Below are 72,089 nucleotides of genomic sequence, written 5' to 3' on the forward strand. Positions count from 1 at the left end.
AAACATGCAAGTGAATCAGGTTTTGCCTGGGGAAAGTGAAAAGGGATTTAAGCTCCTTAAGAGAATTATAAAGATTTTTTAATGTATTTTACAAACACTGTAGTAGCTAAACAATAGCTATAAAAACGGGGAGAGAATCATATCCACCTACTATTCATTGCTTGTAAGTCTCAAAAGACAGAGAAAAGACCTTTTCTTTATGTCTGAAGGCTTAAACTTCCAGGGATCGTTCTTCTTCTTATAGAGTTCCCATTACCTTTCTTTTGCCTTTTAAGAACGGCAACTACTTCAGAAGAAAACTGATAAATGGGAAGTGTAAAATAAATTCAATATTTTTTCTATGCTTACAAAAATGCAAATGCAGTAAAGTGATGTCTTAATTACTCCACAGCCCAGTGGCTTGTGTATGTTTATTTTCCGTGGCAGACAAACTTTACTTGATCTCATAATTATTTCTAGAAAGTATAAATTGATTCCGGGGGGAAAAAAAAAAGAAAAGTAGCAGAAACTGCTTAGAAAAACGTTACACTGTTTAAGGAACTGATGGCTTCACCTGTCATCATCTAGTTAAGCTCTTAATGAGTTATTTTCTATTCTTGGTCACATCTGATTTTTTTTTAATATAAGTCCCTTTGAACAGCTGGGAGTTACAGCATCCTTTGATCACAGTATTCTGAATTTTCAGTCAAAATGAGGACATTTTTGTCCTTACTTGGGCTATTTTTACAAGTGTATTTCTTCGAGTATGTTTTTGGGCATTACTTCGCAGGCATACAAGGAAGCTGAACAATTAATGTATACATTTTTACATAAATGTTTATAAATTTAGTAAAGGGAGAAAGCTTTGCCACAAGAAACCTCAGCTCTTTTGAAGGCAGTTTTCTAATGATGACCCTTGGCATGCTAGCCCACATGGGATTCCTCTGAGAAGAGTCTGATGAAAATTAGTCTATTCTCATTTCAAACAGAATTTTGCTGAAGTCCTGATCAGAGCATCAGCATGGAGTCCAGGGAGACAACACACGCTACTTGATTCACTCCGCAGCCTCCCTCTCCTGGTAATTGTTGCAGGAACACATAGTGACAAGACTATAGGATGTGAGGGGTCTGGATGTACTCAGGCTGTTACTCTCTGTTTAAAGATTTAAACCATCAGGGTATGATAAGGCTTTTTGATGTTCATTGAACATGGAGCTTGGGTACAGAAGAAGGGGAAAGGGCTTCACCGGAAGGCAATCATCTTTCAGAGCCACAGTAAGACGGAGAGAGGTGGGAAAATCTCAGTCTCAGCATAGACATGGAACAAAGGGAGATGAAAGGGCTAGGGTGAAGAAGGGGCCAGATCTGGCTGTGAGGCAGAACTTGCACTAAAAGATAGTTCGATGCCTTAAAACGCAGAAAAAACATTTAGTGTGCCTGCTCCATTAACACACACTTTTGGCTAAAATTTAACTATTCTGCACATTTTTTACAGTTTATGTTGACACTAGGTTTAAACAATGCCTCTGGCTTATTTTGAAATTATTTAATGAATGTACTTTGTCAGATGAACATCATTTCCTAATTATACAGAAAAGTATTAAATGATGAGCTATTTTAAAGAGTGGATACAATCTTTTCTTTCCTAAGGGACAAAACGAAAACTGGCTGGTGCCATACGTTGCTGTATAATGTGTACGATGTTGCGGGGGCGGGGGGGGGGGGGTGTGGGGACAGAAATTTTCCTTGTCTTGACAAAGCGAGATCTATAGCTAGGCCTCTTAGACAAACATGAAGAGATATTACCATCACCAGGTAAGGCTGATAACGCCACCGTTTCACCACCCAGAAGGGAATGACTATTTCGAAGGATAATTAAGGGCCTAATCCTGCACCATGCATGGCGATGAGCACTTTGGACTCTCATTAGCTTTAAAGGGAGATGAGAGGGATCAGTGGGTCACAGGATCAGGCTCTAAAATGAAAGAGAGATTTGAAGGAGTCGTCCACACAATTTCATACACGAGGAGGAGGAGAAAGACAGTTTGATCTGAGCATCACTTCCACGCTCTGGGAGTTTCACAGCACCTGCACTGCACAGCACTGTAATTTTGTAGGTCCAATAGGCATTTGCCAGCATTAGCTGCTCTGAAATAAGAGAAGGTAAAGGATTCGCACAGAAAGCTGAGCGTTAAGCTGATCAAAGTTAGAGTTACAGGGATTTATATGCACCTTTCTAGCTAAGAAACACTGTCTGCTTTTTTATACTAATCTCAGTGGGCCAAATTTATCCTGATGTAACTCAAAGCATATCAGAAGAATTACTGCAGAGATAAAGTGGACCCGGTCTCCCTCTGATGTTATTTATAATCTGTATGTTTTGCTCTATAACAGCATATATAGTTAGAGGGTTGCCTGACTGCAGTCACTTACAAGGGTGCAAAAGCGTATTGACTTCAGCAAAGTTAATTCTGAGTTTGATGAAGGAGATTCACATCAAAGCAGTAACAAGGGCTATTCCTAAAAATCATTCCCATATATTCACTCACGTTCTTAACTTGGCATTAAGAGCTGCATTAATACTCACATTAGCCTGTGCATTCTCCTTCAAATCCGAAGTCTGACACCCCTTTTTCTAACAGCTAAATACCTTATATGCATCTGTTGTGAAACAACTCGGTTGCGCAGCACGTACTGTGAACAGTTTGCTTCTGTGAAAGTGCTCAGCGTGTATATTCGGAATTCGAGGTTGGCATTTTCAGAAGCATTTAAGAGACTTACATGTTTAAGTTCTACCGAAAGTCAATGAGACTTGCCTTCCTAAATCAGTTAGGTTTTCTGAATGTTGGGTCCCATCGCGTTTCAGCAAGAGCTGGCTGCCTCCCAGCTAAGGCTTTGAAAGATCCAGCCAACCAAACAACCCTGCCACCAAATTAGCGCAAACAATAGACACAAGTTGTGTAAATGGAGACTTCCTGTGATCAGCCTACTTAGAAAATGACAAGATCTCTAAAAAGATTGCTCTCTATCCAGGACCCTCTCCAGGTTTCCTATGAGGAAAGGGACCCTCTAGTTAAGGCACAGACGCCCCATGTGGCAGCCCAGATAAAGCCCACTTTATTGGCCACTGTATCGTCCAACTTCCACTCAGAAAGGAATGGGACTTTCTTTGCTGCCATTATCCAGAGAGTCATATGTCCAAACTCATCCGTCATCTTCTGTGATGATTTGGTATGAGAATTTTGCTTCATTCTGAAAATAAAAGGAAGTATGTTCATCACCTGTCATTCTTTTGAACAGCGTGAATTGAACAGTAAACCTAAGTGCCTTGCAGGAAGCTACAGAAGAGACCAGAAGACGCTGCTGTGCCATCCAAGTCTCTGTAGGCATTTTTGATGTGGTGTTTACGTAATAGCAGTTCCAGGAAACAGAAGTTGAAGAACGGTATTATTTTTTTTTTTTATTGGAAAATGTATTCCATATCCCTCATTTCCTTCAGTTGCTGCCACACAACATATTCATCTGCAGCCATCAAAGAAATTATGCATGGAGCGGTAGCTCACCCAACCTCCTGTGGCTTCAGCCGACACTTTAGAAGCTGGGATCCGAAACGCAGTCCCAGACCATGGATGTCCTAGTTTTTGTATACAGCGCTCCTTCCTCTGACAAGTTAAAAATGCGACTTTGTACGAACTGACAACCAACAGCACTGAAAAGGGCCAAAGTTTGCATGATTCATTGCAGTCACCACAGGTACAAAATTTATAGGAACCAGAAAAGCCACAGTGGGATTGACAACTTCAGCCCATGGCTGGAGGAAGCAAGTTCTGGAAACACAGATTTAACCTGATTTCTTGTGACACAGTCAATTGTGGAGTAAGTGCTATAATAGACACATGCTGCAACAAGAACAAAAATTGCACCAGTTGCTTTTATGTTATTATACTTCCGGGTGCTCTCACAAAAACCTTCCCCAGAAAAATCAATAAAGCAGATTGTGCCCAGCAGTCACCCATTACAGAATTAAATCCGTATGCCAACACAAAACAATGAAGAAAACAAAACTAACAAGGGATCCATTTGGCTTTGTTTGACTTTGCCTGCCAGAGAATGAGAATGCAAGGCTGGGTGTAATTTAATGCAAACCTTGGCCTATCCTGGTCATGCATATGACTGACCCTCAGGGCAAGACCATCAATTTTCTATTAAAGATCAGAGAGTTGACATATCAAAGTCAACATCTAGCTGAATAACTGCAGTAACTTGATAATAATTCTTTTGTGGATTTCAGAGTGGCTTTTCGGTAAAGTATCAGAAAGGTAGCAGTTTTCAATCCTGACCCAACAAGATCTGAATATGAAATAAAGGATTTGAGCTTGATCTCCCCATGATGTGAGGATGAATGTTCTAGTAAATGTTAACTTAGTGCTCTGAATAGCTCAGTAATAGATGGGTTTAGGCGGTAATAGGTTTAAAATGTCAACTTATTGAATAATAATTTCATGTTGTACAAATACTACGTGTAAGAAGGGATTTGTTTTGCAAATTTTGAAATAAATGAATGGATTTGTGATGTCCTTCACTGTTCTGGTCAGAATGTTACACAAGAACAAAAATTAGTTTTGCTTCAGTAATATCCCTCATTGTTTCCCTGCATTATTCTGAGTATGTGTCGTAACTTATGAGTCTTGTTTACTCCTTACCCTGAAGTAGCTTGAGGTATGTTTTGGCCCCTGTGACAAGAATGGCAATTATTCATTACGCAAATACATAGTGAGATAGAAAAAAGAAACCTTAACCGATGCTTCCCAAAATTCTGCCACCCCCACTAAGACGGACAGTGTTAAAACATCATCCCATCACTTACATCCAAACAATTCCTACTGAAAGGCAAGAGCCAAGACAACCACCTGACTCTGAAGCAATGACAATCCATCGCTGCCTGACTGCTGACACGTGGATGGAAGCATTCAAGCTGCTCCCTATTTCACATCACGCTACTTCAGCCATTGCCTCCTGCCTGGGCACTGATGTGAAGCAACCTGTAGAGTATTGCTAACATGCTCGGGAAGATGATGCCAAGCAATTGACCATATGGCATTTTGGAACATAAAGGCATTCTGGGGGCCTTTTTATTTTTTAATTATGTTTTTCTTTACTTATTCTGTTTGCTTCCATCCAAGTCTTGCACTGAACTGCCATCTATGTCCATTTGCACGCTTACATAAGCAATTCTCATTTTAGCTTACGTAAATTTTAATCCACCACGCTTAAACCGATACCAAATTACCTGTGCTGGAATCTGAGCACTTTCATTTTTCTGACTGATCCTGAAACCATTCGTTGGATCTTTACCTCAGTAATCGAGAACCGAAGATATAAACTGAGGAAAAAAAAACCAAAACGTTCAGAAACTCATTCTTTATGAATCGGGAACAGATAGGATAATGAGGAGGGTTAGCTAAGCTTAGTTATTCCTCCTGCTTCCTCTTGATGAGTGCCAATAGCTGCGTGGCTCATTCCCCAGCTAGAACCCATGCAGCTTCAAGCCCCGTCTTCCAGACCTGCTGGAGGACTTGCGGTTGCACCTGCTGTACTCAATTATTCCATGGCCTATTTTACACAAATAGCTTCATGTAATTCAGATTTATTTAAATCTCGTAAAGAAGCACAGGACTTCACAGCACTGGGCAAATAACCCTGTCCCAATTTCAAATAGTGAACCAGACTTCAGACAGTCAAGTGATCAGGACACACTTCAGTTAAAAGCACAATGCTGTTCTTTGCTTCTTCACAACAATTTGTTGACTAGCGCGGCCACAATGTTAAAATGTTTCATCGTTTAGCCCAGAATAAGCTGTAGTCACAGGCAAAGTGATTTTATCTAAATCGTCCTACGCTGACAGAAAGAACCAAGAGCCTAAATTCCTGAGGAGATGTGAGCCAACCACTCCTCTATGGAAGTGGTGGCTTGAAAGGTAGACTCTGCTCGGAGACATAAAGGTTGGGAGCATCCAGCCATTTCTATGGGAACTGACTGTGATACCATAAAACAAAAGGCAATGGTTTCTGCACAAGATTAGGCACAAAGAGGAGGGGAGAGGCTGGGCTGTGGAAAGCAGCTCTTCACTCTCATACAAATATCTTAGAGAACAATATAGGGATTACAGGAAATCATAAGCCAAATAAACTGCTTTTTGGATAAGTATTTTCCGCTTACAAGGCTGCCCCAAGGCAAAAGTTGCTCTTTAAACAGAATCTGATTTTAAGGGCAAATTTACAATTATAATTAGCTGCAATGAGCAGCCAAACCCAGAGGGAGGGCTGTGTTTGGGTCCTAAGTACAGTTCTTCATGGTCTGGCAGCACGTTCCTGAGCCCTCGCCTTGTCCCCTGCCCCCAGACAGCTTGCGGGTCGTGCTGACAGAGGGACTCCTGCGCTCCTGAAGGAAAAGAGAGCAGAGCTGGGGACACCGGTTGGAAACAAGTACGTAAATAAATAAAGCATTTTAAAGCTGATCAAAGAAGTGACCAAGCTCTCAAAGAAACCAGCAGCACAGAGTAACTTGAAAAGCCCCCAGGCAGAACCCCCAACTCTTGCTTCAGCTTTGCCTGAAGTCTCCTTAAGTCGATTCATACACATAGCAATTCAAACAGGAGAAAGGGGATAAGGGGGGGTGAGGGGTGGGGGAGAGAACCAAGAATCAACCCACAACCAAAAAACCAAACAACAAAATACAAACCAGCCTCGAGACTCTCACGGAGGGGTCAATTCTGACAAGACAACAACATTTTAGCCCAAGATGTGCCACAACTGAAATTATGACCTTGCAGAGAATGAGACGATATGGCAGCCCAATAAGCATCTTCAGCAAAGAGTGGGAAGAAGCTTCAATAATGAGTGCCACCGGCACTAGGAGCTTCAGCACCAGAAGAACTCAAGGAAGATATATTCATTCCCGTGAGCAGAATTTTTGCATGGTTATTACTCTGGTATCGTCCTTTCCCAAAATATTGTAGCTTGTTTCTGTTTCTTGTTTACATTAAATGCTAAAATCTGAAACAGTAAAAACAGAGCCTCCTTCCTGTAAGCTAGACATTGGACCCTTATTCAGGACTGTGGCAAGGTAACGCGGTAAACTGAACAGTTGGACCCCATCCTATAAGTGGGCCGAGAGCTTGGAGAGTTCAAATGACAAACACATGGCGAAATTCCACCCCCCACAACAGTTTGCATCACACAAACAGTATGTTATATTTAGATTAGAAGACACTAAATCTGAATCCAGTCACCATAACAACCAAAAATCTATAATGGTGTACGGTAAACAGGAATGCCAGACAAGCAAGTAAAAATTCTCTGTGCTAGTGGTGCCGCAGACCCTGCTCATCCCCTGACTTCATTATCTGTTACGAGCACAAATGGCCTTAAGGTTTATCCGAAATGATTGTATACACATAGAAGTTCAAAAGTAGACCATAAAAAAAGGAAAATTCAACTTTCTTGAAGAATACAGGAACAAAGACCTTTCTCAGAATCTATGCCTCCCTAATTTGATCAAAAACTATGATGGTTACAACTGTCATTAGAGTTTCCAGTTGGAAATATGGAAGCATTAATAAAATCTCTCCTAACAGCACCATCAGTGAAACCTTTTTGTCCAGACTCCATGCCTGCTCTAACAGAACAGTTAGGCCAAGGACCTCAAATTGGCTTCCCAAGCCATCACCATCCTCCATGTAAAAACGTAACTCGTAAGAGCACAGAGCTAGCCTCAGGTAAGTGGCCTGCAGGCAATGCAGTTACTGCCTGCATATTCGGATGAACACTTCCTCCCTCACTCCACAAAATAAAATACAACAGTTCCGCTCTTCCACGGAAAGAGAGCTAAGCGGGTATTATGGTGGAAATAAAGTAAAAGTTTCTCCTTCTTTCCTGAAACATATGAAAGTCAAGCTTCCAGACAGACTCTATCACTGAAGAGCCAGGCTAGTGGAAATACAAGAAGCTGAAGAGCTTAACTTGGAGCAGCTGGTGGGTGAACCCTGGGGCACGGGTGGTAAACAAACATGACTGATACTTTCTGGAGTGGTCACATTAGCCTCTGAAAAACCCTAATGGGCTTCGAATTTGGAAAGAACTCATGCCCTACCCAGTGCTTTCTGAGAGCCCAAGCAAAGGGCAAAAACATTGTTAAGTACAAAGACTAAATGACCTGAAGCTTGAAGGGTGAGAGTAGGCATGAAGCAGGTATCCGGGTGCTAACGGTACGCTCCGAGTGCTTTACAGGAATACCTTCTCTGAAGTCAAAGACTGCTCTTGGAACCAACGCTAGAGCTTGCACTGTCTGCAGAGAAGGTGATCTTTAGGCATTATGTAGCGTCATTACCCAAAGATCAATACTGCTCAAACAATTATCAGCCAAACTTAGGAAAGCCTATCCCTCCACTGTCAAGAGCATCTGGATAGTGGGATCTGCCTTGGAATAGAATCCTTTAGATGACAATTCAGCTAGTGCACAAAAAAATATAGACCCTAGAAGGAGGAGGGAAATCAAATTCATACCATCATCAAGTCACAACACTAGGTCCTCTATAAAATAGTTTTTCTTTTTCCCCAGGTTTTCTATTTTTTCATGTTAGAGTGTGGCTTTTCTTGTTAGCAAACACTTAAGTTTTCCAAAGACTAAAAAAGAAACCTGCCACATTAGAAAAGATTCGAAACAAAACCTTTTAAAAAAGCAGAGAAAAAGCTACGTACGTAAAACAGCCAGCCCCAGCAGCTCTGTGATGCAGACAACATTCTCTGAGAACGCAGAATTCAGGCCACGAAATCTTCCCAGGCCATGTCCTCCAACCTCCACAAACACGTCTGTTTTGAACAGAGCAGCCTGCCACTTGGAAGTCAGTTATTAGTATCCGAAGGCCCCCCCTGCACGGTTCACGTTACATATGCAAGTCTCATCCTTTGGCAGAATCTAACCTTTATTTTTTCCACTCTTGAAAATAAAGCTCATGTCAAGAGGGCAAGGCCTGCGGTGTCGTCTTCCTCCTCTCTGCCTATCGCCCACAGAGCCCAGGGCAGCGCTGGGAAGAGTCAAGGATTTGCCCTTACAACGAGAAGCACCGTAACTGCTATGAGGCCAGCCCCAAGGATGCGCGCGTGTTGTCACGAGTGCAAGTTTGGGCACACGTGCCTGGGCTCCAGGTCAGTGAAGCTACACAGCTAGCGCTTAGCCTGTTTCTTTAAACAAACCATAGACATTAAACAGCATCCTTGATGGTATATGAAAAGCAGGTGTTTTTCATACCAGGTAAAGCAGAATTGATAGAGGAACGCTGCACAGCTACAAAAGAGCATTTGAGATCCAGAGGAACATAAATTGCACCGCTGAAATCATCAAGCCGTATTTTTAGCTGCAAACTTGTTAAACCCACATTCGTTTGCCGCCACCAAAATATTTCATTCTCTTTGATTAACAAATCTTTCTTAAATGAGGTTCAGTCCTACACAAATGTAAAATGGATGTGTGTTTTTTAAAGCACTGAAACTGATTTGCATTTCAGCACATCGATATATCTATAGGACAACTTTAATAAGAAGGCTCGGCTCTTCCAGATTATTTGGTCTCTGTGTTGGTTTTGCTGGTGCATATAAAGTTGTCTTAAAACACAAAGGCAAACCAGGGATCCATAGGTAATCTAAGATGCACAGCATTCATGCTTGTTTATATCAGTATTTTCAGCTAGTACATATCCATGATTTATTTGCAAACAAATTAATTAATGTTTCAGCAGCTGTTTGCAGCCAGTCTGTGATCTAGTTTAAACAGAGATGACACTTTTTTTATTCCACAGGGGCAATTTCAAGTACTCATAGATTATATTCTTACTATCAGTCCAAATGATAAAAGAGTAGCGAATCCTGAAACAGCACAGCTGACTTTATAAGATCAGTGTGCTTCCACAGACCCAGTTATTCCCCAATGCCATCTTTCCTGTGTTATCTTTTAATTAAGGCTGCATAATGCCAGTTTATAAACAAATCTCTAAGTAAGATCAAAAACTGACATATTTTAAATGTTTTTCATTCTCTCGTTTCTGGTCTCCTGGGGGTGTTATTCTAAAATGTACATCTCTGTATGAAATGACTTTTTTATCGCATTGTGTATAATGAAAAGAAATGTTTGAATATTGTTCTGTAACCTGACAACGAACAAACAAATGAGAGAACAAATGCTGGGTTGCGTAAAAGATAAGCATAGTATACAGTAGATAGATCACTGCAGAAAACATTACTATACTTTGTGATTTTTATTTCTCTTGTTAAAAAAAAAAAAAGACTACAAGACAAAATCCCCAAAGCCTCGCTAGGCTAAATTTCCTCCTTCTTCTTTGAACAGACTACACAGATTTTGTTGACTAATTGAGATCAATCCCAGTTGTAAATCGCCTTGCTATCCTACAGCTTTAATTAAGCTACCAGAGGGAGTTGTTTATCAATTAACACTTGTTACAAATTATTAGTAATTATATGGACTTTGCGTATATACTTCAGCCAGTAAAGACTAAGCCATACTTCCCTGTGACAGAAATTAATTCAGATACAGCGTATAATATTTTTCTTACAAAAAAACCCCCAATCAGCACCAAAAAAATATGGAAATAAGATTGGCGTAGGAAGACCTGAAGTAATCCATGGTATTACTTTTAACTAAATGCAACAAATTCTAGCATATCTTGTGCATAAATGTAGGCAATTACACTAAGTGAATGAAGTTAGTCAAACTTTTTAAACAATGGTAGCATTCTTTAATGGGTTGCATGTGTTTCCTTTTTGAGTAACAAATATCTTAAATAAGGAACATTAGGTAAAAGTTGATAATGTATTCAAACATTAAAGCTACCTATTGCTCTGTGCACTACATTCTGTGATAATTTTAATTGGCTTAATTGAGATGCACAAGTCTGATTAATGTTTAATTCCTTTATATTAAAAAAAGAGAGAGTCAAGTAGTTCGACATTTCTTCAATTATGTTAGATCTTTCTAGACTTCAAAGGAATGTTACAGTAGACAGCCAGATACTGGATGAACTGATTAAAGAATAAAGACTGCTCATTATAATCTAAGAGTACAAAATTGGTTTGTGTAGCCTTTGAAAGTTGAAATTAAGAGCTGTTGAGCTAAAACTCAAGCTACAGTAATTAACCCAATTTATAGCCATCTTCGCTTACCTGGTTGACTAAGATTAGTCATTTGAAATGATCCACTAGATTCACTGTCTCATTTATAATTCATTCTGTGACCAATGAAATGCAATTTCACCGTACTGAAACCTTCATGTACGAGACAAAGATTTATTGCCTCTACTTAATTTGTTTTTAATTACTCAGGAAAGAACCTTCCTTCTTCACATTGAGTAAAGAGCCTGTTCAAAATCTACTTTTTTTTTTTTTTTTTTACACCATTTTTTGACTACGTTAAGTAGCACGAAGCAAAAGATTACAAAATCTTTTGGAATAACACAAGTGTTGCATTATAAAAATAAGTACCTTACCATAAATTTTACATCAGTTACCACAGTTGCTCTTTGCCCATACAGTTTGCTGTCAAGCAGAAAGGGACAGTCTGTTCCTGTAGGCTGCGTGGATAAAGCAAAACTATTGGGCATGAGAGGGACAACCGTGCTCCTGCTGTAACATTAGAGAAGGGGACAGTGAAGTTTCTGTCTTTAAAACTATCCTGTTTGGCAGGAGTTTTAAAGTTTGTCTCTATTGGCAATAAACACCGAGTCAACCGATTTTAAAAGGTCTTTGTTGTTGGGTTTTTGGTTTTGTTTTTTTTTTTTCACTAGAAAAACAACTTGAAAAGCAAAGGCACTGCACTTGATGGAAGACAGATTCACCTAGGTGTCAATTATTTATTATCTGCAATGCTTCATAAAGAGCAGAAAATAATCTAACAAATTCTATAATAATGAATGGGCTTATGAATAGAACTACACTGCTAAATTCTTCACAGAACATAGAATATGAGCACTAAAAAAAAGGAGTCAAAAACAGATAGGTAGCCTGTTTTGCCAAATGAAATTAGCTGTGTTACGGACTGTATTTGATAATCATGGTAATGATTTGATCAGGACTGTTCTACAGCTGGACTTACATGGGAGCCTTACACCCAGCAACGGGTCATTGAGCCAAATGAAAGCACTCCCCTAACTAACTAAAAACTACAGTAGAGGAAATGAAGGTTTTTCCAATGGAAGCGGTACAGTGGCTAAGGGCATGCTGGAATGCAGTCAAACCTTTGAATGCAATACTTCTTGACAATACCTGTTAACCATAACTGAACATGAAAAGATATCAACACCTACCTGATAGTTTCTCATCTGACGAAAACTCTCAGAGTTCTATTGACATTAGCTGGAGCGCAGGTAATTTTCACATTCCTAGAAGGTATGCCCAGCTGTTTGTAGCATCTTACTAGCACTTTGTAATATTGTTTAATTATAGAGAAACACTGCCTTGTAATTACCTATTCACCACAGGCAAGAGGGATTTTGCTTCTTCCCCTTTCCCAGATAAGAAGAGAAGCTATCGCTCACATACTGAAGTGGCCTCTCTCTGTAGCACTGTAAGGGCCCTTTCTCTGGACTATTAGACTTATAGCTGATTAAGAAAAATTAAATGCAAACAATTACAGCATCAGACCTGCAACCATCTATCCTGCCGTTACAAATACTCGACTGAATTTGTATAGGAATCCGAGTGCCAGCCAATATAACCCTTAAAAAGAAGGCGACCTTCATTTCTGGAGGAAAATGAATCGGTAGTGAGGCAGACTGACAGCCCCAAATCTCAACCGTTGCAACAAAAGCGCTACAGGACATGATTACTTAGACAAGACCATCTCTACACCAGAGCTAGAAGGAAACATTTTTGACAGACAAATTATTTCAGATAAGTTTTCTGTAACCTCTGGAAAAAAAAAATCAGATGGAAAATTACTAGAACCTCATCTTGTCTGCATCAATCCATGGCAGCACTGTACCAGGGAAGTAGCACGTTCAGGAACTGGCTGTCCCTGCTGGAACACTGTCCGCGGACCACGGCACACTGCTTGAATCTTTGCCTGGGAAGTCTGACAGCCACCCATTCCAGTTTCCGCCACCTGTACAGCAATAGTGGATACCACCTCACATACAATTCCGCAGTCCGATGTTATGACAGCATCCACTTTTTCTGGTATCAGAGAAAACGTGCTCATTTTCTCCATATTTAGAGCTCTTCTCACAAACTAGGCTTAATGTGAGATTTCCTGCCCTTTTTGGTAACACGGCTATTTCACCCCTTCACTAGGAAGGCTATTCCCAAGCTCCCCATATCGACTGATGCTTTACAGGTACAAAAGCAGCGGTCAGGTGGTTACCTGGAACACAGAGACTTCTCTTAGACGATTATGCTTTAACCCTGCACTGTATAGCTCTGCAAACGTAAGCCAGGGACACTCTGAAAACCTTTTCCATAATACCCTTTCTACATACGTAAGGAAAAGATTCCTGTGTACATCTTAATGAAGTATTCCTATGGCGTTAACAGTATCTTACTAAAATTACACAATGGCAGGGTTTATATTTTTGCACGGTACTCTGGATGGACTGCGAGAGTTACTGAAGTACAGAAATCCATATTCTTGCCCTGTCAGCGTCCTCCACTGGCCCAATCGCTCCTTTCCTTTATGCAAGGACCACAATCAGGCCTTCACCCTGACACCTTGCTTCAGATCTTATAAATTAAGCAGACCAAGGGGAGCAATGATGACACGAGAGGCCTCTGTGTCCCAGGGGACAGTGAAAGAAGTATCGGTTAATCCAGAGAAGGCCGTCATCTTTCTGCAACTTGCCTTTTAAGAAATTCCTCATGACGTCTTTTGGACATAAAGTAGAACGTAAAAGATATAACAGATATTTGCCAAACATGATTAAGTAATATTTTTTTCATATGTTCTATTCCTAAATCCTGACTGTCAGTGTATCCTCTTAGAGAGACACCAGCCTTCATCCTAGAGGCAGCCATATCTTATTGATGGGTGATACCCGATACAGTATTTTTTTAAAGCACTGGGTATCCCTTGGAAGGTAAGATACTATTTAATATGCCCATCAGCATCTACCCTTATTTTGTCACTGCCTGATCTGCCAAACTACATGTTGCAAGAGCAAAAGGAGCAGAGAAACTTAAAGTACCTTCCCACCTATCCTGTGTGTTCGGTAGATAATGGGAAGTGCTTGCAGCCATAGGAACGCTCACGTGGACAGATGGTAGAGAACAAGCAGCCCAGGTTACAAGTTCTGCGCTCACCCACCTGCGGCAGAGAGCTCTAGCAGATTTCACATCTAATTGTGAAGTTTCCTTACCTGCTCAAAAGTGTTCCTGAACTACACAGCACCTTTGAATTTTCATCGTTGGCCGAATCTGACAAAACTCTTGGTATCATACCTCTCTCTCACTCATCTTGAGCAGATCTTGTTAGTGCAGATTAGAACTTGTTAAAGATTAATTCTTAAAGTATCCTCAAGCTTTCTTTTCCAACAAAGGAAACATCAATTATAGGCTCACACATAAACTTTGCCCCTATCTTGAATACTCGCTGCCCTTTATAAATCTTAGATTTCTTCCCCTTGTGTGTGTTCAAAGGAGAGATTTTATTGCCTCCAGGGGTTGTTAAACTGATTGCAATACCACGTATTTAGAGCAGTTCAGTGGGAATTAAGCTGGTTCAATGCTGTCAGACCTAGAATATAGCTGTCAAATAGCATTACAAGTAAAACACCCTTGATAAGAAATAATGACCAAGTGTCAATCTGTTTTTTACCAGCAGCACTACAGACTTAGCTTGCCAATGAAAAATGCAATATTTTGCACATTATAGTAGCTATGCTCTCGTGATGCTACATAGTAAAGGGTGTTTCAGTCTTTCATTCAGTGTATTTTTAGATGATACAATTTGATCACAAAAACGTGTGTCTCAGACCTACCTTGGATGCAAAGCAGCAATGCTTTACGTCTGGCTTTAACCTTCTCGCTTTCTTCTGGAAAAAAAAGAAATCCACCCAAAACATAAACAACATATGCATTAAAAATTCGTTAATCATATTTCCTAAATGTTAACAATGCAGAAATTAAAATGGCCAATTTGGCTTAGAGCTGCTTTATGCTGTTCCAGTTTCGGATATCCGTAACTTCATACTACAATGAAACCCATTAGGTACTGTTATTTATCTGATTTATGAATTTTATTTGTTTTTTTTTTTTTTAAAAACTGCATTATGTACAAAATTACTACATTTCTTATGATTTCTTTTGCAGATCCAAATATTTGTCACTTATACGAGGAGTTAACATGCAATAAATATTTTAATACTTAAATACTCACTATTCCTATTCCAATACTTGAATACTTACTACTCTAACACGTAAATCATCAGGTGACAATACAGCATTTACACGTGTATTTATTTTTGATAAAAAATTATCAAAAAATTTTTATTATAAAAAAATTTTTATTTATATGAAATTGTTCCCATAAATAAACAATGAGTCTTTAAAACCTAAAATAAAAATGTTAACTAGACACAACTTAAGACTCATTTATCCAGATGTGACGGGGTCCAAGGTAACACGCCTGAAAACTTGATTTAGATAGAGCAGGAGATATTTCAAAGTGCCTGCAATAATTTGGGGTCACAGTTTCAGACAGATTAAGCATTTCAAGATTTCGTCTGGGAGAGATGCAAGAGGAATGATATACAAAGGAAGGACAATGGAGATCTAAGGTAATGAATGAACAAGTAACAAGAGGGAAAACAAAACACAATCCAAATGCTAAAGCACAATAAGACTAAAAACGTGGAAGCCAAAATGTGCTTTCCATGGCATTCAAAAAGGGCACCTGTTGACAGCAGTGAACACCCCAGTACATACATGAGATAAAATGAATGCAATATGTTTAAAACAGTGTTAGTACTTTGACAGAAACCTGCAAAAATAAGAAAAAAATATTAAAAATTAAGAGGAATCTTAATATTGTCTCCCAAGTTAAACTTGGAAAATATTTTCCATCTCTGAACTAAGCAGTCAAAGGACAGACAGCATCTCTGTGTTTACTACCTTCAAACTTACAGGATTTTTTCATTTTGTGTAAACTTTCTCCCCACATTTTATTAATCCACTATGAACAAAGAAGCCAAATTAACAGCTACCTGAGGTGTAACTGAAAGAAACCTGCACCTGGTTGAAAGTTGGGGTTTCAAGGATGCATAGAGGGGGCTAACAGGCCAAGTCAGAGGAACTACCCCTAACCTGACAGCTTCAATCGGGCTGTGCAAAATCTCAACATTTCAGAGCTGGTGAGCCACCACAAGTGCTTACGTACTTAGGCAATTCCCCATCTTCGGCAAATCTACGTGATATCAAAGTTAACTCTGAAAATGGGCCAGAACATTTAAATAGAGGGATTTGGGTTTGTTTGGCAGATATGTTTCAGTACAGAACACCAGAGTAAAGCATGACTGTTGCCAGCTTCAGACCCTGATCTTCATTATCAGCTTTGAGCTCAAACCATCCCCTAAACTCATTGCATACTCATTGTAGAGTAACAGGCAACACTAGTACCAGGCAGCATTACTAGCTAAACAGTACAACATTATAATCACTAAAAGATAAAATATATGTTCCAATGTATTTAAGGAAGTAAATTCTACTTTCTGCACTAATGATCAACATTCATTATTAATGGCTAAAGTACTGCATGGGGTATTTCCTTTTGGATGAATTCATAATAATTAACTTCCACTTATATTTGCATTTTTGCTTTAATACTTTTCGTGTTCCTCTTGTGAACTGTTTACAGCTGATGCTGGAGGAGTAACTGATTTCAAACTCAATGCCAACATTTCATAACTACACTTAAGGAATCACAGGGGAATAGAGTGTCACCACTGAGTAATATGAATAATTTCACATTGCAAGATAAATGAGGCAAAGATGGGGCATTTATCCAAAAATCAATCCAGAGCCGCAGGCAAGACTCCCTTTCATTTTTTCTTCCTTAAGTGAAGTGGGAGAGATCTGTGTGCAATTTCATTTTGTTTCAATTTATACAATTCAGCATGCGGTCTGTAATTATAGATTTTGGCACAAACCAGCACAAGTTTCTCACTATTGATGTTGAAAAGCTGTCCTTCAATTTTTCTGCAGTGATTTTTTTTCCCTGTACTGCAGCTACTTCACAACCAGTTTAACCAGACTGCAGGCAAGCTTCTTTTAAATTTATTTGTATTTCAGTACATATTTTTTTCTTAGTTGAAAATTCTATATTAATTTTGAATCATTAAGAAAGAGCATCAACCAATGCATCAAACAGACATACATTCTTTAGCTTGATAAAAAAAAAGACTTGAATAAAAAATGGTTTGAACTTTACTTAAAAAAATAGAACTTTGCTGCCCTCTACTTGTCAATTTCCAGACTGTGGGAGAAGACAGAAAAATCAGAACTATGGTCATAGTCCCAGACTTTTCACAGAACACTAAAGTGCTCAGAATTCAGCTACAATTACATAATCTGTCTTGATCAAGCAGAAAATCAAAGTCACAATTGTTGTCCCCGTTTATTGGGTTTAAATGAGGGAATGCTATAAAACTATTTGGAAAATAAAAAAACAAACAAACAAAAACCAACCACCCAGCCAACCAGCTCTTTTGCTTATGATTAAGCATGGAGTGCACAACCACTATGGGAAGAACGGTTTCTAAAGGCTTTTAATTATAGTCATTTGAAAGTCACTGCCCCAAAATCACTCACTTATTTAATCATGCATTTCTGGGGCTACCAGCACGGCGTCCCTCAGGCTAAAGCCACTTCGTTTCTTTTCTGTTCAGTAGCGTCCAGTGCATGACAACAGCCATGTTTCTACCTCTGCTTTCTCTCACAGGGGTACAACAGCCCCTTTCCTTTTACAGGCCATATTCTTCAAACACTCTGTGTTTGTTTTCCTCTGTTATGAAGGGCAAGACCTACGAAAGAAATTAGAAGGAATCAGTCTGAGCCTCTGCTCAGCCTTCTTTCTTTCTGTTGCACTGAAGTGTGATGAACATCCATGACTGCAATCACTGAAACAAAAGAAGAAAACCCTCTCTTCCTTACTTTCCTTCCATCAGAAACCGAAGCTGCCTTTGTGCTAACCACTTGTGGCGACTACAGGATCAGCACAATCATTACAGCACTCAAGTCACACACTGTATTTAGGTGGCAGAGTTTTACCCCTCCCTTTTAAACCTGTAGTTTGTTCATTGGTTTCTCCTAATGCCCACTTGATTAAAACACCAGAGGAAAAAAAACCCTCTTTGAAACCCCAATAGCCTACCTGTCTTACCCTCTCACTGAACAGTGGTGGAGCTTCCAATGAATACTTCCCATGTCCTCAGTTAGTTCTACAAAATAGGGAGACGGAGACAATGTCCTTAATATCACGACGGTTAAAAGCAAATAGGATAAACCAACTTCTGCTTATATGAAATTAAAAGCTAAGGAGACACTTTCTAACCCCTTCGACCTCACCTTTTGGTAACTGAAGCCATCAGCCAAAAGTAGGAATTCACGGGGCACAATGAAGGTCCACTGCGTTTTAATGAAGTCCGAAAGTAAGACCGATTACTCGGGCCACTTGTAGCGCACACTACAGCACACCAGGTCAAACATCTAGAGCGTGTCATTAGCGTTAGAACATTATGAAGTGTTTGCTCCTAGGGAATATAAACACACAAGCAAGATCCAATTTGTTAATTCTACTCTGATTTTGAAAGCCAGTATGAAAGAAACAAGGCAAGTATACCTTTTTACAAATACCGCTGATTTACCCCTCTCGTCAGAGAAAAGCCCTCCTTCACACAGAATGAGCTCCCATTGATGGTTGTTCCAACATGTTTTATTCCAGTAACATTAACAACCCTTCAGATCCAACTGTTACTAAAAATCAAGGAAACTGCACAGAGAGAAAAAGTTATCTTTCAATAGGGTTAATAGCAAAACTTCCGAGAAGAAAGACTTCTGAGGAGAGACAGCTGCTACTCTGGACAGCTTATGAAGATGTAAGCAGAGCACACGCTACCCGGAGAGCGAGGAGGCCTTTTCTGGGTGACGGCCTCGGTTCTACTGTCAGGCAAAGCTAACAAATCAACACTGATCATCTCAGGATTACACCGGGCTCTGCTGCCTACCACCACAGAGGATAAAAAGCCTCCAAGAAGTTCACTTGGGATCTCATTTTATTAACCACACTGCTGCACAGAAACTACACCAGTGGGCTCCGTTATAAAGCCTTCAGCCAGCCAGCCTCAGCAATTTGGACTTTGTTCATTTGTGGTGGATTTTTTGGGGTTTTTTTCATTTGTTTGTTCGTTGTTTTGGGTTTTTTCAAATCTTGAGTTTGTTTTAGACAACAAAACAACTCCTTTTTTCTGAACTTCGCAGGGAGAACAAACAAACAAACAAAAAAAAGCAAGGAACTGAAAACCAGATGAGTTTCACATGCAACAAAATAACCTTTTTTGAACGAAACCATGGAGAGCTGCTTTGGAAATACAAGGACTGAAACACTGAAGGAGCCGAGCCCCTCTTTTGCTCATGGAAAAGGAGTTAAATGAAAGCATCTTCTTCAACAAAAGAACCCAGGTACAAAGTAGGCATTTTACTTAAGCGGAAGTCCTGAGGTTATTAAGTCATGGCAGCAACAAAAGATGTGATTCTGTGGTAGGCTCTCTCTGTCTTGAAATCTCAAAATACTGTTTTATGAACTTTTATAATTCCCTTATCCAAGTGAGATGCTTAACCATTACTAAATGAATTTCTGCAAGACATCAGAAGTCTTCGGAAGAGCTAAATACCAGCAGAGAACTTTTGACCCCTATTCAGTTACTTCTGAAGCAATACTTCCCTCTCATACCACCATATATTCAAGGATTTTTTTGAGTTTTGCTTTGGTTTGTGTTTATTTTGTTTGGTTTTGTTAACCATCAGTGCTCCCAAATAGCAGTCAAACAAATAAGAAACAAACACAAACTCTTTGAAGCAATCCTTTCCCAACCCGTAGAAGCTCTCCAAACTGGGAGGTCAATGTAAAGGACGTAACCCCCATGATTTTAGGAAAGTATTTTATCTTCATGGATAGGATCGGAGCAAACTGAACTCTGCTCTTCTCTGAAGGGCTTATGATGTTTTCTGACCCACTCAGAGGAAAGGAACAAATCTAAGAAGTTTTATGAGCACAGTTAAGTAGTAGCATCACAACTGTATGCCACCATGCCAAGCTCAACAAAACTAAAAGTAGAAATATAATATTGCTGGGGAGTATCACTAGAGAAACATCTTACAAACGTTCTGCATTTGTATAGTTTAAACTGTAAGGTCAGGAAAGGCTGATCAGCTCAGTTTTATGACAGTCTGCCAATAAAGTCTAAAAGAACTTTACAAAGGATGGACATTGACTTAATCTCAGGAAAAAATAAAAACCAAGCCCCTTATAATTAGGATTATTTTTCTTAAATTAGGAAAAATAACTCTACAGTAATCTGGGGGGGGAGTGGGACAAAAAAACCAAACCAAAACAAAGAAACATGGCCAAGCTCCATTTGAAAAGAAAATATGGGTCCCAGGAACTAAACAGTTAAAAATCTCTTACAGGTAAGTGAGCAGAGGTCTGAAATAAAATGAAAGTGCTCCTGCAACCTTGCATTCATGTTTTGCATTTTTAGTGTCTTTAGTCGCTTAACATCTCAGGCAATTTATTTTCTATAATAAAGGTATACTGAAGGTACACTGAAGTTGGATCTGTCTAGACTTAAGTGTTCCGTGCTAAAATTGCATCTGGATTTAAATACAGTTTCTACATTAAAAATACTAGGAAAAAAGTTTAGGGAGCTGAAGAATGGGTAACTCCTTTTGCATGTTCTTTCAGAGGTTAATACTTGCCTTCCAGCAACGTTTATCATTGATTCAAAAGTTGGAAAAAATAGTGAATGAACAACTTGGGGAGAGGGGGAGAAGGAATCAAGTCCTGTATAAAATATCCTTACCACTTCGGTAACAAATCGGAGATCACGAGTGGTAAAACAAATGTTACAGAGGAAGAAGGAACCAGAAAGACAGAAGGGAAAATAAGTCAATCTTGATCTACAATACTGACATCAACCTAAGAATTAACATTTGGTTAACACAGTTAATAGGTAGAAATAACGATTACCACAATAGGGGAACCATTATAGCACCCTCCTCAGGCTTGACCCACAGAAGATTCTGAATAGAACAAAAGACAACCAGAATAGAGCAAAAGAGGAAGTGAAAAGACAGTATTCTATCAAAGATGTAGAATTTGGCTGCCTCTGATTTTGCCATGTTCCCTCAGTGTACTTCCATGGAAATTAAGTAAATATTTATGGACGAGAGAAAGAAGTAAAGGCCACAGTGAAAAATGTATCAGGCAGAATCCACAATCTGACAGGCACAACTTCTGCAACGCAGGAAGTTGTTGGTTTCTGCTTGAAGTAACACCTCTTTGCAACTATAAAGCTTTCACAAGAATTCCTGCTGCATTTAAAACTTCCTGTGTTAAGTGGTATCTTCTACGTTTTAAACATCTTCTCATTTTAAAATGCTTGTTGAGTTTTTTGAAAACCATTCTGAACCATAAAGAAAAATGTTTAGGACATCATTACACTAGTTTGATAAAGTCTTTGTGAGCATTTTTTGTAAGAAACACAAAATGAAAATCTGATTGTCTGAAAAGTCTGTGAAACGGAAGCAACCCAGTTCTGTTTGCAGAAGGTCTTTCCTTATTTTGGCCACGTTCAACATCCCAAAAGTCATATTGTCATGAGTCTCCAGCTAAAAGAAACCTCAAGAGCCGTGAGGATAAAACAAATACAAATTAATGTTGATGCGAAGTTCATTTTAGCTAACCAAGACTGCATTAACGACGTCATACGCTTACTTAGGTCCCCCCTCTCAACAAGCACACTGCTTGGCTCTCATGTAAGAGTAATTAGCAAACCCCAGCACTCTGGCACAAAACATTGCATGCTCTGAATATTATTTTATGTACACGTTCCCACAGTCACTAGGACTTTGTGCTTATCGACTTCTGCTGCACTTAAGCAAAACTAAAGAGACAATTATTACTTTGTGTTTACTTTCAGAGCTTGAAATATCCCTTATTTAGATCATCTGTAACAAAACCCACCTAAATTCAAACAGCCTGCTACAGTTTAACAATCTTTAACTCTTTCATTACAAATCCAAGTTTATTATGGATGAATTTACACTCTTCCATATTCAATTTTGGCAACTGAATCCTTTGTTTAAAATTAAAGAAAAGAGTCTCTATGGACACAGACATGTAAGCTTTAAACAGGATTTTCTCTCTGCCTTCCTGAATTCCCATCCGAGGAAGGACAGGGTAAAGGCCCTAAGTGTAGATAACTTCACAAAGGAGAATGAAATACAAGTCAAATATGACTTCAAATTTCCATTGCTTTGTACTCTGTTAGTAAGCTATTCCTGTTTCTTCTGACAGACTTGTGTCCCCTTACCTTTCTGGAGAAGTTGGACAGATGACTATCAGTTCTTAAACATATGCTCCATAAACTAATGTGAAAATACAGATTAAAAGTAAAATAGTTTTATTCCATTAAGGTTTCCCCTTTTTTTTTTTTATGGATCAGCTTTCACCGAGCATGTATGGAATTGTATTTCTATAATATCAGAAGAAGCGTCAGTTTTGTAAGAGTAGTGTTGATAAAGTGTCCACCACCTGATCTTACTCAAAGAGGCTGGTGCTGCCCTGGCTGTGCTGCTGTCAGTGGAAGCTTTGCCACTGGCCTCGATGCACTGGGGACTTTGCACAGAACATCCTACTTCTATCAAGCATGCAACTTGTTTTCCACATACTGAATACATTTTTCTGGCAAGTGGCAAATCACTAAACTGAAGCAGTTTAATCTCATTTAAAGCTGCTGCAGAAAATAAAGTTAGTCTGACAATTGTGTCAGCATTAAAACTGCTTGGATAAGCCGAGTGTAATCAAAGGCTGATAGCATGAGTGTAACACCTTGCATTTAAAAATAGCCCTTTACACTTCATTAATCTCAAGGTTTAAAACAGATGACGGAGGTTTATGAGAAAACGAGTACTAGCTTTCAAGCAGATCCTTTCTAAATAATTTATAGTTAAAATACATGTCAATGCTGCTATACATACATGGAAGTTGCAAAAATAATACAGCTGAAGCGAACATAGCTAGAGATTACAAGGAGACCGCAAAGTCTGTAGGGCAGGGATCATCTTCTGTCTGTGCTCTGAAATGCCTCCCAGGCTTTTGGGTGGTGTGAAAACACCCAGTATAAAGTACCATTTTCGTGAGGCATGTGTAGCATAAAGGTCAATCAATCACATTTTTCAAACTATGTCTCTTTCTGTTACAATGTGAATGTTGCTATTTCACCAGACTATTTCAAAAACAGCTGTTATTTTAAAAAGTCAGTGTTGTATTCTCACCAAATTCAATAAAAAGCCAGGAAATCCCTGGAATTAGAAAACCTATACAGCTGTCCTCCTTACCTCTTATCCATGTGACATAGAAATGCAGATTGTGACTGCATTGTGCAGATCTGAGCAGTGAATGCAGCCTTACAAGGTGCTTAGATTGAGTCTATTTCTTCTCACTTAAAGTTACATTATGCTAGACTTAAGGCATGCTTTATTTACATGCATTCAATCTCTAGTGGGAGTTTATATACTGTGCACTGAATAATTCTCTAAGTGAACAACGGTCCAGCTTCAAGAAGAGTTTCATGCAGAATACAAATAGAAAGCATTAGAGGACTACCTCCCAGGGACGGCGAGTTCCCCGGGCTTACGTTGGGGATGAGGATTGGTCGATCTGTTCACCCTCAGGGGCTGTCTGGAATTATAGATCAGGGACCTTATTGTCATACCCCAGCTGCCGCACAAAGCCACTAGAAGAAAGGAGATTTACGAGTATTTCAGCAGCACTGAACCAGGGATACAGAAGCTATACAACTGGGAGTACAGTGGCTCTAAATCTGTAGGCATTATGCAAAAAGAAAATGCAGAGTTCAGCGTCAAGGGAGCTCTCCCAGAGCAATAGGACATCTTTGTAAAATCTCTAAAGAATAAATTTAACAGTTATTAAAGAACAACACCCTGTTATTGCAGTCACTGAACTTTACATCACAAGGAAAGATGCAAGGGATTTTCAGAAAGACATCTGTCATTTAACAGTGACAGTGACCTCAGCACTGACGAGCAATTCAAATCCCCAGTGATGGAAACAAATTAACCCCTTGGTACGCGGTGGGTTGAGAACTCCAGCATTAGGACTGCTGCACACTGTAACGGTACCGTCTGCAGAAGGTTTTACCTTCAGACAAGCAGTAGATGGAATGAAGTATATTTTTAAAATTATAACTGCTGTACACAAACACTTATGACATTATTTAGCATCATGCTACTGACAATCTTCAAAAGGCACAAAGGAATTTCAGTGGCAGAAATAAACCCTTCACTGAAAAGCATTTGTAACATAGTATTTAAGGACTGGGCACACAAGTAGGAAGGCTAACATCCTTTATATATACCCACTTCACACGACAATCTTGTTTTACCAAAAGGGTGTTCAGTCAGTCAGATTCAGAACTGGGACACTCTGGAGACCCTGCATAGTCCGTTTACTAGGAACTGCTACAATATTGGCCTGCAACCTGACCAGACCCTAACTCCTATACGTAGTCCTAAAGAAACCCAGGGAGAAATACAAAATCTGCCCATATGCTCTAGACACTCAGCAGATGTCTGCAGGGCAAGAGGAGGGACAGACCATAGGGATTACTCCATCCCAATGACTCTAGTAGTCCCCGTGATACCTATGAAGAGCAGGAACGAACAAGAACCTCTAAGGAGTAACACGTTAAAACCTACATCCCTGCTTGACCCCACATCACGTTCTGTGCATTTCCACATAGAGAACTGGCACAACACAATACCAAGTATCCCTCCCTCTGGGAAGGGCACGATACTCCTTGCTAGCCAAACCTTCACAGCTCAGGAAGGCAACTCCACCTGTCCAATGCTGAACTCTACTGTAATCAACACTACCAATAATTAAATGGGAAAGCTCTTTCCCTCCACTGAGTCAACTGCACTTCTTGAACATTGACTTAGCCTTACACCTGAGCTGACTACTCACGTTTTCCAAAAGAAAACACATAAGAGAGGCACAGGGTGGGAAACCCTATGGTTGAGCCTGGCAGAGAACTCGGCTCACACAACTTTATAATTTTGCCAACCTTTTGAGGGAGGAGATGCCCAGGTAGCATCAGAGATTGCTCAGTAGTCAATAGGATTCTTCCTTCCCTGCTCCCCCAGTTTTATTTTTTTTTTTTTAAGTTGTTCACTGTGGCATTTAACAAGTGATTTATTTATCGCTAACAGAAACAAAAAGTTACAACGATAGCCACAAAGGCTGAAAAAGAGGGCAATGCCATATGGAGCCCCACACTGACGAAATAACTTCTATTTAGGCTTTTAAAATAAGATGTAGTGAGATTGTGTAAGATTCGCCCTCATCTAATAATCACAGTTAAAATGAGTTAGCTTTCTAAAACATATATTCTAGCTCAATTAAAAGACTTTTGATCAGCAAGCAAAAGACAGTTAACATTACCCAGAATAGCTACACAAGAGCAGTCCTCCCAGCCTTATAAATCTATGGCCTTCACAGAGTATGCCACTGTACTCCAGGTAAACAGGGACTGCATGCTAAACAAATTGCTGACCTGCCACCACAATCCCCTCCCTCAGAGTAATCAGCTTCCAGATGGATGCCTGCAACATCACAATATATGCATCCTTCCTGCCACCATATTATCCATTCTTAGCTTTCCTGGTGCCCTGCAGAAGTTCCCAACGTTCTTGACTTACCTTCATAGCTTTGGGTATACAGAGAACCCTACAAACACAGAAATAGTTTGGAATGTGTGTGTTCTAGAGAGCGTTGGGAAGACGTATGGGGTAAAGAGGAATGAAGATGGCAAGTCTCCACAAAAGAACAGGCACATTTGGTATGAAGACGCAAATATTTGACCTGCAGGGGACCACAAAGGCAAACAGGTTATTTATTCCTTGTTCTCCCATAACACTTGGTATTCTTCAATCCTGAAAAAAAAAAAAAAAACAAAAACCCACACACCAAAAAAACCCAGCCACACTTCTGAATACAGGCAGAACTTTGTTTTAAATCAGAATCACAGGATAGTGGGGGGTCTTGGGGGTCTTGTTAAGCAGACTTCTCTTTTATGTATTTGCCTCAGCAGATTTTGATGCTCCAGTTCACCCTCTAGGTATTTATTCCTTTTCCTGTGGGCATCAGCTTTGAAGTTCCAAAGGATGGGATGAGGAAGGCTTAGATTTCTAGAAGAGATCAGAAGCTCTTTTGTTTTAGATGTTGGACTTTGGTTTATACACATTTTTATTTCTACAGAAAGGCTTATTCATTGGCTAGCTGTATTTAAAAATAGCCAAATCTGTTTAGACAGCTGAATGGAGCTGCAGGACTTGCTATAGTTATAGTTATTTTAAAAGCAAGTACAGTATTGTAATCCTAAAAACTTAGGACAATTTTAGAAACTTACAAACAAATTGAACAGATGATGTTATTCATTTTTATACTTAACTCAGAACAAATCTTCACCGCTAACAAACATGATGTAAAATTTCCATCCCCTTACATGATTTGAGGGACTTCAATGCAGGCTTTAGACCCAAGAGTATGTGGGACTCACCCAGTCTTTCCTTGCCTTAAGTCGGGAGGAAGCATCTAGGTGAGACTCAACTCTCTGATGCTTACGGGAACTCCTTACAATAAAGTTTCTCCCTACCATCCTAAAAGCCAAGTGGGCGAGGACTTCATTTACTGAAGGATAACTAACTGAAGAAAAGCTCTGGATCCTTTATTTAAGTGCTGCTTAGAAAGAACAGGAGGCATTCCAGCATCTGAAAAATATTGGAAGATTAGACTGGCATTGAAAGAAAAGCTTGATTACTTTTGTAGAAGTCTGTTGGCGGAAGATAGCAAGAAAATCTATAGTTAATATTTCCACAAGCTGAAAACTGAGTTAATTTATTCTGATTTAAATTGTGCTTAACTACAGGAAAAGCTAAAGCAAAAGAATCTACAGGCTCATTTCAAGATTTCAATCCTTTGCACAGCATGAAAACAAGCCAAACGTTACATGTGTGTGATGCTGATTGTTCTCCAGTTATACTGTGTAGCAAAAAAATGACTGTGTACACATGCATACAAAAAGTCTACTGCGTGTGGGCTGTAATACACATGAGAACACGCAGGGTAGTTATTCACTATGCATAAGTGGCAAGCATCGTATTTCTTTCTACTGTACTTTCTACCTTGCAAGTTCAACCCTAAACAAACGAAAACACCCACACAAACAAAACCACAGAGTATTTTCTCAACATGTCCCAGAGCAAGAAGATTTAAGTTCTAGCTCCAGAAAGAGGTAGTTAAACCATGAGACGAGTTGCATGTAGTTCTTCAGCACAACTATGAACCAAGACACCATTAAGCAACGTCCCGTAAAAGATTAAGGATGCAGCGAGGTGTCTCCAAGAGAAATAAAATAGCATTAGTATCACTGTGCAAGTCAAATCCTTGCAGTTCTTGTGCAAAAGTAAATCCTCACCTGAAACATTCTATGCAGTTTTAGCTACTCAGGTCGGAGGTACGACACCTTCTCACACTCAAGACACTAAAACGTTCTACAGCTCACGCACTGGAACAGGATTAGAGAAAGATCTTGCCTGTAATCAAGGACAACCACTTTTATTCCCTAGCAGATGTTTTTGAACATCCTGAAACACTTAACATCACCTGATGCCACTTTTTACCAACCTCAAAATTCCTTATCAAACCTCTCAATATTGGTTCCAGGACAGGACCAGCTGCCTAAACTGCATCCAATTGCTTTTCCCTAAACAACTGACTCTCCAAGAAACACCACTAATAACCAGTCATCACCTGGAGTATGAGACAACAACAACTACATTTCAAGTCCAGTTTTCCACTGATCTTTCATTTAGTTAACCTGGTCTTTAGGGATGGGGGATACAATTATGCTGCCAAATTGTTCGTGGTTTTATAAAGTTTATCACTTGGGGTAGTCAACATTCCAAGGTTCTTTAGAAAAAGATCTAAGGAAAGGCCTATGTCACTGCAACCAACACTCACAAACAGTCAGGAAGCTGACAGCACATAGTTGTCCTTTGGTGAATGCAAAGCAAACTGGAAAGGTGTCTTAGCAGGGATGTGTAAATAAATATACCTGTATATTCCAGCAGGCACCGTCATCCAGAACTGCCTACAACTGTAGACTGTATTTCTGAGATTCTGAAACAACCAAATGCAATCTACACTCAGTTTGTAATAACTTGGGGGGAAGGGGGGACGACACACAGAGCTTACCAGGAATCCGTGTCATCTGGAATGGGCAGCCATCACTCCCTCTGAAATTATTTCCATATTTTGTCACTGATGTAGGAAATTAATTTAATTAAACATTAGTTATAAAAGGAACCCAGGGACTCCATTAAGTTCCTTCTAAGCCTACAGAAAAAAGTGATTTTGCCCATTATAACCACATTGCCTCCCCTCTCCCTCCCAAAAATATATCATCTAAGTTTAAGCTATCGCTTAACACACTTTATAGGTAAGAACTGTGAGAACAGTATACATAAGAAATCAATTACCAGTGAAGGCAAGAATGCTTAGAGTTCAAAGATCCTGAGGTCATAGTTAGTAAAATTACTACAGCAATGGAAATAAAGTATTGAGATCTTAGGTACAAGGGCTTATTTTGTGGCTGCTTAGAAGCAATTTAATTCTCTCCAACTAGTAAAGGAGCTATAGACAAAGACAAAAAACCCACCACTTGCAGAAATTTAGGCAGCATCTCAGGCTTTTTTAACTACTGCATACAAGTTCTCATGCTAAAGCTCTCGCCAGTTTCTAGAACACTGATACATTCCCTACTGCCTGGGAAGAGATCAGCATCTTCCTCTTGCAGGGTAAGAGATCTACAAATAGAACACATAATAGTTGAGTGACCAACTTGTAAGACAGAATGGCAGATTACGTCTTAAAAGTAATGCAAATATTAATTTTAATCCTAACCGTAAGATGGAGAACAGGAGAATGAGTATTTGGAGATCTAGGAAGTACTTTGTTATTTTATGCTTACATATACAAAAGAGATACTGTTCAACAGCTGCAGGCTTCACACATCTTTCAACCAACCCATGCTAACTTTTAATTCCAAGCTAACCCACTTACAGCTACAACAGTCAAGGCTACTTCATGGTGATTTTTTTTAAATGGAAAAATATAAGCCATATAGAGAACAAGAGGTCAAGGCACCAAACTCAGTTTCCTCTCTCTTTCCTCACAATGTTACATTTTCTACACTAAAAGGCAACAGTTAAGTGACTACAATACACAGCATTCCTTGGAGTTGACTGCTACAAAACTTTCTGGTGGCCTAATATCTAAATCAAGTATTCCCCCATAATACTTGCACATTTTCCCCAATTCTAGAAAAGATCGCTGAAAAAGCAAATTGGTCCGCATCTGAGGTTAGAAGTATTTTAATTCTATCTAACCTCTGTCCACTCTCTGCTTACACCACCTGTATACAGCAATGGCTACAAATTAACACAAAGGTTCTCCAAAAGAAAGGTGCACAAATTACAGATGTGATGAGATTTTGAAAAAAATTTCCCATGATGATCACAAGAGATTGTACGGTTACTTATGTTAAGTTACCACATTTAGGGAAAAATGATGCAAATTACTTAACTGTACTTATACATGTTAAATCAGACCTTTCCAGTACTCATTACACAAAACTAGATTAGAAGGAGCTGTGGGGGAAAAAAAAAAAAAACATACTTACATATAATTTCTAAGATAGACAACAGCGCACAGCATGTAAGTATACCGAAAGCATGCTTCCCCATGGCACACTATGAAGGCTAAAATGTTTATCTCTTCTGGTAGGTGGAGTCTTAATACATCAAAAATCAGCAATAAATAACATGAGTCACTAAGATGCAACTACAAATTTTAGATAATTTCAATCATAGTATCAATCACAATTTGACCTGAAACCAACGTGGTAGTCAGCTGGGGGAAATACTTGAAATACTTAACTCTGGACACTTTAAACAGCAACATTTCTTAAGTGTTTTATTGCTACAAACTGGTACATCTTATCACAAAAAGCTACAAGGCATATTATAACACATACTCTATTATACAGAGTGCAATGCAGTCCCCAAAACAGCCACACTCAACAGCACAATTTTTGAAGTTACTCATTCTGTACTAAGAGGTAAATATGATAAGCTTATGCCATACAGCATTTAATATATTTACCCCACAGACCCGCCTTTCTTTTCAACTGATTAGACCAGAATTATTATTATATCCAACTTTCAATACACACATCAAAAAAATAGGATGCTTAAAAAAATATACAACACAATGTTTTAATCAGCTTTAACAGTCAGTTTGCTATAAAAAGCTCAACTAAAATAGTCTTAATTTCATTTTAAACAAAATCAGGAACACAGAGGAATTATATAAACAAGTTCTCCACGGAATGGAATGCATGCACACGGTGGGGAATCTTCAACAACTTCATTGGAGACTATTAAAGAGTCTTAGCCACTTTAGAGCAGAAATAAAAAGCTGTTTTTCCCCCCCAATATATTTTCATTTTCTTGCACTTAGTTATCTTCAGTGTGGTCTAAAGTGAAGTCAGTTTGTTCTTCAGTTTCTTCCTCCTCCTCTTCCTCCTCTTCTTCCTCCCCCTCAGCTGGCTCATCGGCTTTGTCCTCTTCTTCCGTCTGCTGCTCCTGAGCCTGATCGTTAATTTCAAATGGATTTTCACCCTGAAACAGAAGATTGAAAACAAACACTTAGATATTTATTTCAAACATAAAATTAAAGAATACTTAAAATTTCAGTGAATTAGAAGGGCAGTGACTAAGAAATGCTATGGTATTTTGTAGAGCTTTTTAATAAGATTTTTTTCAAGAAAATCAAAACAGATTTGATTTAAAATTAGCAACACCTCATTTTTATGCACACTGGAAACTGGGATCCCAATAAACTGTTTTAATGAAAGTAGAAATGGCATTGAGAAAAAGGCAAAGTACGCAGCACACAAACTTCAGTTTAACTTCAACATTCAGTAAATGAAAGTTACATGGTAAAGTTTCAACACGTTTTTAAGAACTACAGCTGCTTCCTCTTTCTCCCCAATCAAAACTGAATCTGAACAGAAGAGTTTCCTTCTGCTTTTCTTATTTACAGTCTTTATTTACTCTGAATAATTCTATCAAAAAGGCAAACTCTTCAGTAAATGAAAAAGAAATCTAAATTATCTGTAAGTAAATTAATTATCTAATATCTAGAATTAATTACATTGACTATCCTGAAATTCATCCTATTGCTGATCTAGAAAAATTATCAAGCAGATTTCTCAGACAGTATTTTAAATATGTTGGCATTCTAGTATCACATTTCTCTGTTTCATACAATAATTCAGTACAAGGCATACCTCAGCTTTCACTTGTTTCAGATATTTAAGAACTATGAATAATCAATAAACAATAAAGAATAACAACATGAAGTTTTAGGAGTTTATTCACTAAAGCTCCTTTCACATTCAAGCACCTGACAGAGCAAGTCTGATCTGAACATATGACACCAATCACTAACTACACTAGGATTGGGATTTCAAGAATATTATTTAAAAGATGATCCAAAAGAAAAATTGAGTACTAGACCCCTTGTCGTTTTTTGCTTAACATCAGTATTTTTAATTCAGTTACATTTTTCAGGTAGGGTCTTCCAGGTGGCCTACAAATCACTGAAAAATTAGAAAGCTGCAAAAACATTTAGCAAATACCACTAAACAAAAACTTGGCTTTGTTGTTATTCTAAAATCAAGAAAAATCATAAATTCAGATTTAAAGAGTAACCCAAAGAGAGCAGAATCCTTCAAGACCATGTTATTCCAAGTCCCAGGATAATTTTATGCACATACTTTGTAATGGCCAGACTACAGCACTAAAATGGTACTTCGAGCCCAATCAACTCAGCCTGATCAAAGACATACCTGCCACATACAAACCCCATGAATAAGGCAGTATTTAAACTTCTTTAAGATACTAAGTTTGGCTTTTTTAGAAGTAGATTCTCATAAGGGTCAAGTACACAGAAAGCTGGTATCATAACTTATCTGAGCCCTATGAAAAAAAGAAAACCCCCCATCTCAATTAAAACCCATGCCACTTTTACATGGTCCACTATCACTGTCAAGCACCGCATGGCTACAGAACATCAAGGGGTATTTCACTGAGCAGGTAAGTGTCCAACATTGAAATACTAAAAATATTTATTAACTCAGTAAACTTTTTCACAAAAAAACCCCAACATACGTAAAAGTGAGTGCCCAAACCAATTCAATTCCAACATCAATGAAAAGCATTCTGAAATAAGAGACTAATCATCCAAACCTTAATTCAATAAAGATTAGTGCAACTCCACAAAACTGTACTCATCTACACTCCATTTTGGACAGAAGTGCGAAAGACCTCCTGACTGCAAAGCTTCTAGTGCCATTTTCCTTGTGTTTAGCCAAGTATCTTCAATCACACCTGGGCACAGGAACAAGGATTTCTAGAGACAGAAATAAGCTAATTACTGAGTTAAGAATACTTCACCTGGCTTGCTTCAAATACATGCTCATCAGTAGATATTACAGAGGGAAGACAGGTATACGAAGTGTTTCATATGGCCTAATAGAGAGCATTGTTTCCTAGCAAAAGAAAACAAAACGTGGCCTTTCTCTGTAAATGTTTCACAAGGATATCAGAAGCCCTTTTATAGATCTGATACAAAAGGAAAGATTAAAATCCTCTCACTTCTAGGCTAGGCATAATGATGAATTGTAGCTAAAAAATGCACTTCTAAAAGGGACTACTTCCCACACTCCTGCAGGCAACTTCTGACTGTCCCTGACTCTTGGGGAGAAGCTACAGAAAATTGTTACACTTGGTTCCTGTGGAGACAGTATGTTCCTTCTGGTTAACCTAGCAGAACTGGATTCAGCACACTACTTCTGGCTGAACACATCTTTATACAACAACAAAAAAAAGATGCTTTCCCCAACTGTTTTTTTTTCAGAGAAAAATGCACTTTTCAAGTTCTCAGACTAAGGAAAAAGTTACTGCCCTCAAGGGGAAGATCCTAACGACTGCACTCTTTTGCAGTGATGTTGCATCAGAGGCATCCAGGACAGCATGCAGTGCCAATTTTGAAGCTAGTTGATTTTGACAGCCACACTGGTCCCATCTTCCCAGATGGTTTTAAAAAAACAAAACAAAAAACCACACAGAAAACAAGAACACAGACACACCACTGAACTGCTGCAGAAAAACTTTATGATTCCTACAGAGCATAAAAACACAAGTAGATAAGCAGTTTATTCCCAAGAGATGCATTCTTTGGGTTCCTTGTCTCTGGAATTTTTAAATTGCAGAGAAAGCTTAAGACTGTGAACTGGTATTTACAACCAAAGCTTTGGGATTTAAATGTCCCCAGAAACCACTCTCTAGATCTATTTATAACAGGTCTCACAAACCTGACCCAAAAAGATACCAAAGTCTGCCTACCTAACTGGTAAACTTTAGAATGCCTTCACTAATACACATGATCAAACAGTCCTGGGATATAGTAACAGAAAATGTCAAGCTCTATGATGCTTCTCTTGAGCAACATCCAAGCAGCTTATCATAGACATCATTCCATCTAGGAAGTTCTAAATGGTCCAAAATTAGAGACTTACATGACTTCATCAAGTGGTAACTTCTTGCCTGAGAAACAAGATTGTCTTTTTTCTCCCTCTTTATAATAAAGGGACTTGCTACAGGTTCATAAAACTTCTAATATGATTGTTTTAGAGTGGCGAGTGGGTGGGTTGTGGTGGATTTCCCTCCCTGCCCCTCTCTTTACAATATGGATGTAGGAGAATAAGGAGATATTAAGAACTTTAAAAAAATCATACAAAGAATACATGTGAAGCATAAAAGGGTATCACACAAGACCAACACTGGGGAAAGAAGAACAGACAAGGTAAGAAACAATCCTTTCAAGGTTCTTTGATTAAAAGATCTATGATGAAGGTATCAAGCAAGAGATTAAGTGGAAGGGTTCCTTGCATAGGAAGGACAGCACACAAGTAATATGCTGTTAATTTAAGCACTGAATTGGATTTTCAAATATAGGAACTGAAAAAACAATAATAATGGAATACAACAGGGTAAAGGATGGTCACCAGCACCATTAGGATCATGAAGGTAAGTAACATGCAAGTTTTGACAATTGGAAACCTCAGTTCTGGTACAGCAGTTTTCTGGAAACTGAATAGAGAAACTTCCAACAATGGAACAATTCCATCAAAGTTTTCGACAACGCAGACACCAGCTCTAAAGCAGCAGCAGTACAGGAAACAGAAACAGCATTTCCTGACAGAAGACAATATACAGAAAATGACAGTCCTCACAGTGGGCGCCAGCAGAAGACTGTAAGAACAGTACACAGGACCAAGTTATTCCAATACTAACAGACCCAAGGAAGATGCATTAGTAAATTAAGAAGGACACCTTTAAAAAAAAGGCTATTCTCCACCATTATGATTCTTGATGCTCATACCACTGGCCCTACCTGGAACTCTGGTTGTTTTTTTTTTTCCTTTCCATTCATTACTCTTGTCACTGACCGGAAGCATAACAAAGATCAGAGCCTTTATAATAAACACCATGAGCTCTTCTAAAGCCACAACACCTAATTTACAGAAGTTGTCTTCTGTGGAGCTGGGACATTAATTGCAAGTGGCTTGAAACAAACAAAAATCCCACACACAACACATGAGGCATTTTAGGCCAACTCCATATAGACCCTTCCATTTTCAGTGGACACCACAGGCACCTTTACCATGTTTAAAAAAAATTAGAAATTAAAAAAATAGCTTAACTCAGTGAAAATTACCAGGGGTAATTTAACCTTTATTCTTTTGCTACAGCTGATGTGTCCAAGCTTACAGAACTAGCTGAAAGGTTCAAGTATGTGTATTTATTTAGCATGTACAGGTAAGTACCACCAGCTTCACATTTATTTCTTAAAAAAAGATTTTGCAGTGAAACCGAAGTCTGAAACTGACTTCATAATTAAATGCTTAAATATAAAATTGAAAATGTTTATCAGCAAAAAAATTTTCTTTCTGCTTTCCTCTCCACAGTGCAAATTAGAAACATACAGTTAAAGAAAAACTAAACTGGAGTGTTTGTAGAACAACACATTTGAAACTGTAAGTTTGTTTAAAATGGATGCATCTGTTTGCATTTTTTCCTTTTGCACATACAGCAAACAACATGTGGAGCGGTCCCTAGTTGGAGAGAAGATTAAATCAAAGGGCAAAAGAGATTTTCCATCAAGCACTGGGTAGAGGAATAAGTCAGACAGAATAACATTTTACTCAAAAGAAGTGGCCAAGGTTTCCCAACTAAGACAGCAGTTGTTATTGCTTGTCAATTAGCTTACTCCAGACCAGAAGTCATGATCCACTCCCTCATTTTCAGTCAAACATTAGCCAGAGCCTTCAGCCTTGAAAAGTCTTAGACAATGCAACACATAGCAAATATCCTCCAAATTGGTCACCTGCTGCCAGGTATCAGCCAGCAAATCAACCCAAATTACATTCAATTGTCATCCTCCAAGGAGTTACTCAGTAGCTCCATGGAGCAATCGAAATGGCTTAAGGAGAATGTTTCACACAAAACCACAATGGGGGAAGGCGGGTCCCACGTACTGGTTGTGGTAAAGAGATGGGTGACTACTACTTTCAGCAGGGTGTGGTTCTAGTACTGACCTCAACAGAAAAATAACTTTCCCTAATTCAACTTTATCTTTTTGCTCATGTCAGACTGTATCAAGAGGGATGCATAAAAACCAGGAACTGCTGACCTGCAATTTTGTTCTCATTTTGTCAAAGATATTTGTGATGTTGATGACCTGCTTTTGCAACTTGGTACAAATCTATGCAACGGCCTTGCAGGTCTTCCCTGCTCCGAATTTCCTTCTTCCACGCTGCATTTGCAAAATAGACAACACTTTCCAGAATGATAGGTTTGGGGGGTTTTGGTGGGGTTTTTTCAGTTTTTTTGTTTGTTTTTTTTTTTTCCCCCTTTGTTTGGAATTTCGGGGATTTTTGATTGGGGGTGGGGAGGGGTGTTCCCCAAGCCCATCTGCCCTTCATCTCAAAGCAAGTTATTTTTGGCTGTAACAAGGACTTCCTACTCTCCTGAAGACTGCAGGAATGAAATGCGTGCATCGCATGCTCCGATTCATCACATGCTGTACAATAAAACTGGACTCCTTCAGTCTGCAGCTGATTATACATTTGGATAATGACGAAAGGGATTTGCATAACCAGAAGCCAGATGTATCTCACTAAGCAGGTGCTGCTGAAAGAGTATTAAGTTCAATCCACCCCAGGAAATAGCAGTGCTAGGCATTCTGAAAATGTAAGTGGTCTCCTTGTGAAGACAATCTTGCAAATTTTGTCTTCCTCAGTTTTCCAACTGATTAACAGCAAATTTCCATTCCCCTTTTTACCAGTCCCCCACTAGGGGGCTGTACGGGACAGTGCACAGGAATACCAGGCCACAAGGAGCACCAGAAGAGACAGCTAGAAATATATTCAGATATTCCAGGCTGTGGTTATCTGGTCATTTGCTGCCTTTTCTTAACAGATATAGAACAGTTGTCTTAAATTGATTCACACACCCAACCATACATAATTTTGCAGGACATGACTAATTTGACATTTTCAATCACAATTAACTTCTGCATTGGCTTATACCTTGTCATATTTCTGCAACACAATAATTGCTTTGTCTGAAAGAGCCTATTGTTTGGGCACAGGCAAAATTATAAACCAATTAAAAGTAACTACCAGAAATAGCTAACAATGGTACTACAGAAAAAGTCACTTTGCTGGCCCAGAAGGAAAAAACCCACATTTTACTAAAATTAGTCCACATGTTTCCCAGGCCACGTATCTGCAAAATAGGCTGCCATGCCTTTTAAATTCTCTGATCACGACAACTACTGTTGTAAGCTTTCATTTATTGTATGTCACCATGAACACCAGAAATTCCATGCAATAAAAAGTAGCTGAGTAGTGTGTGCACTATAGTTTATTACAAAGCCACATGCTGAAGCCTTTGCTTCTAAACAAAGATTGACTCATTTCTAAAGCGTTTTGTGCTCTACAGTTAGTATCATGTATAAAGACACTGCTGATGCTTTCTTAAAGCTTGATTTTTTTTTTATAAGAGGATCTAATTAAAAATTGACTAGACAGCCATATAAACGGTAAACCAAAACCAAAAGCTGGTAAATCTGGAGATGGTATTTTTTTTCTGCAAATGAAGTTATCTGAGACTGACAAAATACTTTAAAAGTGTATTCAATCTGCGTGATACCTAGAAGGCAGAACCAGAAGACAGAGCACTGAGGTTAAACTCCATCAGCATGGAGGAAATACTGGCACAGCAAACGTTACAGGTGACTTTTTTTTTTCCCATTTGCATCTTACCTTCACATACAGCTCGTATCGTGCCTTCACTATAGGATTATTCAAGATACTGGTGGCAGTCAGAACACTCTCCCTTTTTATTTGTTCTCTGTAAGCCTAGGAAACAAGTTTTACAGTGAATCATTATCATATACCTATCACAACTGTCACACAAATTTGAATTCGTGGTCAGTTTCTGTAAGGAAAAAAATTACTGTATTGCAGCATGAAATGCTCAGTCTTAGCATTTAAGTTCAAACCACATAAGCTCAATTAAGTTTGGTTGTGTCTACACTTTGTTGCTTAGGTTGATCAAAAGATATATTCACATCTTGCTTATATAACAAACTACAACCACGCACCTCTCTACAACAATAATTACCTGTTCTCATTTAGAGATAACATGGACGCTTTTGCATCACAGCCTAATATGCTTGAAGATGTCCCTGCTCACCGTAGGAAGGTTGGACTAGATGACCTTCAAAAGGTCCCTTCCAACCCAAACCATTCTGTGATTCCACGATATTCCATATTAACAGAAGCTCATATATAGACAAAACCTTACTTTGCAGTCTTGCTTACTGTGGTAACTGATTTTTTCCACTCACACTACTCTTTCAACGCTTCTACCAACCTAAAAAAGTGTATCATTATAAATTATAATTTAGAATGATAATTTTATTAATTATTATTAATTATAATTATAAATTGTAACAGGGACCAATTTCATACTACTGCTAGTTCTAAACTGCTCTTACTCTCCTTCAAATTAAAAAGATAATAGCTAAGTAAAAAAAAAAAAGACACTAGGTTTGTTATCTTGCTGGAAACATATGTATTGCAACTTGAATAACAAAATACTTCCAACACTTCATGGCAGTAAAAAAATTCACATAAAATTAAAAAATCATTCCTAGTAACCTTCTCGTGACTTAGTACTGTCAGCTAGTAAGCATACAAACATCTCATTAACTGGGGGTGCTTATGCACTGGCTACTTAATGAAACATTAGGTTTACAAAGTGTAACAAGGAGATTCTAGCTTTCTTGAGAACAAGTAATACCATCAACAACTTAAGAAATTACTTGCACTGGGTACCACAACATTTCTGACCTACTATTAAATCATGCTTGCCTTTGTTTTCTGTTGTTTGGGTTCTGGTTTTGTTTTGTTTGTTTTTTGTTTTTTTAATAGTATGTCATCTCTTACTTGTTTTCCTTTTGTGTGATCAGGAGATTTTAAGTGCTGCTGAACAGAACTGTGTAATGCTGGAACGTACACGCTACAAGCACTGCAGTGAACAGTCTCAACTTTCATCATGTGGTCATCAGCAGTAACCCCTGCCAAAGAAAATGCAACAAATCATTAACAAAAAAAGGGTTATTCTACGGAACTGGAAGAGGGGAGTGGTTGTTTTATACCACGAAATTAGAGATCTCAGTTGTTAAACATGTCAAACTAAACCCCAGGGGAATATTCACCCAAATTCAGGCATCAAAAATAGGCTGTCTGAAGGCAATATTGAAGGAGGAAGTTTTTCACTTGGATACTCTAACGCCTTCTCTCCGCAGACTACATATGAGACCCAGACAATTATGTTTGCTGTCTGAGGTTATGATATATGAACACCTACCTACCCAAATAGAGGGGAAATAAAAGTGACACAACAATCAAACTGAACTATTTAATGTACAAAAGTGCCGTCTATTTAAAACCAACAATAACTAATATCCTTAATAATACACATTTTGATACAACAAACAAACAAAGCTTCACCAAACCAGCTGGATTTACTTTATCCCTCCTAAGAGGAACTAATTTATTTCCTTGCCTCCCCTCACGACCAGGAAGAAGCACATGAATCCAACTCCTCTTGGAAGTTTAAATATTAGCTTGCCAACAGAACATTCTAATCATAAAGGCAAACAGCTCTCCAGTACTTAAGGAAAATACACAAAAAGAATTTGGGAGATTGTTAAGTTATTGGCTATACCTGTTTTTAAGTAGCTTTGAGCATTTAAAATTGAATTAAGGTAACATTCATATACCTGAACATTGCCTAAAGTAAAGGTACTCAAAAGATGTCTCCTCTGACTCTAGCACATCTTTTGAAAGCCCTCAAGCAAAGGATAAAGTGAAAGGGTATGGTGCAGCAAGGCAGGGACAAAAATTGCTCTAGATAACTGCCTGTAGGGCAGCCAAGGGGAAAAAAATTGAGGCCAAGATGCATCTCAGGTAGCCAAGAAAGTGCTCGAACTCCTCCTTTTGTCAGCGTTCCTCAAAACCACAGCAACTGTCCCACTTACATTGTGCAGATCCTTGCCATCATATGTCACCATTATCACCTTACTGTTTTATTACACACTCTCTTTCAATCTATCTGCTTGCACCTGTTGCCACTCCTCATGCACTATACTGAACAGGACTGTGCCAAAGCCCACATAATTCTTTTTGTCAGGCACCTAGCCCAATGCTACCTTACCTTCTGACAAGACTACCTGGACATAAACATAAGTAAAGTTTGCTATCTCCCACTGTGCTTACATTCCACGTTATATCAGAAATGAAGCAAGGAATCCCAGGCAGGTACAGAAAAGGTGTGAAAACGAGTAACTTCAATCCAAACATTTTATCAAATTCAACGAAGAATGAAAGAAGAAAAAGACAAGCAGAGCTCCACAGTATGCACTTTTACATAAAGAGTATTACTCACCTTCCATTATATCTTTTTCAGCAGCTTGAGCATTTTCTGTTTGGTTACTTGTCTGTTGCTTACGCATAGCTGTCTTCTTGAATTTATTCACCATACACTCCTACAGAGAATCAGAAAATAAAATATAATTGTAACATATTTGATGTACAATTGTTTATATTCCAATAGGAACCTATACTTAAAATATTAGTCAGAATAGCTCTGTAATAAATAGCAATGCTGTTACTTCTTAAGGCATCTACTTTTAATTGTAAAAGTAACACTATTTTACAGACTCTGAATTTGCGTCAACTTAGTAACACATGCTGTCCCAAAAGTTGCCTGCAAAACGAATATTGATGCTAAATTATGCATATTATGAAGATAAATGTTAAATTGTAACTACAACTTAATATAAAAGTATTATATAGATCAAAAAACAGTTGTCTTACATGAAGAAATTCCATCACTACTTTGTCAAATTTGGTTTGCTTCTGGATATGATCCAATGTTTCCTGGTGAGCTGCACTCTCCAGATGTGCCTCAATTTCTTTTTCTTCAAATGTTCGAAATTTGCAGAATGAGCATGTAAACGCCATTCTATCAAAAGAAATATATTAAATAATATTACTATTAAAGAAGCATTCTTCCCTCTCTCCTCAAAACTATAACGATTTGACAAACCTAATCAGAAAGGAATAGGAAAAGCGTTCTTTAAAGAAGCCCAAGTGAAAATGAAAAAAAAAAATTTCCAGTATTTTACCAAGTATTTTACCATTATGAAGGTTAACTGCTACAAGAACCAAATATAAACCAGGCTTATCTCAGAGTAATGAATTATCTATGTAAAAGATGGACACTGTTGAAATCAGAAGCTATCCATTTAAAAGCCACATTATCTATCAAAGGTCACTAGTTTGTGTCATCTTTTGTAGTACTTCTCGTAGTCAGGCCAGTCCATGATTTCGTAAATACAAATAGTCAAAAGAATTAATTTAAAGCTCATTTTCCATACAAAAACTATATAATCTTTATAAGGAAACATGGCCTCCTAAGTACAATGAGGAGAAGGCACTAACGCTATGATCCAAATATTGCACTGACACAGAACAGTTTTGTACAGTGCTGGCCATTAGCCCACCTGGCTGTGGCAAGACTAAGGAAAGTTACAGAACTATCTACTTGTTTTTGATATAAAATAGCTCACAATACATATAAAACCAGAATAAAGTCAATTTCTAACAGCTTAAGCCAGCGTGAATATATGTTTAACTGAAATATATACTTCAAAAACAGTGCCATTCTAAGCTGCCTCTCAAGTGTGGACTGATGTGGGGAAGAAGGCGTTAGGAAATTAGGCTAAAGGGGAAGAAAAACACCGCACACAAGACAGAAGTTATTGCACAAACCTGTATCCGTCACCATATTTTTCACTGTTTTTTTCCCTTCTACGCCTTTGCTTCTCTCTTCTGGCCTCAATTCGCCGCTTTTCTTCTTCCTCACTTTTAACTTCTCCTTTACCATCTTAACATACAATAGAAGGACTTTTAAATATCATGTTCCAGGAAAAAAAACAAACCATCAACAAAAATAAACCATCAACAAAATCCAACCCAATAAAGCATCTGTCTTCCCTCTCTCCTCCACAAACACCTCAAAATGCAGAGAAAGATGCTATACCAAAGTGGTTCCATGGCTTGTTTGAATGCCACGGAAGTTTTGCTATGTTTTCCTCCTCTAAAGACAACCAATTTAAATATTTGCTTTCAACAATGCAAACTAAGTAGTTAACGGGTTACACTCTAGATTACACTATAAAAATAAGAAAATTCAGAGTTAAAGCAATCCCTACCCTGTTGTGCCTAGTTATTAAAGACCTCAAGTGACCAGGCAAGGGTACTGGGGTGCATGGGGAGAAACACATTATTTAAAACTCTCCATGAGTTCAGAACACCATTGCTACAATCCCTCTACATAAAAACTATCTAAAGCTATTCTCTTCTGCTGAGAAGGCAGTTTCCAAGACCAAAAGCAAAGGTTCTCATAAAGGACACAAGGTAGTGTTTCATTAAGGTATGGTACCCAACTTGAACTTCAACAACTTTATTATTTTTCCCCACTAAACTTCACTTGATTTCACAGAAAAAACGTTCCAAAGATTTTCAGATGAGGAAGTAAACCAGTGACGGAAGAGCCAGCTGGGGCCAACAAAAAACCCCGCACACCAAAACACCAGACAACAAAAACCCAAGCAAACCTTCAAAGAACCCCATTACATTATCGCCTGGCATGTTAGTAAGAGTGCAAACAAATAAATGACCAGAAATTAGTTCTGCAACATTAAAGACTAAGGACACTGAAATTTCTGCATAAGTGTACTTATGTTTGCCTTTCTTATGTCTGCTTTAAAAGCCTATGGACAAAGTGAAACAATTAGAATATTATTCAGTGAGTAGTGTTAGAGCAGGAAAAAGATGATCACTTAGTTTTTCTCTGCCTCCATGCAAACAGCAACAGAAAAGAACGTACAGCAGCATAATGCAAGAAAAAAAAAAATAGGGGACCTGCAAAAAGCTCTGTGACTCTAGAAGTGTCACCGAGTATTGAAGACATTTCCACTAACAGCATACACTTCATTCTTGATTACCCTGAAGTTTTTAATTTTGTAGCAAAGAGTTTCAAAAATTACTCTGATCCAGACAGGAGAACTACTCCCATCCAGAAGATTTTTTTTTTAATTCTATTTGAAAACAAAAAACAACCACCCACCCACAGACGCAATTCCTGTTACTGATCTCAGGAGTTACATTTCACTTCGTGCCTTACCACCAACCCTGGAAACGTGCAAAGGATCATTTGTTTTACTGCTGTAAAAATCATCTAGTATGACATTATGTGCAGTGAAATGGCCTATATCTTACCCCTCAAGCTCACAAATTCAAGCACCTGTCCTGTTAGAAGCTGGGGAATGGAAGCCTTAATCTGGATATAAACTGGGACTCCCACCTTCCTTCAGTGCACTTACGCAAACTTAAAAATTAAAAAACCCACACAATTAAAAAAAAAACATTACTACTACTTCAAGAAAAGAAACTCTAATCAATTGGCTACAAATTTCCAGCACTCCTTACCGTCAGATTAGACTACATACACAATAGGGCAGCACAGGAGGGAAAGAGGACCAAAAATAGTTTCAGCCTTAGCACTGGATTTCTTTGTGTATGTGTTTGAAATCACTACAGTTAATATACACTTCAACTGATTTTATGTTATCTAATAATTAACCTGTTTCATTAAGACTGCATATGAAATAGAACCTATGTTCTTGAGAGCAGCTCTCCGAGTTAGCTAAACCCACTTTTATAAATCGCCTCACCTAGGATTTAAGGGTGAGGTTGATCAGCTAGTGGGATAAATAGTAGGATATGGATAAGGAATTGGTGGGATAACAACATTTAAGCAATGGAATGGCGGTAAGTATTAGAAGACTATTTAGTTTAATTTCACAAAAATTAAAACAAGTCAAACAACAACAACATACAGAGATGATACAATAAGCATGTAAAGAACAAAACCAGCAATGGATGGATGTTACAAACAATAATCTTCACGGCCTAAGTTAATAAACTGTTTAAAAAGAAGTAGTCATGCTACTCAGTAACTATTAGAGGTCATACATACACGCTTGCTAAATCTATTGACTCAAAGTCACACAAATACAATACCTTACCTGACAAAGCAAACAGACTTACCTCCAAAGGTCTGATATCCAAGATCATAAGCATCTCTTGTAAAGTCTTCATATATAACCACTGCACCACTTGTGTCCACTTCAATTTCCTAATAAAGTCAAATCCATAAATTTTGTAAGAAAAAAACCACAACAAAACATCATTCTAAATCCAGAAAAAGACAGTGGAAATTACTTTAGCTCCACTAATCTGTTACTTGCTATTTTTACCAAATATGACAACAGAAGAAAGCAAATCGAGTATCTAGTTAGACTCTGTGTACAAACACTTCAAGCTATCCATTTCTCCTTAATATCTTGAAGTCTTTGTGAATTAGTTTCACAATCAAAATTCTCACTGTCTTCTGTGTAAGTACTCTGACTTCTAATTCAGACTTCTAAATGCTTAGTTGAGAATATATTAATGCATCGACTCAAAGAGAAGGAAAATAACGTTCCAGTCTTTCAACATGGAACCAGCATATGCATACACGCTTAGCTCACTAATCACGTTCTTACTTATTGTTGCAACTGATCTTTCCGTAGGTGGGAATTAATCTTTGTACCCTACCAGAGAAAACCTATTAAGACTGGTTCTTTTTTTATTTACCCTCTCTCCTTGATGTGCCTTATGTCTTATCCATTCTTCCTCACTGCTGTTTAGAAATCTCCCTGTCATTTTGTACTTAACTTCTCAACCCATCCAAGCAGGCCATAGGTGTATGAATTCAAGCTGACTACCTATGACAACATGAGAAGCGTTCATATGACAGCTGTCTGTGCATTATAAGTAGGGTCTACAAATACACTTTAAAATTCATTTTCCAGACTATCTGCACAAGCTACATCTTTCATTTTAAATCAGCAAGGATTTCAGACTGCCACCAAGACAGGACAGTTTTAGATAAAGTGAAAAAATAAAAATCATATTTAGAAAAACTTATGTAGTACTTAGTTTCCCTAACTCTAGCTGAATAATTACTCGTCTTAAAGTGTACTGTGCAAACTTCTGCAACAATCACAAACGCTTTCCAATTCCGGGAATCTTTACCTCTATAGTAGAATCCTGGAAAGATGTCTTCATGTCTATAAACATAAAATGAGAAAGAAATAAATAATGCAAGAAACACTAACACTCTCAGTTTATTTCAGGGCATAAGATAGTTATGAAAAAAATTCTCCTTGTTAGGCAGCTAGTACAGTCTACGTTTATAATTTATCATATTTTAGTAATAATAACAAATGTAAAATCAGTTATCCTTAGGAATATAAACTAAACAGTCTTCTAGATGCAGTCACCTACATCTAACTCAATAAAACAAGAAAGTCAAGACTGAAAGGAAATAAAATTTTGAGATATTTTCATACATATACTGTATACCAATTTTCTGTTAATTGTCACTCACTTCACATGATACTGCTTAGAGCACCTTTCAGTTCAAGTTTCAGAAAATTGTATTAAGCCACCCAATAGTTTCTTCCCCCCAACCTCAAAGCCACAGGACAGGCTGATTAAAAGTGGGTTCTAGTAGGCGCTATCTCCTCAACTTCTTAAAGTAACTTCAGTATTATGTAGTACATCGGTCCTTGGACCGTGGCAGTCAGTGAGGGGTAACAGATAATAAGCTAGAAGTGCTCTGTCTGAAGGCAGTTTAGAAAAGGAGAACCTACAAAAGTGCTGAAAGAAGAAGCTAAGAGGGAGACCTTTGAGATGTAAGTCTTTGATAGACCTGGATGTGTACTTTACAGACCCATTTCATCAAAACAAAGTTGGTAAATCCAGCAGTAACATTCCCTGTGCAAAAGGTAGAGGAATGTGTTCTACACACCCACTGCCTGAAATTTTTACAGCACTCTTGAAGCCAAAGCTAAGTTCTGTAATATACAGTAGTTTAACTAGAACTACAAAGTCAAACATAAAATTTTCATGTGGAAGTTCTTCCCAAGTCTGTGCGTTTACCTTGCAAGCTTTGAGCTAAAGTAATTTTAAACATTTTTAAGGGGTGATCTGAAATCTAACTGTATAAAACATTGCAGACCCAAATTACTGAGAAAGTTACAAGTATAAAAAACTAAAATTTGACTGCTGTACATGCCATTCATAATATTTAATACTCAACTTTACATTCCCTCAAAGCAAGTAATTTATTCAAACCTCATTAGTGAATCTTTTTCTCCAGCTTTGCCTACAGTATCAAAATTATTAAGAGTCTACCATAGTTTCGGCTGGGATAGGGTTGACTTTCTTGCTAGTAGCTGGTGTACTGCTATGTTTTGGATTTGGGATGAGAATAGTGTTGGTTCTGCACTAATGTTTTTGGTTGCTGCTAAGCAGTCAATGCCTTTTCTGCTCCTCACACCAGCCTGCCAGTGAGTAGGCTGGGGGTGCACAGGAAGTTGTAGGACATCTTTAGGGAAGCTAAACAAACCAAGCACTACTAACGCTTTGCAATTTATATTCCTATGTTATTTATCGTATTTCCAGTTCTTCTGCTCATTATGGAATTTCATTTACAAGAACGAGCAATCTCTCTCTGACTTTCATAAATTATTCCCTAACAATTTTCAGTTTTCTCAGTTTGCCTCCCTTTTCCTCTCCTCTTCACCCACATCTTATGCCTTTATTTTAGCTGCATTGCAGCTGATGCGCTACTTTTTGTATCTGTCAAAGTATTTGGACAGCAGTGCCCAAGCTCATTCGAGAGCACATTTTAAGGTTTGGGCAGCAGTGCCCAGGCTCATAGAATGCAGGGTGTATTTCGTGTATTTTAATATTTGTCATGCACTATCACTTTAGGCAACCTGAGATCTGAAATTATTTTCAGTGGTGAAAATTTGCCTCCAGGATGTATTATTGTAAAGTCTCAATGAAATAGTCTTCAGCAGTACATATTTAAACACATCAAAAAATGCAATTTCATTCAGAAAATTATCTTTGCAGTAGAAGAGCTAGAAGAGTAAATTCATAAAACGCTGCAGAGTACTTCAAGGGTAGAAAATGAAGTGTTACAAAACAGCACATACAGCTTTCTTTCTGAATATTAAAAGTAAATAACTCATAATAAATTAAACAATTAGTAAATTTTAACTTAAGAATTTTGGCACTTTTTACTTACTAGGAGATTTTTTCTGGCTCAGCTTCAAAATAGGTTTTGTCATTTTGGGTTTCTTGATAAACGCACCGCCAGGTTTGTTATATGGCTGTGGTATCATCTTTCTTTTTATTCCTCTTGCAGCAACTGCTGCAGGGCTGGGTTTGTTATGATAGTCAACAACAATTCCAGGTCTGTGCATTCCTCCAAAGTCTCCCATATGCTGAAAATTTGTGAAATCAAGAAAAAGGTATTAGTATATTAAATCAATAGAAATAAAACAATTACTTGGTACAATAAAACTGTCAACTAAGTAAAATCTGCATTCTTTCTGCAAGGGAAATTTAAGCTCCCAGTTTGATGATGTGTTGTGCAATGGCTTTGTGGGTGTTTGTCCAGTAGAACGAATACGTATGTATAAACTGTGTTTCTGCTTATTCAGAACCATTGTCCAGACAATGAACATGTCCATCAGAGTTCATATCTCAGCCTAACATCTTGACTCCTCTCTTCAGATTCTCTAGATAATGAATGACATCTCCCTCTGGGGAAAAAACAGAGCTAACCAACACAGTTTTCAACACTTAAGTCAGCAGTCATTTTAAAAAAAAAAAAAAAAAAAAGCACACAGCTTCTTTACGCCAAATGATTAGTAGTGATTTGAAAACTGAGTAAAGATGGTCGTCCAGTGTGGAACAGTGATTAATTGAAGGAAGCTTCTTTTTTTTTTTTTAAACTTATCTTTCCACTGAATTCACTAAATTCAGAATTTAAAAGTTGGGCCTTGAGGGAGCGATAAAAAACATGGCAGCAATAGAAATGAAAACTCAGTTGAAAGATTAAACCTTTCTACAATTTCTAAAATGCTGTAGAGTCATTTGTGGACACTTGTTTGAGACAGTTACCTCTCTGAAGGCATAGAATACATGAGTAATCTGAAGAGGGAGAATTTAGGTAGCTGCAATATTTTCAAAAGCACTAACATACTTCTTAATATTAATTCAATTATATGATTAACAAAGGGCAGAAGAGAGCCCACTGACTGGATGAGTGACTTGGATAAGCAGAAATATTTGTATTGCCATGGGCAGAGAATTAGTATTACGCTATCAAAGTTAAAAGAACACAATAACTTCAACATACTTCGTGAAAAGTATAACTTCTTTTTAAGCAAATTTTAAATGTCAGACAGAATGTACCAAAACAGGCACTTTTCTTTATTAGAAAGACGTCCATGCACAAGATCTCCATGTTAATTTATTTAGTTGAGATAGTTATAGAACTACCTAGCATATACATTTACACTGTACACATACATTTGACATGAAGTATGCACTTGGATAATTTTAAGTACTTTTTTTTTTAAACAGACAGTCTATCTATTAAAGGTGCAATGCATTTTACATATGTTAAGTAGTTTAGCCTTTACATTCTCCTTTATTACATAAAAGACTAAAAAGATAAATTTCAAAAGCAAAACAAAAAAAAAAAAGAAAAAAGACTACTCGGCTGTAACTCTCCACAAAACTTTCAGATCTAAATGAGTTCTGAAAGGATGGCATCCAAGCTTAAGTACCTAACACTTTCAGCTTCACAAGCAGAGAAACATAAAAGATTAGAATCTTTTTCTCATACCATGTTACATGCTAGCCAGCAGCCATGTGCAAATCTGAGCTAAAATTTGAATATGGCAACTATAGTACTCAAGAATGCTGCAAAGTAGACTTTCTGGAACAAAACCACCACACCATTAGGCATTTAAAAGACCCAGTAAAAAGGAATCTTATTCTACACTTCAAGCTACAAACAAGTTGTATGGTTTAATACTAAAGAATTGCTTCCCAAAGAAATATGGTACGCTTAAGAAATTTAAAAGATAAGTTACACCTAGAGGCACAGGCAGAAAAGTGTTCACTGAACTCCTCGTGCTTAAAAAAAACCCATAATCAGAATTGGAATTTTAAAACCAAGATAAAGGGACACCATCAACTTAAAGTTAGTACTCCTGTCAGGATTCTTTTTTTGTTCTCTTCTGTTGTACATTTTTTTCCTCTAGCTCATTTAACATCAAGCATTACTTCTCCAAACTGTGATCCACTATTTTGTGTGCTGTTAACCTTGCTGTTTCTTGGACATACAGTTTTTACGCTCTACACTGGAAAGAAATCCAATGAAAATGAGTTAGAACATAAATCTTCAAAACAAAATGAATGCATGTATCAGGACTAGGCAAGCTATCTGGAAATTAATCTTAATTCTGTGAAACGACCCATTTCAAGTTGATGATGCCCCTTTAACCGTGCTTTAATTTTGAAAAATAATCACTGTAACTGCTAACCACCCACCTTTGCCATTTCCTCCCCATCACTCTTTCAATACACAAGTCAGAGTAAGAATTAGGTTTAAAAGACGACTTGATGTTTGATAAAGCATGTGTTCAACATATTAAAGAATTAGCTAAACTTTCACCTTTACAGGAAACAAAAACTACTCTAGTATTCACAACCTGGGTTTCATTTTTTTACTTATACATTGCACCTTTAACCTACTCAAAACTTCAAAGTCTTTGAATTAAACTTTTTACAATATTCAAGAATTTCCCCACCAGCAGCAAAGATGCTAGTGTTTACAAGGAAAAATGCAAGTCCTTTTAATCCCTTTTAGACCAAACCTATTACTTTTATCTTCACCTTTCAGACAAAAGGAGAGATTTAAGAAACCTTATCAACTAGTCTTCTATTACTCATTACTTTCAAAAGAAAGAGGGACTAGGTTCTACTTGAAGACAGCTTCAAGGGGGTAAACAACATTGTCAACCATGATAGTTTGCTTGGACAAAAAACCCACACTGTACTGAACAGTGCATTCGTTTTAAAGCAGTGGTCTTGAAAGGGTTTAAAAGAGTGTCTAGTGAAAAGAATCTGAAAAGATTCTGTACTTACTCCTCGGCCTCGGCCTCTGCCTGTTGATGGTCCTCCAAAAGCATCATAGTTTCTGCTTCCAAATCCACTTTCAGGATAAGCAGGCGTTCCTCTCCCCCGAGAGCCTACAGGTGCAGGCTTCATATGGGGTGAAGAAAAACTGCTGTAGGAAGAGTAACTCTCTCTTCCTCTGTCCTCCATAAACCCAGGCCTCAATTTTGAACGGGAGTAAGGTGCTTCCCAGCTAGACCCGCCCTGGTTTCTACCTCCGAAAGAGTCAAGGCTATTCCGGTAGGAGTTGTCAAATCGACCACCATAACTACCTCCGAAGCGGCTTTGTTCGGGTTCATTATAACCATAGCCAGATCTGTACAGATCTCGCCCACCCAGAGAAGACCCGGAGTCGTAAGACTCATAAGGTCCAAACCTGGAAGAGTTGCACAGTGAGGAGAAAAAAAAGTAAGCTTACTAATGTTATACATTTCAAAAGACAAGTTATCAGTTGACATTTATCAACTAAAATCATTTTATTACTATACTGGTCCGTACAGTTGTGTTATTGTTTAATCTTGATTAGGGCTGGGCAAATCACTCTATGACCAGATAGAAAGCTATCTGAGCCATTTTTGCTACAAACAATTCTAAAGTTCAGTAAGCCTGAACTTTGTTAACTTAAAATTTTCAGCAACATTTATTTACTAAAACATTATTAGAGCCCAGCCCTAGTCTCACAAAAATAATCACCTGCAGACATTCATAGGCTAGTCAAACTCTCCTTTCTTCAAAATCATGCCCTCATATTCTAACAGTTAAACAGCAGTTAAAAGGCGGCTTAGTTCTGAACTGAGGAAAAAAAAAATATTTTTTTTTTTTTTTAGTGGTACAGTTGTGAGTTTTAAACACCCATAGTTCTAATTTGAAAGGAAAAATACACGTGCTCTTCCATTCATATTTGTACTTTCTGGAAATTTTCTTCCCTGTAAAATTCAGTCTCCCAATCAGACTTCACAACCTTCAGTGTACCCATCTTTCACTTGCAGACCGTTTAAGTCTAGCAACTCGGCATTTTGAAAGTCTATCCCAATACATGCACAGTGGACACAAAAACAGTCCTTGGAATTTCACAGTAGAGTGGCAAGGAACTGAAAGCTTTAGTTATTTCCAAAGAGCTTGCTTTGCCTTGGGGTGGGAGACCAAGCTAGAAATCATCAATACTTGTAACCACTTGGAAGGGAAACACATTAGTGTCCCTGCAGGGTTATAAACAGGGAGATTCAGCAGGAGCTGGGAAAGACAACCCCTTGACTGCTAAAATATAAACTAGAAGAGACTCAAATTGCTAACAGTATCTATAGTAAACTGAATGCCTTCATTTTAAAATGTTAGTCTCAGAAGACCCAAAGCTACACAGAAAATGACACTATCTACAGAAAGAGTCCATGCACAGTATTAACATTACATGGCAAGTAACATTTCGGTGTTCAAGTAGTCATTCAACCTTAATCATATGCAGATTACTATATGGTAGGTACAGCTCATTCCTGAATCTCTGCTCAGACTTTTAAGTCAATCTTAATGTTCATCATTAAACATATTATACTTCACTAAAATGTTTAACAGAACCGTGCAGCAAAACACAACACTTCTCCAGCCTCCCTACTTAGTACTGTCCTTGCCCAGTGGCACCACAGTGACTACAAGACAAGAATCATACAGTCGTCTGGCTACAGCCAGACATGAATTCAAGGGCACGCACAAGAAAACCATCAGATTATCTAAGTTTTCTTCACATTTTATTTCCTCCAAGATAGAATCACTACTCTGAAAAGCACGCTTCTTTGAATACGAGAATAAGACCTAAATTAAATCAGCTGATCCCTACTGTTTTTATCTGAAAGAGCAACAGTAATAGTATCCTAGCATTAAATACACAACTTTAAGACCACTGCATCAGAATTTTTATTTTTAGACCAATCCATCTTACAAAGCAGCCCAGAACATGCACACAGTTTTGACTGTAATCAGTACCTGCCAATGAAATAATCTGGACATGACTTTCAGATTCAATACCAAGATCATTTGATTACTGCACATTCAAACCAAAGAACACATACCCTAAATGTTCCTTGAAAACGGAATGTTGATAGATTCAGTCTAAGGCACTAAACCAGTTAGGTCTAGTCTCCTATGTCAGAAATGGTATGTCAGGCCAATCAGCTACAAATTGCTAACCATTACCGAAAAATACAACTTTTTCCATTTTCATTCAAAGACGCATGGTTTCACTGTCAAACTTTTCCACAAAAATGCTGATTATTACAAGAAAACTCTTACAGTTTAGTATTTGCCAGTATTTATCAAACATGAAGACTTAGAATGAAAGTGTTCATACAAAATCATAACAACATGCCTCAGGAACACTTAAGTTAAAAGACAGAAAGATTTAAACTTAAATTGAATTTGATCAATTCTTGGGACAACTGAAGGATTATTTTACCTGTTACCACCACCACCACCTCCTCCACCTCCATGACTCTCCATCCCATAGGATTGGTTAAGGTAAGAGTCCATGGATCGTGGGCCACCATAGCCTCCATGCCCATAATCACGGTCCATGTCTAAAAAAAGAGCAGAAAAATGTTTATAAAGAAAGCAAGCAAGAAGTCTTAGTAAGTAATCTATCTTAAATTCCTAAGTGCTTACAAACAAAATACAAAACTGCCAGTTGCAAACCAATTCCGGCACTGTGCTTAGGGAAGCCGTGTGTCCTTGTCATCATCCGAGCACCTCTTTAATGAAATCAAGTTCAAATGTTTTCCCCAGTAGTGGATAACTCAGGATTACTGTTTCATCCGCTGGAATTCGGACGCAAGTTATATTAAGAGAATTAAATCAAGAAGCCTGATGTAGAATATGTCAGAAGTTAGTGGAGAACTAAGACCACTTGCCACCCTTTAATAACACACACAGCTCACAGGCATCTGCTTTCTCTATCCAACGCCACAAGAAACCTTCACTCACATTTACAGACACCTCGGGCCAAGGTTACAAGCTGCCATGCTGCAGTGCAGACTGCATATAGGCTACAGTCAAACAAAACAATTTTCTCCAACATAGCACAAACAAAAATCTACGCAAATCAGTGGGGTTCCAATTCACTAACTGCACAAAGACCTTGGTATTTCATAGCTGAACCGATATCATTTCATGACATCTTTATATCTTGTAATGAAGTCTGGCAAAACAACCAACTTCCTCCTCAACATTGGAAGTTATATATTAAAGTTCTGGTTAAATAAACACTCAAATTCAAAGCACTAAAACAGTTTTGTAGATCCACATAACAAGTATGATCCACTGTCTTCCTGTAGCGTGCACAATTTGCACTTCACTGACATTCTAGTGACCAAAACTGCTTCCCAGTGCCAACCAACACTAACTTTTGGATAATACAAAGAAAGCCTGGCAAATCAAGCCTCACAGAAAAGGTAACATAGAGAAGGAAAACACAGTGAACACAGGAAGAATAAAAATAAAACCACACAGAGACTTGTCCACTCTGACAAGAGAGAGTGTTTTATGCATTTCAAATTCTCAAAGTGTAAAACCATTGACTTTTCTAGAAGATAACCAAACAATAAGCTCACTTGAAGTCATAAGAAATTTCCCTGTTTAAGGAAAAACAGAAACTTAATTCTGCACGCATATTGTTTCATGAAAATAACAGTAGTGATGAAAATAAGTATACATTCTATTTCCTGTTTCTACTTGCTTCTTATTAGCACCAGGCGGTCATCGTAATTTACATATGTCAACAAGAATTCTGCAAATGGTATTGAACTGAGTGTATCACCTTTACACAGATGTTCTTAACATGCCTGAATGGAGACTCCAACAAAGACCTCCTGCTGATTTTTTTTTTATTTTAACAATCATAGGTACCTTCTAAAAAAAAAAAAAAAAATAAAGAGGATACTTCTGAAACAATGAACTTTGAACACGGACATCACGCTGCACCTTTCCTTAATCCAAACATACAATAAAAATTCTGCAGCAAAGCAGAAGAACAGCTTTTCAAGATACTAATCATGTAGCACCACAGAGCGTCAACTTAAACTGTAAAAAGTTACTCTTTAAAGAAATAGCTGAGCCTTCTAATAGAAGCATCTAATATTCTTCTCTGGTGTGACTGAATGATCTACCACCTAACCCAGTGGAATACCCTCAAGACTGCCTACATAAAGATGCAGGCCAGTAAAAAGAGTACGGCAATTAATAAAATAATTCCAGTTTCACAGAAATTAAGGTTATATGATCCCATGGTGAATCTCAGATCCAAGGTATTTTTTAAATACAGTACATCTAATCAAAAGACAATGACATTCTGAAAACTGAAATATCCGACTTCAAAGTGCAGAATAATTTGCCTTAGTTTCACCTGCTCCCTATTCATCTACAGACCCAGAGATGGCAAAAATTAATTAGGTTAAGAGTTGAAGAGGTGAATCAAATCAGTCAAGGAAGAACACAGCATACTGCCAAGATCCCTGCCACTGCAATTCAATTCTATTACAGTGTAGTAAGTAGCGACCAGTGTTGCCAGAAGTTCACCAGTGGGAAAAACACAAAAGCTTTCACACACAACAGAACTCTTCCGAAAATTGGTTTGAAACAGTTTTGAAGCAAATTTTCGGTCTAACATTCTCAGCATGAAAGAAAATACTAAAATATATTTTACAATCACAGGATAACTTCTGACGTCCATTTCTGCTCAATACCCTCCTTACTCATCTAAGGTTCAGGTTATCTAACATCATCAGTCTTGCTGTGGAGCTATGCCAGTCCCTAAATACTCAAATCACTGCCTTTAGGACATCACCTTCTCCTCCCTAACAGTGAACAACTTACTCATCCTTTCCAGACTCACTGCACTGCATTTACCTACATTATAATACACTTATGTTTAAAAAGGTTTAACAGAGGATACAAAAGGTAAAAAATGAAGAGGGATGATCACTTGCATGATTTTCTGCTACAAAAAACTGGAGGTAGCAAATGAAACTTAAAAATAACAAGCTAAAAAATTAACTTTATCCTTTTTCACAAAACAGATACTTAAGTCTTGGAATTGCTCTGTGACAAGAAGTTACTAAGATTTACATCGATTTAAGAAAGAAATTGGTTAAATCCACTGATGAGAAACACAAAGGATGTCGAACACAAAGACTATGTCTCTGGTTCTTAAAGTCCCCAGGCTGCAAACCAGTGAAGGCATATAAATACACCGAAGGAGTACTTCTGCTATTCCTTCCACACCTCCAAATGGACAGTGATATTGGTGAGGTGGGACAGACATATGTTTCATCTGAGCTAATGAAGGTGATCTTATGATCTCCTTCTGACTACTTCATTAACTGTTCCAAAATGGGAAGCAGTTAACCTATCATTTCAACCACTGGCCTCCTGGTTCAGTTATTTTGTCAGCTGCAAACTTTACCAAAGATTTATAGATTTTACATTCATGCCCAGGGCTTGACCAAGATATTGCATTCAAATTAAGAAGCGCAGTATTTCTTCAGGCATTAAGCCTTTATCCTAAAAAGGGGCAAAACATACAAGAAGCCAGTAAATATTCACTTAGGTGAACCAAAATAAAAGGATTTCAATTTCTGAATTTAGTAGCTGAATAACAATCACTCATACGGCTTTAATTATTACAATCTCAAGGTAAATAGCTTATTAACTGACAAACCTCACAATCACAGACATCAAAATCCATTTGCACCAGCCTCTTTCACACTTGATTCTTCTTCTACTTACTAAAGCAAGATAAACAGACTGGGAGCATTAAAAAAAGTTGTATCCATGCAGTACAATTTCCTCTACCTGTAGCCTGCTCCCCATTCACTGTTATCTTGGTTCTGGCTGTCACCACTGGTGGAGGTACACAGAAGTTGCCTATCTGTGCAAACTACTCAGACTCAATGTAAAATTATTTAACACGCTGAGAGAACATGTGCTTAAGCACTAGAGAAAAACCACCAGGAACTGTACTGCAGTGTCTCAAACTGAAAATTCAAAAGTGTAGTACTTCATTTAAGTTTAAGTAGTAACTCTTTATCAACAAAACCTTTGAAGAAATATTATATCTGTATATCTGCAAATACTATGCATGAAAAAGAGAAGAAAAAAGAACAAAAGAGAAGTGATTCATATTTGCTCCTAAAGTTTAAAAATGAAAGGGTGAATCTCCAAACTGATGAAGGCACTGACAATGCATGCGAAACAAAGAGTTTGTTGAAGGAGTAAATGAGTTTTTGGCATCTGCAGCCTCTTGCATAAATGCAATGCAGATGAATAAGCTGCTGAACTAAAGTACAGAAACAGAACTGCAAAGAACAATCTCATTTTTCATTTCTAGATCACGCTTAAAGCCTGCTACAGTAGGAGAGAGGGGAAAGGAGTTATGCCAAAGGGGAAAAAGAATATATTAACTCCAAAATAAAAAAGAATGGGACACTAAAAGACAAGATCAATTCAAGATCAATTTACAAATTAAAATATTAATGTTTATGTATTCCTTCAGATTAAAGAAAAAAATAAAAAGAAGCTGTATCTGGTGGAGTGATCATTTAACATAGCTGCAAAATAAATCTCAATAGCCAGTAAAGAAAAAGCAAGTTTTCCTTAGGAAGAGAACGAGGAAGTTAAACATGAGCTAGATAAGACTCAGAATCCCTTGGTACAAAGGACTCCATCTAGAAGAAAAAGCTTAAGATCAGAGAACATTGGAATCATATTCACAGCACAAAGAAAATAATTTTCAATAGTGTTCTTGATGTGGAGCATATGAAAAAGCTAGGAAGATGAGAGGAAGGTGAAAGATTTTGCAGTAATCAATAATAAATGAAAAAAACAAGTGTCAGTAAAATAAAAATAACCTTTAAACAATAAAAAGAAACAGAAGTATCAGCTTGAAACAAGCTAAATTCCCCTGTATTATAAATTCATAATCCACAATGACTACAACAAGCTTAAGAATCCATTGTGCAAGAGTAAGCAACATTTTTTCCAGGCACATTACTCTTTTGATAACACCATCCCTGCTTTAAGATCACAACCTTGTCATTACGTACAGAAATTTGAATACATCATCGAGTGCCATGCAAAAAACAAGATGAATTTTAGGAGTAGAAGCAAAAGCCATCTCCCCTTCCAGATTAAAAGGACAATAGTTACAATAATTAAAATATTAACATGAATAGTTAATAGTATTTCTGTTAATAACATTAACAATTTATTCTACAGGCCATGTCATCTCTGTCTCAAAGCAAGGGACAATGGTGGAATTACAGCAGTCATCAGCCATCCAACAAAAAGTGCTTCACACTGGCTAAAAGTTTCCACCAGGAAGAACTTTGCCAAGAACTCAAATGAAAACTGGGCAAAGATGAAAACTCTCCACATCCATCCTCTATTGCCATCTACTGGACCCCTATAAAATAGCCTTTAGCCCACTATACAGAACCGGGGTAAGACAAAGCTTTATTCATGCCTTACTAATGTAGATACAATGCACGAACATTAATGTTAAGTGTTTCAAGCTGTATACATCATAATTAAACTTGGTTTATAATTATGAATAATAGAAAGTTTAATTATCACAACGAAAACTATTATTACAGAGGTACACGAAAGGAACGATTTAACTGTACAACATACATTTGATTGGTTACTTCCCATAGCATGACCCTGGATTTGCTTTAATACTACTCTCATAAGATCTCAGAAAAGCAGGTTTGGTTAATCATTACAGTGAACATTCCAATAAGATACTTAAAACTGCTACTTAAGAAAAACCTTTTCTACTAAAAAACTAAAGGATATTTAATTAGGAATCAATACAGAAGATTAAAAAACAGGACCATGGCTTTAATTTATTTCTTTTACTATGAAGAAAGATAAATGCAAAACAATATCACTGGCAAAAAAGCAAAGACTCAAGGAATGTATCATAAAAATGATCATACTGCAACCAGAGATGGGTCTGTTTCAATGCAAGAGTATCAAGAGATCCAACAGCAAACACTTACGTGATGACATCTGTAAATGAAGCCTGGGTACAGTTTATGGTAGTTTTTATATTAACATCCTTTTAGTACTTGCTTGCATGCTGGCAAGAGATGTCAAATCATTTCTTGAGTCTTACTAAACTCATAAACTTATTCATCTTACAAAAATATGTGCATTCCTTTTTGTTGTATCTATGTGCTATTTTTCACAGTATAAAAACAACTGTTAGCTTTTGCTGTATCACATTTAATTTACAGGTTTTCTGTATTCCTTCCCAAACTCTTAAACTTAAAAAAAAAATAAATAACAAAAATAAAAATCAAGCAGGTCCAGGTTCTGTTTTTTCCATGTCTGTATAAAAGGGGGAAACATCCTCTTTCTTTTCAGTAGAAGTAGTAAGAATCAAATACAGTAGTCCGTATGAAAATGAAATATTGATTTATGTAAAAAAGCATCATCGTATGAAAAGTTTCTATTCCCCCCCATCCCCACTCCTTGAGCTCACAATTTTGATTTGTAACGTGCAGGAGTTCATGTTGACATGCCCAAGATGAAAATCAAGTCTCATTCCCAGCCAGTTACAACTCCTCCAGAAAACATGTGCAGTCAAACCATGTTACGTACTTTTAATAACCCGTTTGTTTTTTGTTTTTGTCAACACTGACTGTTCAGCCCCAACGCTTTTTACAGGTTAGACGTATTTATAGCTCATACCTGAGACTGACCCACTGGGCATGTTCACACCACAATGCATGGGGGTATCTGGGAATCTCCAATCTCTGTCTTCAGCTGGAGAGGATGGGTCAGTGAGAATGACTTAGTGCTTAGCAAGAGCCGGAGGGGAGAGACAGGGAGCCGCAACAAGAGGCGGCTCTCTCTCCTGTCGGATCTCCAGTCTCCTGACACGACCCCCTCACGGAGCTCGCCCCGAGCTCCCCCCGTTTCTGCCCCCGCCGCCCCCGCCCGCCGCCTCCCCCTCACCCCCCGCTCGCCCCGCGCCCCAGGGCGCCTCGCCCCGCGGAGGGCCGCCCCCGCCCGCGCCACCCGCCCGCCCACGCCGCCCCTCCTCCCGCACAGCCCTCCCGCTGCCGGCCGCCGCCGCAGCTCCCCCGACCCGGGAGAAGCGGCGAGGGGGTGGATGAGGGAAGGAGCTCCGTCCTGCGCGGAACAAAGCGGCCGCTGCCATTTTGAGACGCGGCCGGGCCCCGCGGCGGCAGCGGTGGCGGCGGCCAGGCTCAACCCTTACTCTGGGGGTGCGCCCTCACCTTCCCCGTAGTCCATGGCGGCGGCGGCAAGCCCTGCTCCCCCGAACGGCTGACGGCCGCGGCAGCCCGGCGGCAGCTCCGGCTATCCTCAATGGCGCCTTCCACCACAACGAGGGGAGGCGGGACCTGCGCGCAGCAGCGGGGCCACGGCGAGCGGCGATTGGCCCGTGAGCGACGTCACGTGAGCAGGCCGACCTGCAAGGAGAGGGGGCCCAGGATCGGCGGTGACGCCGCGTGAAGAGTGGGCGCAGGGTGCCCGGATCGGCTGGGTCACGAGGGAGGCTGCGCGGCGGCCATGTTGGGCCCTGGCAGCCGTCATTTTGCGTTCTGGCGCCGGGCCCTGTCCCGCTTGCAGCCGCTACGCGATTAGCAGTAGCGAAACGTCCACGCCTTTACCCTCCCGCACACACCCCCTTGGGCCCTGGTGATGTGGCCGCTGCAGAAAACACTTCCCTCTGTGTACCAATACCAAAATCTGCCCTTATGCAGAGCTGGAAGTCAGGCAGTGCCTGGCGGGAGCAAGCCCTAGGTGGTTTCCCTGCAGCTCCACAGCCCCGGGCCTGAGGAGCCCCGTCCCATGGCCCTGCTAGCTCCCAACAGGGGCTGCTGCTCCATTGTGCAAACCAAATGGTTTTGCAAAAAAACCCATCTACTTAAGCAATGCCACCCCTGTAATCGCCCCCTTATATGAACCTAACGTATTAATGGTTTATCTGTCAATCCCAAAACAAAGTATTTCAGCATCTGTAACAGGCTGCACTGAAACAGGCCAACAATAAACACAGTCTTCCATCTTAAGTTAGTCGTGAGATACCACTGTGCTCTGTGCAACCAAAGATTTGAGGAAGAAACAGACTTCGCCCCAGATAGATCATTGTGCAAAAAAAAGCCCCAAAGCCCTGTGTGAAGATCATATGCGGAGAAGTATTAAATTCCTTACAGTTTTGAACGTGAGGGAGATGGTGATGAGCATATCTGGTATAGGAAACCTGGGAATATGTCTCTGAGGACCAGCCATGGGTGAACCTTCAGGCTGTAAGGGCCGGCAAAGCCACTCTCTCCTGAGGCTTGTTTTTGTCGGGGAAACAGGGCTTCTTTCGGTCTTGGGTGGCTGACAGGATGGCATCAAAAACTTCCAATTTATCCACATCTGAAAAGTAATAAAAGCCTCATTGCAGGAAAGGAAGATTTGACTCACCCAGGTCCAGAGTCCAAGTTTTGAATCAAACTAAAACCTAAGTCTGGCCGAGCAGTCAGACAGTTTCCCTCCCCGAGCTCTGGATGGCAGCAGATGCGAATGTACTTGAACGGCAGACTTCTGCTACAGCGGAGCAAAGAGGACCGCAGCCAGCAGCTTTCCCTGATGGAAAGCTTTTCCCTCCTCTGGTAGCTCTCAGCTGCCTTCTCTCCCCAGCATCGCAGGAGAAATACATGCAGAGAAAACGGTTATTCCCCGCAAAAGGGAATCTTTCCTTCGGCTTCACCACTGACTTCTCAGCCAAAGATCTGTTATGCTTGGGCAGAGCGGTGGTTTCAAGATCCAAATAATCTGCATGCAGACTTGTTTGTGCACCCATCCCTTTGCACATGCACCCTTGTGCAGACCAGACAAGTTTCTTGCATTGAACATGAGATTTATACAATAGGTGTTTTCCTATACATTCAGGGCTGTATGCCTCATGTTTGCACCATAGCAGCTGCTTCTCTGCAGCCTTTTTTTGCACTGCTGGGTGCAGCGCTGCTCAACCTGACTTGTAATCTCATGCTTACGAACTGGAGCAAGCAGCAGCATCACGCTGCCCCGCAGATGGGAGCAGACCGGCATGTGGGCTGTACAGTCAAGAGAGGCTCCTGCTAGAAGGCAACCATCACGAGTGCCATGGGCCAGCTGCCTCGGCAAGCCTGCCTCAGGCCAGCCCACCCCTTCACCACAACTTGGCACAGATGTTGTCTCTTCTCAAGAAAAAAAGAAACGTATTTGAAGATTTTTTTCCCCCATGCAAGAAAAGGCACAGGCACAGCTCTGTGCATTTTGCTGCATGCAAAATAAAAAATGTGAGGAATTAAAAAATAGCATGTACGTGCAGAGAATCCAAAGGCTATCCTAGGTAACAATTCAATACGAATGTAGTGGGAATAAACTGATTTTCCCAGGTGGCCTGAAACATGCAGCAGTCAAAACTGTAAATTATCATCTTTGCTTGAGAAATTCAATGCATGCTGCAGGATGAATTGCTGAGGAATGCACTAAGTGGATTCTCACCCCTTTCCAATGCATCTGGCTGGGCCAAATGAGACAGCTAGTGAAAATGCTATTGAATAAGCAGCTCTGAAGGGAGGAAATCACGCAGAATAGATAGATTTGTGATTACTGTAAGAATATCTGGCTAATGGTTATTCAAAATAAACACAAAGATCAAGAAAACCTGATTCATCTGAATCAGCTGCCCCTAAGACTACCAAAGGTGAATGTTTTAGCTGTTGCCCTGGTGCAAAACATCTGAATCAGCTGCTCCTAAGACTATCAAAGGTGAATGATTTAGCTGTTGCCCTGGTGCAAAACCTATTGAGGGATTCAACAAATGAAACTCTCTGGTAGGCTATGCAACCTAAAGGGACTATTGCATAAAGGAGAACAGGATTTATAATGAGGTGTCTGAGAGGGAAACACCGGGACTGAACAGGAGACCGTTAAGATGATACAGGATTATTATGAGATGTCTGGGGAAAAGGCCAAAGTCAAGAAAGGGAGGAGCAAAGGTAGGTCAGGGAAGAACAAAAAAGATGGAGGTGGATTGGAAAAGGGGAATGAAAAGGACCGTTTGCATGTAAGCAGGCTGCTGGTCAGTATGTTTGTGTGGCTGAGCCCCTGGGACTGATTGCCACTGTCTGTCCTATCTTCTTTTTAAATTCTGTTTTTAACTGTTTCCCATGTGATCATGTTCTCTCTTCTGTGTCTGTGCAAGTGATCTGCTCATGACCTCCAAGCCAGACCAGTTGGTGAGTGGAACGAGCAGCCTGGGAGACAGGTACTAGGGAAACCTACGAAGGGGAAGTTTCCCTGAGCACACATCCTTAGAACCAGGATGGGGCTGTGCACGCTGCCTGGGTGTGTGGTGTGGGTCTCTGTAAAGACCCAGACTGAGAAGGGGCAGAAGCAGGACCAAGGCACCTAACTCTCCCATTTGTTGGGTAAAGGACTCAATGCCAAAAAAAAAGCATCTTTTTTGTGAATCTCTGTATTACTTTCCTAAAGCACATACGTTCTGTGACTAATCCATCAGCGTATTTACTCAGAGCATACTAGACTACCAAGAGTCACAGGGTTAAGCCTCTTTACCTCGTCATATTAAAAATCTGACTTCAAAAGGTTAGAAGCAGCCCCTGAAGAAACCAACGATCATTGATATCAACAGAGAGATTCATACAGACTTCAGGAAGCTCTGAGTTGGGCCCATGCACATCATGGCAAGGTTACTTGTGATTTGTATGCAACCCCCAGAGTTGTTATGAGAATCACTGCTATCCTGTGCGGTGTTTCACCATCTGAGGAAGTTATTGACAACAGAGGTGGTTGTTACGGGGACAGCAGTCTGTCAAAGAAAACAGGGTATGTGACAAAGAGAACATCTGATTATGAAAAATTCGTTCTCATACCAACAAGCACTTCAGGCACTAGACAGATCACATGCAGCCATGCAAACACACAGGTATCTTTGGGCTTTTAAAGTTATTGTCCTAGAACCAGAAGCGCGGGGAGAAGAAACTGGATCTAGGGGCAGACGAAGGCTACAGCAGGTATAACATACGATTTTTTGGATTCAATACAAACAGGTCAGCAAAAGCGTATTATTTTAGACTTAATTATGATCAATGGGCCACTGTTGGTTTCAGGCTTTTTAAAACAAAGGCTCCTTCTTTCCTCCCTGCAGGACTCCAAAAAGGGAAAAATCTAAGCTAAGCAAAGCAAAACAAAATGGAGACATAAGAAGAGAAAGGGAACAGACCAGTATTGTACATTCGTTCTCAATGATCCAAAACATGAATGTTCCAGTTCAGTGTAGAATCTCCCTGTGTGATCCTGTTCTGCTCTTGAATTCATGTTCTGCTGCTTCCTTGGGTTTGTTTTCTTGGGTTTTTTTTGTAAATTCTTCAGACCAGTACAGGGATAAGAGAACAATCAGTGATTTCTCCAAGCACACACAGCAGCATGGTTATTGTGAAATACAGCACTTCTGTAGTTCAGTACTGTAACTACCCACACCCTCTCCTCCTCTTTCCAAGTGCTGTGTTTTCTTCTACCCTTTCATTTTAAGCATTGTCTAAAACCTGAAGAAATTCTGTAAAATGACTATCAGTTGCTGCTAACAGTGGTTAGCAACCAGTTACTAGCAATCGTGGAGGCCTAACGCTAACAAATCCTCTGTATTTCATTGCAGTGGAGTTGACCTAAATCTCATCAATAATAAGAGGGGGGGGTGTCTTCTGGCCTTTGATGAAAGCTCTCTGTCTCTTAACTCTGTTTAGAGCAGGTGTGATTGACACAAATCTGTTAAAACAGCATTCACAGCAGAGGAATATATATACGCATACTTTAATTTTGAACATACATCTCCACTGACACTTGACATTTTCAAGAAGTGGCTTTCTTTGCATTTTAGTATGATGGGGAGTGGGGCGGGGACATGAAAATTGCATTGATTCTTTCTAGAACATGAAATTTAATTCCCTTTGTTTCTTCTTAGATATTAACATAGAAGCAGATCCTTCCATCTGAGCCTTGCAGAAGAGCCATGGTAACCATGCAGAGCCACGCTGATTTCAGTGGGCTCTTATGTCTGTCATCATAGCATAAATCAGAGCCGTAATATGGTATTTCCAAAGCTGAACTATTGTGCCCTCTGTACGTATATATCGTACATTAAAAATGCCCTAAAATTCAGCAGAAGGGGGTGGAAATGTGCTAATGCAGAAACATACTAACCATGTTATCCTTTCCTATGGAAAAAAAACAAACAAAAAAACCAAGCAACAGAGGCTCAGAATATAGATTAAAAGTCAACCAAACTTAACAAACTTCTTCATGTAGCCCCTTTACAGGAAAGACTGGGAGCTTTCTAATGTGCCATAGCACAGACCTGCTGGAGCCCCATCAGCATTCCACAAGCAGCAGTGGGCACTCAACAGAAAGAGTAATTGCAATAACTTTTGTGTCACGGTGGAACACAGAAGTGAGGGTAGCAGAACATATTTCAGGCTTTAGTTTGGTTTTGGCATGATTTCCAACTTCTGGTTGGTTTGGAATAGAGAGAGGATATCAGCTTCATTATCACACATCCCTAGAGGAAAAAAGAATCTTTACAGAGCAACTTATTAGTAATTGGCAAATTATCAGTGAAGTGCCTTACTCTTCTTGCATGCAAATACTTATGAGCAATTATGCTTATGCTTTTTAGATTTACAGCTTAGTTTTACTTTACACTCCTTGGAGGGCAGTTCTAGTTATTATCTAATCTTGCGGCAAAGTGCTGCTGGAGGTGTGCTGGGCTCTGGCTGGGCTGTTTGCCCTATAGCCTCCACACTGGGCAAGTGAGAGCTGCGTAAGTGCCCTAAGCAAAGACAGAACTGGACTTGTCCTTTCACCGTCAGTCAGCCCACCGATGTCCTGAACCACTTCTTTCAGTTGCCTCTTACGTGCCCATTTGCTCCCATGTTAGAGATGTCTGTGCCATACCCCCTAACTTTCCCTGTCCTAAAAAAAAAAAAAAAAAAGCCAAATAAGGCATATAACTAACACAAACATACATATTCTTTACCAATATTTTATATTTTTTGACCTTTCTTTATAGGTACTCACGTATCAGAAAGGGCACAAAGCCAGTTCCCTCACAAGAAACTTCTCATTTAAGTAGATTTTATTTTTTGCACATGCCCTCTTTCACACATACAGAGTAGCTGAAATAGCAAGATGCCATTCACAGCAAGGGTTTATTCACAGTTTTCCTAGAAAGTTTGGCCAGTGCATGTACGTTTGAAACACTTTTTAGATAGAAGCAGCATGTATGAGAAACCATGAGGTTCCAAGATAAAAACCATGAAGATAAATAACACTTGCAGTACACAGCAGCAGTCAGACAACTTATCTCAGAGTATAAAGGCATGTTTATGTACATGCCCCTTTAAAATAAAACTCACCATTAACTAGGATACTGTGACTGTGGTTGAAGACAAGAGTGCCAAACAAGAGACATATGAAAAAGCATGTCATCTTCTAGGGAAAAAATAAATAACTGGGTGATTTTTTTCATACAGCTCAAGTGGCTGAGGACTTTTAAGGCCAAAGGTCTTGGTCTCTAGTCCTCCTTGTGACTATGGTTTGCATAGACAAATCCATGGGCTTGCTACAGAAAGAGAAAGAGAAGCCTGAAGAGGAGAGTCCCAGCTGGGAAGGGACCTACTCCAGGCAATCCCCCAGGAAGGGGGCTCTTCAGAAACAGGAAACTCATCCCTGCTGTAGGAGCAGAAGAAAACGCATGGCAGGCTGCTGTGTCCACACTGTCGTCTGGCCTTCTCTCTCTGTATAGTTTGCAGGACACGGTTTTTGTAGGGAAACGGGTAGAAGGCGGCATGTCTCCATTTCTTCCATGCTGCAGTAAGCTTAGAAGAGTTTAGGATGGTGGGCTTCCTACAGGAAATGTTCACAGAGGTAGGAGGCTACCCATGCTCTTCTGCCTCCCTCCTCAAAACTGCCATGAACTCACACGAAGTTTAAAAATAAGTTAAAAAAGGGGAGGGAGGGGGAAGTTGAGGGTATATTTATTTGTGCTTTCTGAGCCTTTTGTCTGGGGCTTTATTCTTGAACTTTTCAGTGTGACGCTGAGCAACGTTTTTTCTCATTTGTAATTTATTGTTTTTATTGTTATTTAAAGCTCAGGTTTCCATGCTCTCTTGAGTCAGACTGCAGAGGTGTACAGCAAACACTAGCTGTTAACAAGATTTGTGATAAAATCACCAGAATATCAACATATGGGTTGACATAACATTTCAGATATTTTTTTCCTGCATTTCCAAAGTAGCTCATTCCAGGAACAATTTCCATGTGGCCCAATACGTCTTGCCACGAGAGTGATCAGCACTTTTTTCCTTAAATTGTGTTATGTTGGTGAGTATTACCAAAGGAGCTGGTCTGCAGAAGGTATTTTCCTATAGCGCAGGAAGGGAAAATTGCCATCTGATTTTGCTGGATTTATGGTATAGTGTGCACACCATGGCACACAGTCAACCTTTCATCTAACAGCTTATTACCAGGTTACGACGTTTTATAGGGGAATTGCTGCATAGTTCCATGAAAACAAGGAACACGTGCAGAATCCGTTAAAACATATAAGAGAATAAAATAGCTCCAGCCTCTTTCTCACCCTGCACGCGTGCTAATTCCCATGCACTTCAGGGATGGCAGAAATTTCAGCAAATATTTTACCATTCAAGGCTCATAAAGCCTGCATATGCTCACATGTTTCTGGATAAGGTTCGTGCATGTAGTGTGTGTTTAGTACAATCTAGAAATTTAATGCTGAAAATAATGCTTCTCTGTGTGCTTTCCATTTGTGGTGCTTTGAATTAATCTGCGCTGAGGAGCCTCACATCCAAACATTCTGGTTAATGTGAAACATCTGATGATTACACACTCTGTTAGCTCAATAATTGTGCTTTTAACCCGCTTTGGAGCCTTGCTCTGGAGACAGGGGGTAGGTTTACTCACTGCAAAAGGTGGGTGCTGTGTCACCCACCCTCCCACAGGTGTCAGCAGCCAGGGCAGCAGCTCCCAGCGTGGCAGGGAGACATGGCTCTGTGCCAAGGGACATCTCGCATCCCCCCAGCTCTGCCCTGGGAAGCTTCACTCCGAGGTCTGAAAAATGACTTCTGCCCTGGTAACTCTGCCTGCTCCACTCCGCAGCGTGGCTCAGCCTCGCCAGGAGACAGCTGCTTCTGCCGAGCCCAGAGCAGCTCGTCCCGAAAAGGACAGAAAGCATCTGCTCAGTATCAGCTTTTGCTTCCTCCTGCTCCTCCTCCTCTTTGTTTGCACTTGTTACTCTGGGTCTCAAGTCCTGACATGAACGTAGAGATGCTTTCTGCAGCTTGAGCACATTTATCAGTGCAAGGATTGCAGACTCTGTCAAGATTTCCTCCACGATACTTGAGAGCACTTTGAAAGCAGCGCTGACTGCCTTTCAAACATCCGAGTGAAATGTGGATTTCACTCAACTCCGTGCTCCAGGGTCATATACCTCCCGGGCACACGATTCCCGGCTGCCGCCTCATCTGTGCTTCCCATCCAGCAGCAATTTAAGCGCAGATAACCTCATCTATCTGTGATTATGGATCTTAATACAGATGTACACCATGGGATTTCTGCACAGGTGCACACCTCCCCCTTTCTGAGGGCTTTTTCAAATGTCATCCTTTCATCCAGTTTATGTGCAGCCACACAAACAGCTGAATCAGCTCTCCTGAAAGGACCTTCTGAGGAGGGGCAGGAGTGAGCATCAGGGGGAGACAGGGGCATCAAAGGCAGTTTTTGTCACCTGTTTTTGCTGCCAAGGTACATGTAACCTCAGCTCCCACCAGGTTAATGGAATCACCCCTTCACTGCTGAGATTCCCCCCCACAAAGCCCAGAAGTATCGTAGGGAGCTATGGGAGGGAGCTGTGAAGATTTGTATTTTTCCCCTTCTAAGTGGAGTACATTAAGCATTCCAGGACAGAAAGGTCAAATCAGGATTCAAACAAAAAAGAAGTACATACGTTCCTTCTTCCTGCCAGCATTTACCACCCAGCCCAGTCACCTCCAGCCACGGGCACTGGTGAACTGGCTTTGTTATGGGCTCTGACACAAATCTTTCCTGAGGCTGAGGTATGCCTGCCTTTCTCTCTCTCCTTTCCTACTTATGGCTCCAGCAACTACAAGCAAGCTAGCAGAGAGCCAGCAGTGTGAGGGATGTGTGCTTACGTATTTTCCCATGATCAAATGCAAATGCAAATCAAAAATCAAATGCAAACATATAGGTCTAGCATAACGTTAGGCCCAGATACCCAGGGCCAGCTTCCAAGCACCAGGATTAGCGCTCCATGAAGCAATCGGTCTGCCTTGCCTCCTGCCGCATTCCTGCACGCAAAATACCAGGGTTTGGAAATGGGTAAAGCCTGAAACTGGCCCCAAGCGCTGTGGTTGCCCAGCTCACACCCACGTACGACAGCCAGCTCAAGCTCCGTGTGGTTCAGAGACCTCGTGTGAGACGGTTGCCCCAGGAACTGACGCGGGCTAGACCAGCTCTAGCTTTCTCCTCGTGTTATGTATAAGGAATTTTTCCTGTGTTGCGCTTGTTCAGTGGAATTCAGATGTGGAGCCAAAGATTGCTCCACAACTGCCTCAGAAAAGCGTGATTCATCAGATGGCATTTACAAGGGGCCATCCCAGCGCCTGTCCCCTGGAAAACCCCTGGCTATGCCAGTGAAACTCTGGCGGCAGGGCTGGTACAGGTTGGGGTCCCACTCAGGCAGGCCATTCCTAGCAGATGCTCATACACTTATATAGTCTTTTCCGTGTATGACTGCAAACAATATTAATTTACTCTTCTACAATAGGCTTTCAGTACTACAGAAAAATAAAACGGTTTCCATGTTATTTCTGGAAGCTTATATGATTTTTTTCCACTTTCTCCTTTCCTCTGGGCAACGCCTTCCCTTTGCATAATTACATTAAGATGTATAAACTCTCCAAGACATATACCAGGGGAAGGAGAGCAAAAGCAGCAATCACAGAAAAAAACCCCAAAATACCACTTTCCATCCATTACACAAAAAAATTGCAAAATTTCTTGGCACCAGATGCATGGGGAATTAGAGCCACCTGCTAGCAAGTGAAGGTGGGGCTCCTGTGTGCGCACAGTCAGGGCTGTGCCGGCAACATTAGGGAAGGTATTTTTACAGGCACTTGAAGTAGAGTCTCAACACCCCTTGGTGACATCTGTGCCACTGCTAGTCAGACCAGCCAAATTAAAGGCAGCACTGGAACATCACCCTGCGCTGTGATCATACCCTCCCTTGGCATATACGCATACCTCAAGTGAAAAGGTCAGAGATCCCCACATGTTTATTTAAAACACAGAAACTAGACTGCTGTTAAACGTGGGACAGGGTCACTTAGGACGTCAGCTGTAGGATGTGGCGTTTTGCATCAGAGCTTCATGTCTCCACAGATTATGTTCACCCTGGGATCTGACTAAGGAAAGGGAAAAAGAAAGTTGTTTATGAAGTCCTGTCAGGCCTGATTCCTTCAGCAAATTAAAGAAACTTTTAAGCTGAGTACAACAACCAAGGTAGCGTCCCACCTGCCCAGGATCCATCTGGCCTAGCGAGGGCTGTGCCACAGCAGCTGTCTCTATGTGGACCTTCACCATTTCCCTCCTCAAAGCGACACACCAGCTGTCCATTTAGAGCCACTTCCCAGATGCTCTAAGTCACAAGAAAAGCAAAGCTATGTATCAGCAACCATGGATAGAGTTTGTCAATTCCAGCTCTCGGATTAAATCGATGCTGTCACCATCTAACTGCTGCATGGGAAATGAAAATGAATTGATGGTCTTGGATATTTTCCCAGCAGGCTGGTGTCCACTTCTCAACGCCACCAGCAGGAATAGCACTGGCTGGCTCTCCTCTTGAGGCTTCAGCAAAACACACAGAGCAGATCCAAGGAGCGAACCGCCTTCTCAGCTTTACGCCTGCTCCCTGCCTGCTTCTGGATCCGGGCACCGGGGCAGGGCTGGCCAGCCAGGCGCTCCCTGCTATTTCCCTGGCTGAGCCAGATCGGCAAAGACAGGGACAACATAAAGCTTGGAAATTTTTCAGCCACAAGCACGTTTCTTTCGCTGTTACTCATGTCCTTGTAAACATTTATCCCCAAATGGCACCTGAAGATCCACATTCTATACTGTATCTATATTTGCTCTTGGCATGCCTCGGACAGTGAAAATCAATAAAGGCAGTTTCACTTGCAGGAGTTTAAAGCTGTGGTGTTTGCCCAGTAAACATCCCAGACACACAGTCCTTCATTGCTGAAGAGGACTGCACCAAAGTAAAAATATCGTGGGTGCTCCTCCTGATCTTAGAGCTTGTAAAAAGATATTCTTACAGAAGCTGAAGGGCTGGATTGTGCAACCCTTACAGCACTCACCTGCACAACTGGCTCATTGAGAAAGTCTGGCACAGAAATGCTCCCCACAAGTCTGTGGTTTCAATAAACCATCAAATTAGTTAATGAAGGACGGCAGCATCTCCAAAACGGCTCAGGTCTCAGCCCTGAATTTTAGAGGGTGCCTTTTTCTGATAAAGTTAGCATAAATGTGCAGTAAAACCCTTTCAGAAAGAAAATGGTCCCCACGTACTGCTGGGTGCTGCAGTAGAATGATTCTTCCAAACAAATGGAAGTTTTGCATCAGATTTTATTAGGGAGGGAGGAAGAATTTAGCCAGACTTTTTACTGTTTCAAATTGGCAGCGAAAAAGAAGAAAAAGCGTTCACCCGAGTGATTCATTTCAGCAGCTCTGGGACAGCCTGTAGTTTCTTACAGGGAAATAATTGAGATTCAGAAACATATAAAAGACCACTCCAAATGCCCTATGTCCTTTAATCCAACAATGATGTTGTAGGCCACTGTCAGCCCAACTGTGACAAAGAAGTTTCTGCCAGAACAAAAACCTCAAAAACCAAACAAAACCCAGGCCACAGGGAAGAGAAAATAAAGACTGCAGAGATTGTTGTCAAACTTTTAGCAGGTTGTAATTGGAGCTGCCCTGCACAATGGCTCGAGTGTGCAATTCTCAAAAGAGGCATCTAGAAAAAACAAGCTTGGAATTGTTTTGGATGTGAAGCCAAAGGAATTGAGAATAAATGTTTTGGGAACAGAAAAAAGTCCATTAAGAGCGGGCAGGACAGAAAGAGTTCACCTCTATCCCAGCAAGTGATCAAGCTCTGAGAAGCATCCCAGTTTTTTTGGAGGATGGTTTAACTGGAGTTCTTTTAACCCTGCCCTTTATACGGCTGAGCTACGGATGCTGAGCAGTGGAGAGGCAGCACAGCCCTGCGAACAGTCAGCACGCTGAGCCACAGCATTTCTTTGCTTTTTGTGATGCGTTGGGACCAGTTCCAAACTCCTCGTAATCATCGCATTAATCTCACAAGCTGTGCCTGATTTCAACCCCGCAATGTTCGAGACAGGAGATTTCCACCAGCCCGGCCTTTAACAGCTATTTAGCCACCTCTAGAAGTGTTCTCACTGCCTGAGAACTCATAGAAGGAACCAAGGACTGCACCTCCATACATGGCGACTGCTCCAGGAGAGAGCGAGAGCCACCCTGCTCTGCTCAGGCTGGAAACACGCTTGCATTTAAAACTCAGCTCCAAAGAGCTCCAAAATGCCTGGCTTA

At 39.6% G+C, this 72,089-nt stretch overlaps 1 protein-coding gene across 2 annotated transcripts; it reads right to left on the minus strand.

Annotated features, from left to right (window-relative positions):
- Positions 1–29,268: 29,268 nt before the first annotated feature.
- On the minus strand, positions 29,269–59,825 carry ZNF326 (zinc finger protein 326). Of its 2 annotated transcripts, XM_074599314.1 has the most exons (13): positions 59,606–59,748; positions 59,055–59,129; positions 52,765–52,885; positions 50,289–50,694; positions 47,371–47,569; positions 45,306–45,340; positions 44,277–44,364; positions 41,934–42,048; positions 40,977–41,124; positions 40,546–40,645; positions 39,042–39,172; positions 37,854–37,949; positions 29,269–31,077 (listed from the first exon to the last, which is right to left on the minus strand). In XM_074599314.1, exons 1-13 carry the CDS (start codon positions 59,619–59,621, stop codon positions 30,913–30,915), a joined length of 1,695 nt encoding a protein of 564 aa, XP_074455415.1. In that variant the 5' UTR covers positions 59,622–59,748; the 3' UTR covers positions 29,269–30,912. The 2 variants fall into 2 exon arrangements, with proteins under 2 accessions (XP_074455415.1, XP_074455416.1); XM_074599315.1 differs by lacking the exon at positions 59,055–59,129 and having other exon boundaries at positions 59,606–59,825.
- Between the last annotated feature and the right edge of the window lie 12,264 nt (positions 59,826–72,089).

The sequence above is a fragment of the Larus michahellis genome, chromosome 8, assembly GCF_964199755.1.
Source record: "Larus michahellis chromosome 8, bLarMic1.1, whole genome shotgun sequence".
Lineage (NCBI taxonomy): Eukaryota > Metazoa > Chordata > Aves > Charadriiformes > Laridae > Larus > Larus michahellis.

Coding starts and splice junctions, on each gene's coding strand:
- ZNF326 (XM_074599314.1), bottom strand. Junction 47,570..50,288: donor GCAGAGGCCGAGGCCGAGGA/GTAAGTACAGAA, acceptor ACAAATTTTCAG/CATATGGGAGACTTTGGAGG. Junction 44,365..45,305: donor TCCAGGATTCTACTATAGAG/GTAAAGATTCCC, acceptor TGACTTTATTAG/GAAATTGAAGTGGACACAAG.